A 70,540-nucleotide genomic window follows, 5' to 3' on the forward strand; every position below is an offset into this window, starting at 1 on the left:
GTCGGCATGTTCTTAATGTTTTCTCTGAATACTGTGGGTGCTTCAGTTTCCCCAGGCATTTCTTAAGTATCTAGGTGGGGGGATCAGGGTGTGTGATTGTTGCAGAGCCCAAGAGGGCCAGTGTGATGCTGTCTGAACAGAGAATGGCCGACACCCTGTCTCCTGGCAACTGATGGCCTGGGCCCCTCCTCTGCAAAGGTGCCAACTGAAGATGTTGGAGAACAAAGAGATCAGGTGGCCTCCTGGCTCAGGAAAGAGTCAAAGGCAGAGGAGGGGCTGGAGAGTTTCAGTTTGGAGCTGGCTGGAGAAATGGAGGGAGCCCCAGGGATAGGGTCTAAGATCCCTGCCCACCCCCAAGATGGACCTGACTGAGGGGGTCCTGTTGTCTGTACCTACAAGCTCTATTTTGTACTGTGTTCCTGTCATCTAATAAACCTTCTGTTTTACTGGCTGGCTGAGAGTCACGGTGAATCGCAGGAAGTGGGGGTAGGGTGACCAGACGTCCCGATTTTATCAGGACTGTCCCGATATTTGCTTGTTTGTCCCGCGTCCCGACCGATGTTCGGTCGGGACACTGGACAAACAAGCAATTTTGCCCTCGCTCTGGCTCACAGGCTGAGCCCGGAGGGGCTCTGGCCCCCACGCCCGACTCCGCCCCCTCCTCCCCAAATCCCTGCCCTAGCCCTGCCCCCAGCCCTGCCCCCTCACTGCCCCATTGGATCCCTCCCCAAATCCCTGCCCTGGCCCCGCCTCTTCCCCAACCACGCGGCATTCCTCCTCCCTCCCAGGTTTGCACACAAGCCATGGCTGGGGCCAGGAGCACAGCGCGGAGGCTGCTCCAGCCCTGCAGCCCCCAGGGCAGTGCGGTGGGTCCGGGGGCAGCACGGCGCAGGCGGGGGGTGGAGACACGCGTGGGAAGGACACGCTCCTGCTGGGAGGGGCCGGCCCGGCTGCCTGGTTCGCCCCCTGCCCGGGTGGGTCCCCAAGCTCCCCGCAGCCGGAGAGGGGCTGCCCGGAGCTGCGGGGGCGAGGGTCCCAGGTGGGGCGGAGCGGAGCAGCCTCTGCTGCGGGGCCGGAGCAATGGAGCCCGGGAGCAGCTGGGCCGGGAGCTGCAGGAGGGGCCCAGAGCGCGGCTCGGCTGCACAGCTCGGAGCCCAGCGTGGGCTCGGGAGCGAGGGGATGGGGCAGCTGGGGGTGTATTATTGGGGGTTGGAGCCGAGAGTTGGGTGGAGATGGGGCTGTGCCACTGCCGTGTGGCGGCGGCAGGGGGGGGCCCCCTCCAGCTTTTTTTTTTTTTTTTTGCTCCGCCCTCCCCCCGCTCTGCCCCTGCATCCCGATATTTAATCGTTGTCATCTGGTCACCCTAAATGGGGGGTGCAGGGCCCTGACTTCCCCACACTCCGTGACATTGATTTCACGTCCCCGCAGAGCAGACTCACTTCTGACACCATGTCCTGTGTGCCACCCTCCAAAGCCAGAGTCAAGAGAGTGCAACATTCAGGCTGTATTCCTCCCTCCACGTGTACTGTCCTCTCTCAACTAACACGTCATGAAAGTACAGTTCTCTGCACTCTTAGACACGCTCAGGCTGCAAACTTGTGCTTTGGGCTCTGGAGCCCCCAGGTCCCTCCCCGGTGGGGGTGTCACACACAGGCACGGGGTTCTGAGCAGGACCTGGGGGCAGAGCCTGGTGCAGGGGGCGTGTCCAGAGCAGCCTCACTGTGGGATTTGGATCTCAGGGGCTGGTGGGAGCTGGGAAGGGGGTTCCCCTGGGGATGCCCCTGGAATATCGGGGCCATTGGGAAGCATTTCCAGCCCAGCCAGCTCAAGTTCCCTCTCCCTCTGGGGGGAGACTTGGGATTTCACCGGCCACTCATTGGGAACCTCCATCTCCCAGGGAAACTGAGTCAAACAGGAAGTGGGGTTTAGACACTCTGTCCACAATCACGCCTCATCTCTATGGTCATAGCAGGGCAAAGTTCAGTATATGGCCAAGCTTGTCCACTTGAGAAATTTCATTGATAATCTACAGAATAATTCCACGAGATGTTGCCTCCAGAAGATGCTTTCAAATCTGTCCACCCCTCTCTTAAGGGTTTCATTTTAACAGCTACAAGCGAAGACAGGAGCTTTTTAGCAGTACTGTCACGTCCATGGGGACACCGTACAAATTATCCTTTTTAAAAATCATTTGCTCTGCAGGTCAGATCCTCAGCTAGTATAAATCCTGTTAGCGCTGTTGACTTCAGGGGAGCGGTGCTGATTTACACCTGCTGAGGATTTGGCCCGATGGAGTCAAAATGGTGTTAAACTGGAGTAAAGCAATGGTGAATCAAGCCAAATAACTCTGATTTTGGAGTAACTCCACTGAATGACCAATCTTGTTTGGGGCCTCTAGGAGCTACAGTAATACAGTTAGGAAATGATCATCATAATTAATCGTCCAAGCAAAGCGAGGTCTTACACTCAACACATTGGCATTTTAGTTTGTCCGTCTGTCTGCGACCTGAAAACTTGAAAACTGCATCTGATCAATTCCAAAATGTTAAGGACTTTGCTTGGTCTCAATGGGCCAAACCCTGTTGAATTTGGTGAAAATCAGAGAAGCAGGAAGGCCTGATTTCCACTAATCTAAGCATTATGATTATATAGGCTCTGGATACAGGGGTCAGGCAATGATCTCAGGCTTAGGTCTAGGTTAGGGTTAGGGGTTGGGGATTTGAGTTTGGATGGCAAGAGCTTCCTCTGCCCGCAGCACCCAATGGGCATGGTATGGGCCTGATTTTAATGGAAATGAGGCTGCTGGAAGCATCTCACGCCCTCTCTGGCCAGCCCCCAGACAGGACTCATGCTCTCACTCTGGCCTACCCTCCCAACCTCATCCCTGGGGGAGGGTACTGGCCATAGTGGGTGTGAGGGGTCTGGCTGCTGTACAGCTCGGTCTACATAAGCAACAAAGTATGCAACCCCCTATTGATATTAAAAATAATTAATGATAGGAAAGTCTTTTATTCTGTCAGTGTCCAATGAGTCACTACTATGACAAATGTGGAGCTACCTATAATAATTTATGAATACTAATGTTCTCTATATTTATCTGACTGTCGTAAGGGGAGGTTTACTGTATCTTGCCCGGGATGTCTAGTATATTCATATATAGAGGGAATTCAATAGCAGGATGGTCAGGCAATGCACCCCAGGAAGGGTGGAAGGTGGAACGAGACAGACGCTTCCCAGCAAACCCTCAAGAGACAATGCAAGAGCCATTCACTTTGGATGCTTGGGAGCTCACCAGACCGGCTTGGGGCAGCAGGTCCAAGGGTGTGAGCTGAGGAAGCAAAGAACTCGGGCTGGAGCTAAAGACCAGCCCTCGAGGACAGGGGCAGAGAGAGCTAAGGGGAACAGACTGAGATCCTGGGTTTAAGTTAGGCCTGTCTGGAACTCTAGATAGATGTAAGTGTAAACTTGGTGTTGTTTTAAAAAATCCTTTTCTCTTATGCTATGCTTACTTCCTGCTGTTAAGATTAAACAATTCTTTATTTTAAGAAGGCTGCCTGGCCACTGTATTCACTGCTGGCCAGAAGCTCGTGAAGGGAAGAACTGCAGTTATCCAAATCCTGCAGGGTAAGCCTGGTTGATAAACAGGGTCCTGTAGCCTAGGACCTGAGAGAGGGGAAATCGTGGGATTCCACCTGTAGAGGGGTGAAGGCCCAGGGAGCGACACCTGAGGAGGGCACGCTCTGGGTACATCTTCACTGCAGTTGGGGTGCTATTGCAGTTCATGTAGATGTACCTGCACTTGCTTTAATCTCGCGAGCTCGCTAAAAATAACAGTGAGGACGCAGCAGAGCAGGCTGCAGACCGCCTGATCCCCCTGGGCGGGCAATCGCTTGCACAGCCCTGACCGCTGCTGTCTGTTTTTAGGGTACAGCTGATGCGTGTACATCTACACGAGCTGCCATTCACACTGCCCCACTGCAGTGGAGGTGGATGGACCCGCAGAGAGACCAAGAAAGGGGACAATGGCGCAGCTGGCCCTATAACCATGACAGCGACATTTTAAATGTCCGGCAGTTAAATCGAGTGGCTGTATAACAACTGTTAGAAGCCAAATGATCATGCAACTTTGTAGTTGGAGAAGCAGAAAAAAAGAACGCACAGCAGCATTATGGGATCAATCCCGTGTTCTTTACTCAGCAGAAATCCCACTGGACGGGATTCTGATCTCGCTCGGCTTTTATATCAGTGCAGCCGCATTGAGTTCTTCCAGTGGGCTTATTTATCTCTCATTTACACTGGTTCAAATCACGAGTAACTGCAAAATAAAGGCAACATCAGGGAGATCAGAATCAGGCCCTTAGTCAGTTTTTAATTTGGTGCAAGGCAAGATGGTGTCTGGAAACTGACTCACAAATGAGCTTTGCATCTCTGCGTCAGGGTGAATTACTGCACCATCTGAGTCAATCGGGGTCTTGGTACACCTCTACCCCGATATAACGCGACATGATATAACATGAATTCGGATATAAGGCGGTAAGGCAGCGCTCCAGAGGGACGGGGCTGCGCACTCCGGCGGATCAAAGCAAGTTCGATATAACGCGGTTTCACCTATAATGTGGTAAGATTTTTTGGCTCCCGAGGACAGCGTTATATCGAGGTAGAGGTGTATCGATTTCAGTGGGGGTGGGGGTCACTCTCTTAACCCTTTATGGTCTGATTCTTCTCGCCCCTACGTTGGTGTAAATCAGAAGTATCCCCACTCAAGTCAATAGTTGCATTGGTGTAAAACTAGTGGAAATGAGAAGAGAATCCGGTGCTTGAATGTTTAAACAGTGGCCCAGGCACCACTTTACTTCTATCTGGAGAGCTTCCCTAGAACGAAAGTGGAGCCTGGGCCTTGAGCTGACTCTTTGCACGAGGGTGGATTTCACCCATAAGGTGCCCATGAATTATGTGGAGCAGACCTGTGTTTAAAATGTGTCTGAAAATGTGAACTCTCTGTCTGACTGAACTGTAGACAGAGAAACAAGAATGACCTAGAATTTTAATACAGGACTATAAATAAATAGAAATATACACCGCAGAGAAATGGCTTCCAGCTCACGGAATAGCTTGGGACGCTACAGACACCGAACTCCATGGCTATGGCCATATCTTCCGCTCTCCCTATAGAGAATTTAAGGCCAAGATGAGAGTGGGCAACAACTGAAGAGGGGTCTGGTCGGTATGACTAGCAGGAGGGGAAATCGCAGTGCTATATACAGAGGTCAGATGTAGCCAAACTCCTCCGCTATCGTCAGGTCTCTCTCTCTTTCCACAAAAAATTGTCTCTTCCCCAGGGCCGTGTACTGGGCAGCAAGCTCCCTCTCCTTCTGCGCTCTCCTCTTCAACGCATCCCGCTCCCCTCTTTGCTCCGGGGGGATGGGCAGAGACACTTCCAGCTCCTGGAGGGGCCGGCTCTTCAGAATGGCAGGAGGGGGCTGGGTTCCCCCTCCAGGACGCCAGGCAGGCGTGGAGCTGAGAGAAGGGAGCGGAGTGCGCTCGTGGGGCGGAGGCAGGTTCTTCCCAAAGGAGGGCTTGGTGGGAGGCGCTCGGCTGCTGCCCTGCTTCAGAGCGACACGTCTAGGTGATGCTAAAGCAACTGGCCTTGTGTTTCCTGGGGCACGACAGAGTTTGCCAGTGACTTCCCATGGTCCATCCCTCCTACCACCACAGGTTGACTTTGGGTCCTCAGGAGGCCCCGGGGCTCTCTTGAGACCCAGCAGTGGCTTTGGCCAGGCACTGGAAGAGCTTCCTTCAGCCTTGTTGGACTGCAGAGCTGGAGCGCCACGAGCAGGGCCCAGTGGAATCAGTTTCTTTCCCAACGGGTGGAAAACCTGGATAGACTCCAGCATGTGTAGCCCCAGATGGCTCCGGGGCACTTTAAAAGGCTCTCGTTCTGTCTGGAAGATTTTCCCACCCTCTTGACTTCCAGGTTGTTTATCCTCCGGTTTTAATTTTCCCCTGCCTTGATTTGTACTTTTCCCCTTATCATTCTCTGAGCTGCTTAGTCTTTTGTGCTGCCGCTCTTCAGGCTTAGAAACATCTGCCTGGTCTACCGGTTTCCATGGAGGCTGCCTATTGAGGTCAGTTGTCCTCTGTTTCGAGTCAGCGCATGGACTCTCTTGCCCGTCCCCTAAGGCGGTTACACTTCTGGTGTCAGTGGTGTTCTCAGCAGGGTGATGGTTCTCCAGATTCCCTTCCCACAGATCTTCAGGGAGATGATCCTCTGATGCTGTCTCCTTCTCATCTCTGAGCCTCTTAGCGCCCATTGTTTGGTCCTCTTCAGAGGGCTGGGCTGGATCAGTAGCTGTTGGCATCTCGGAACGATTTGCTCCTAATTTCTGGGGATCAGCGAGTCCGGGTCCACGCTCAGCAGAAGGCTTGTCAGACCCCACTGGGGGCGCAATGGCAGGAAGTGCCGAGGGTTCTGCCTGCTTTGAAGCTTTCCTGGGCGATTTGCCCTTCCCAGGTGCGGGACGTGAGGCTCCATCCTGGGATTCAGTGGCAAGTGGAGGTTTGATGATATTCTTTCCCCCAACACTCTCCTGAGAAATGTGTTTCCCTAGAGGCATCTGTTGGAGGGAATCGCCTCCTGTGACCTGCCTGGGACCAACGAGCCTGTCGCTGTGTGACAGAGAGCTAGTTGCCTGAACAGATTCAATGCAAGCCATTAGCTTGTTAATATCAGGGATTTCTAAGGGGAACAGTGGTGGCCCTTGTGATCCCTGAGGCATCTGAGACCCATCCAAGGCCTCAGGAAGCATCTCTGGGCTGATCGCTTTCACTCCGCCTCCTTGCGGAGCTGAGCCTGGTTGTAGGCAGAAGGTCCTGGGCTCATGCAGTGTTCCAGGCACGGGATCCGCCCCTGAAAGGAAAGAATCAGGAAAAGTCAGCGACACATGAAGCAGAAGCTGTTGTGTCTGGGCACGGCAGGGCGACCACAGCATCCAACACACTGTACTAAGGGTGAAATTCCCCCCTGTGCAGAGGGGCAGCATAAGGTTTGTGGGCCACTGAAGTCTCACTATGGGGCTTCAGTTAGACTCAAGCGCTGGATCAACCTATAGGTTCATTGTTGTGTCAGTGTATTTGGTTTCAGAGTCGTACTTTGTTATAATATCAATAGTCTGGGGGAGACCAGGGAGTCAAGCTCAGTGAGGAGTGCCTCTACAGAAGTGAACGCTGTGGCAGAATTAGCATATCCATAATAACAGGATCCAGCTATCTGTTGCCCAACACTGAATACGTATTAGCAAACTGGAATGTTGCTACACCTCCGTTACCACAGTTTAGTGCTTGATGATGAAAGCTGTCCGAATTCGCGATTTTTTTTTTTTCAGTTCATTGGCTGAATCAAAAACAATGGTAAAAACATTCTTTTCATTTCTGGTTTTTTTGTTTAACCCATTTTTTTCATCCAAAAATGAAGGCGATTTTGAGATGAAATGTCATTTGGAAGAGAAAAACTGAAATGTTTCCAAAACTTCAAAATGAAACATTTCATTCACTCTGAATTTTTTTTCCCAACTGAAAGAATTTGGCAAATTGGACATGAATTCATTAGTTATTTTGGTTGCCCTAAATTTGCATTTTTGGCCAAAAATTTTCAACCAAAAAATTTCACCTGGCTCGATTTATGACAGTATTACAATGAGCTGGCTAGTGCCCTCTGGTGGATATACTCGGAACGGCTGACATGTGTGTCATAGGCCCCCATACCGCTAACGGCTAGTAGAAATTTGCTCTAGCAGTGGAGCTCTGTAGGAGCAGGAGGATCTGAGTTCTGTCTCCACTGTTGCCAGCAACTATCTACTTGGTCAGGAAATAAAAGGGTTTCTCTTCCTGCCATTATAAACTCCCTTTATGCACTGTCAGCTCAGGGCATTTGAGGCTGATTCATTTCAAACATAGCGTGAGCGAAGCCAAACTATATGTAGAAACCATCTTCAAGTCCAATTGACTGAGACATCCTCAGCTTCGGAAGAGTCTGGCCCCATATCCATTGTCCAGCCAAGCTATCTTTCCAGCCTGAATTATCCTTAATCATTTTAAAACCAGGCTTTAAAATGATTCAGGGAACACAGTTCCCAGCCCCGTGTGAATGGATCCTTCGTCTTCACCTCTAATCGCTCAGGACCTGATCCAAAGCCCAAGGAAGTCAATGGAAAATCTCCCAGTAAATTCAAGTATCAGAGGGGTAGCTGTGTTAGTCTGAATCTGTAAAAAGCAACAGAGGGTCCTGTGGCACTTTTAAGACTAACAGAAGTATTGGGAGCATAAGCTTTCATGGGCATCTGAAGAAGTGAGGTTCTTACCCACGAAAGCTTATGCTCCCAATACTTCTGTTAGTCTTAAAGGTGCCACAGGACCCAGTAAATTCAGTAAGTTCAGGTCTCAAGACAATGGAGCAATTGAAGTATGAAAGATTCACCACCCAGCAACAGGGGCTTCCCAGAATGAGGAAGTATGTTATATTAGCAGACAGGGAACCCCGTTATAAGTACTCCTGAAGAACCTCTTAGCTTGACTATTAATACTCTCCCCATGGATTCATTAATGGCCTAATCCAAAGCCTTTTTGAGCCCACGAAAAGACTCCCCTTGACTTCAGTATACTTTAGATTAGACCCTCCCTTAATTACTTCATCATGCGTCCCACCAGCAAATGGTCCATTCTCCCTACACCTTAGATGAAGGTTTTAACCCCACTCACCTGCTGTGCTTAGATACTTTGATAAGTAATGTGCATTGTGCATATACCAAAGACAGGGACATAGACAGAATGGGCAACTGAATGTTCCTTTCCTCAGCTCACTGCTCACCTTTGAACCCTGGATCGATGGCGTGGGAATCCTTGGGCTGGGCTGAAACTGGATAGTACAAACTGGCCGAAGAGGAAGGGCGGGTGCCCATTGGCTGGATGGCTTTCAGGAGCAGAACCATTTCACTCTGGGCGTTGGCTGGCACTTTAATGACCCTGCCTCTTTTCACGATGGAGCCCATCTCTCCTGACTCCTGACCCCTCATGTCACGGTTGTAAAGGTAGGCTCCTCTCCAGTCCTGCAAAGGAACTTGCTGGCCACGGCCTTGGCTTTGATGAGCCTGCATTGATGTAATCGGGGGCTGAATCTGCATGAGGCGGGCGTTTGCGGAAGGCTGAATACGCCCATACAGGTGGCCCATGGGGCTGACTCTGCTGGCGTTGTTAAACGGAGATGGTGCAGAAGGAGCAGGGCTGGGCACTTCCTGGGCTACGAGCGTTACAGGGAAGTGTGCAGAGATCGCTGCAGCCCCATAGGAATGACCCTTCACTCCCCATTCATAGACGGTGGGGTACGGAGCAGCTGAACTGGAAATCTGTATCTGTGCCCCAGTGCCACGTACCTCTGGCCATAGGCCTGTTTCTGAAGGGTGATATGTAAAAGCATTGGTGTTTCCTGGGTTAGCTTGAATGGGCTGGTTTGAGCCAGAAGGTATGAGCCAAGCTGAGCCTGTAGCTGGTACAGGTGGCCTGGAGAAGTTCTGAAGTCCTCCTCCCATTGAAAGACTGTCAGTCGCTTCGGGGAAGCTCAGATGATCAGGGTCTGGGTCTTCTGAGGATAGGGAGTTGTAGTTCTCTGCACAGAAAAACAAACAGATGAACCTAACATCTCCCAGGCTCCCATAGCAACCACCAGCCTTAGATAAAGGACTGGAAAACGACCCCAAACTCTGCCTTGAGAACTGGAGACCCAGCAGTAGCTACCGCAAACCTAAACCCAACCTGCTATTAAATCCAGGGGATGGGCAGCTCATTCAGCCCATCCATTTGCTCACCAGACAAGCCTGGGGCTTCTCTCTCTCACCAAAGTCAGTGAAGTCACTGCAGATTTACACAGGTGTAACTGAGAGCTGAATTGGGCTTCCACTGCTGTCATAAAATAGTTTGTCAAGATTTTTATAACTCAGGAGAGAATTTTGTGTCCATGTTGCAATTTCCCTGCACAGTCAGTTAAGGGTCCCCTAGTGTTGTCTGTGTGGGTCTCTCTTTCTGCAATAGGGGAGATAAAAACAATTATAAACAGGAAATTGAGATTGCCTCTGCTTTCACAATGCCAGGGTGACTCAGAAGCAGGGACATAAGAACCTAAGAACCTAAGAACGGCCATACTGGTTCAGACCAAAGGTCCATCTAGCCCAGTATCCTGTCTTCTGACAGTGGCCGATGCCAGGTGCCCCAGAAGGAATGCACAGAACAGGTAATCATCAAGTGATCCATCCCGTCGCCCATTCCCAGCTTCTGGCAAACAGAGTTAAGGGACACCATCCCTGCCCATCCTGGCTAATAGCCATTGTTGGACCTATCCTCCAGGAATTTAGCTAGTTCTTTTTTGAACCCTGTTATAGTCTTGGCCTTCACAACATCCTCTGGCAGGGAGTTCCACAGGTTGACTGTGCATTGTGTGAAGAAATACTTCCTTTTGTTTGCTGGAACTACTGTTAGCACCTTCGTTTTTAAACAAAGACCTTTCAAGTTTTCTGTCTCTCTTACGCTTGAGACTGACAACCCATTCCTGGCATTGGCTGCCTTCCACCAACCCCACGCCCCACATCCATCCCTTTTGTAAGCTGATGACATGAAAACTCTAATTAACCACATCCCTGTATCTTTGGTACCCCTGGTGCTCCCTTCTCCTCAGCCCCACCATCTATTGCTTTCACTTGTCCAGAACCCTCGTGTGTCACAAGTTCCCCAACATGGTCTTCCTAGCTCCATGCCTAGCTTGCCCTGTCCAGCTTGGAGAAGGGAGAGTGGTACTGTGGAAGTAGCTTGGCCCTTACACATGGGCATGAGGGAACTGCGCTTACAAATACTCCCCTCTACCTATGAATCATGGGGACCCAATCTGGCCCTCTGGACAATACCTATCCCCTACCTGCCATGACTGAGGGGAAATGACTAGCTCTGTATCTATTTCAATGTTCCTTGGAGGGACCAACTCTCCCCCGCAGTCAACCAATTCCGGTAGAGAATGCTCTGTTACATTGTGAGGATACAAATTTGTTTAGTGGTAAGCCCCACGGTAACCCTGAAGATTCTAACATGTCATTGAAGATTGTGAGGGGATGGAGGGGAAGGGCAGAGAATCTTACCATGAAAGATGAGGTCATAACGTGGGGGGCAGTTTTATTGGGGAAAGGGGTGTTGGGGTTGCCACCAGGAAGGCAAAAGTGAATTAGTGAAGATGGAAAATGATCCAACCATGTGGTAAAGCCTCAGCAAGACCACAGGTGGGATAACTCAACCTCATTGCACTATACAAACATCAATGAATGACTCCTCACAGCTGTCCTTGGCATTGGGTGACACTATCCTCCATGTTCATTTGGGAAAACTGAGGTTGAGATGATAAGGCCCAAATTTTCAAAAGTCAGCCCTGATTTTAAAGGTACCTCTACACTGCAATCAGGAGGTGTGGTTGCAGCATGTGTAGCTAGATTTGATCAAGATCTGCCGACCCAGGACTCTGAGTCCATATTTGAGCGGCCACGCTCCATGCTGCCATGGCTTCACTGCTATTGTTATCCAAGCTAGCTTTGATCTAGCTCAATCAAAACTGGCTCGGGTATGTCTACACGGGCGGCAATCATACCTCCCAACTGCAGTGTAGACGTACCCATAGTATCAATTTCAAGCAGTATTGCCAATCTGAAGCATCCAAAACTCATGAATCAGCCAACCCTCCACACCCCCACACCCCAAAAAATCACTGGACTGGCTTAAAAATCAGGAAATTTAACAAATAATACAGTTGGAATTAAATCCTGGTCCCATTCCCATTGACTTCAATTGAGAGTCTTTTTCATTTGCCATCTGGCTTTTGAACCATTTGGTTTCATGGTTTTAAGCTTTTCCCTGTGACCACTAGAATCTTACTTTTCTTATCAAACAAAAGCTGAGATTCTGTTGTAGTCATACCAGATTCTATTGCTTTAAAAAATACAACACAATATTGCAAGACTCATGATCAAACTGAGAGGCCACCCTGACTGAACGCCCAGTGATTTCAATGATTGCTGTGAATTCTCAGCTAATCAGAACATTGGACAGGTTCTATTCAGGTGCCTAACTTGAGGCTTCTGAATTTGAACGTGTTGGCCAATACCTCGTCTCCCTTCTCCCATTCAACTTTTTCATCAATGATCTGGAAGTAAATGTAAAATCCCGGCTGAAAAAATGGGCGGATGATTGGCTGAGTGATGAACAGTGATGAGAACAAGGCAGGGCAGTCAGACAGACTGATTATACCGCTTGGTAATCTGACCCCATTCACCAAATGCATTTTAATGCATACAGCCAAATGCAAAGTTATCATCTAAGCACAAGGAAGGCAGGCTGTACCTACAGAATTGGAGGGGTGGGGGGACACTGTCCTGGAAAGCAGTGACTCTGACAAGGATTTAAGAGTCACAGTGGACCAGCAACTTAACATGAGCTTTCAGTGCGATGCTTTGGCAAAAAGGGCTAATGCAATCCTTGGATGTATAAACAGGGGACTAGGCAGAAGGAGGTGGTTTTACCTCTGTATATGGCATTGGGGAGACTGATACTGGAACCCTGCTACAGTTCTGGTGTCTACATGTTTTAAAAGGATGTGGAAAAGCTAGAGAGGGTGAGAGAGATGGACATGGAGAAGCTAGAGAGGGTGCAGAAATGATCTGAAGGCTGGAGAAAATGCCTGAGAGTGAGAGACTTAAAGAGTTTATCAAGATGACGAGTGAGAGGTGACTTGCTTACAGTGTATAAACACCTTCATGGGAAGAAAATAGCAGGTAATAAAGGGCTCTTTAATTTAGCAGAGAAAGGCAGAACAAGACCCAATGGCTGGAAGTTGAAGCCAGACAAATTCAAAGGTGAAATAAAGCACCATTTTTTAACAGTGAGGATGGCTAATCACTGGAATAAACTACATAGGGAAGTGGTGAATTCTCCATCTCCTGATGTCTTCCGATCCAGACTGGATTCCTTTCTGGAAGAGACATATTAGCCAAACAGAAGTTATTAGGCTCAATACAGGGGTAACTGGGTGCAATTGAATGGGCTGTGTGGTACAGAAGGTCAGGCTTAATGATCTACAGACCCTTCTGGTAACTCCATGAATCTATGAATATACCAGGGACATTTTCTGAGCCAAGCCTAACGTCTACATGGAGATACTGTCGTCCTGTGTAATTTGACTGACAAAGTGCTGCAATGTTATCTAGCTCATTTGACCTCTGGAAGGGTTTGGCTAGAAACCATAGGTGAATTTGCAATGTGGCTCTTAAGCTTTTCTCTGTTTCCCTTTAACACTGAGGCAGAGGACCTTATTCTGATACCCCAGGGCAAATCTAGAGCAGCAACATTTGCGTTAGTCGTGCCTACAGGACCCAACCGAGAGCAGAGTCCCATTGTGCTAGGTGCTGTACCTATATTACTCATGATGTACACCAGGGTGAGAGCAGAATCGGGCCTGTACAGCTCACCTCCATACCCCAATCTTTCCAAAATTCAGGGCTGCTCCAATCCGGGATTTTGGTTTGGCTCAGATGAGCCAGATGTGAAGGTTGGACCTAGAATTGAATTCCCCTGTAGATCAGAAGTGTTTGGACCAGCCCCCATCTCTTATGGGCACCCTTGTTTCTTACCGTGGCTGGGGTGAGCTGAGCTTCCCCATACCTCCTGCCATCCCTTGATGCCTTTCCTGGAAGGTAAATCCCTTCTCTCTGTCTGCCAAGAGGTGTGGTGCCTCCTTCTCTGCCTCCCCTGCACTCTGTCCTTCCTCTTGTCTTCTCCTCTCTCCTGGTGATCTCCAAACCCATATGGTCTCTTCCCTCCTCTCCTCATCCTAGCTGTCTCCCCTCTCTCCACCCCATTGTCCCATCAGTTCTCTCCCTTCCATTTCTCTGGTACCCAGTACATCCACTACTTTTACCTCCTTATCCCCTCCCTGTTAATGCTCTGTCTAATCCACCCATTTCCCCTGGACAGTCCCTTGCTACAGGGCAGGAATCAGTGGCCCAGATTAAATGCACTAGCAGCACCAAGTTGGGAGCTAGGTCATAGAGGCGTTCTTGAATTTTCATCCGCTGCCAAGCTCTTGCCCTCTCTGAATGTAGAAGAGCAAGAAGCAGCTCCTTCCTTTGTATTACACACCCCGGTATGGAATGTAGCTTTAAAGCTGCGATCCACTAGCTCTGTCTATACCTGACTGTCACAACATGCCCAGACACCAGGTTTATTAGGTTTCGTTTCCAAAACCAATCTTGCTTTCCCTCTGCACTAATCCCTCAGTTCCTATTCTGTCCAGTAAGCCATCACTGCTGGGTATATCCCTTCTCTCTAGCTGTCTCTATGGGGAAGCGGGTGAAATCCCCCTGTCTCTTTCACCCACTCGTCCCCATTTCCCTTAGGCCAGGGCACGGCACTCACCAGGGCACTTAGGGCCCCGCAATCACTGCTATGACATCAGCTCTCATTTCTTTCTCACACTTGGCAAACAATATGGGAACCTTTCTCCTGCCCCCCAGATTCTGCCTCAGGCTAGGGCTGTGGGCTAGGCTAGGGCTGATGCAATGGCACCTCCCACCACCCCACCCCCAATCCGCTGTTCATCCCTATCCCTTTGAATGCAACTGCTGTTTCTCAACTGCCATGGAACCGTCCACTGTCCCTTCAACAGGACATTATTTGGCTGCTGTTGTCACCCGGTCTGGCTCCAGCACAGGACATTGCTCCCTGCAGAGGGACACACTATTCCTCTTTGTTGCGCTGGAATGTGTGTGCACATTTGGGAGTAGGAGTGGTTTATGCTGCTTGATACTTGGGATGAGTGGGAACACTGTGCAGGAATCATCCTTCTGGATCAGGCGGACATAGCTCATTAGATGATCAATTTCCTGCGAGAGATAAAGTGGGGGAGATAATATATTTTATTGTACCAACTTCTGTTGGTGAGAGAGACAAGCTCAGAAGTGTGTCTCTCTCAACAATAGAAGTCAGTCCAATAAAAGATATTATTTCCCCCACCTTGTCTCCCTAATATCCTGGGAGCAACATGGCTACAACACACCTCAGAAAGACAGACAAAGCTGGCCATCAGAGACTCTCAAAGGACTTAACAGATACCCTACTGAATCATGATCCTGAGAGGTGCTGAGCGCCTCCACTCCGATTGACTTGACAAGACCCCTAGTGCCTTTTCTAAAGATGGGTACATTTGGTACCCTCCAGCCATCCAGTATAGCAGCTTTTTAAAAAATGCTACAGCCCAACCTCTGCGACCCTCCCACTTTGCAGGGTCCTACAGCCAGGGATCCAGCCCAAGCCCTAAAGTCTACACCGCAATTAAACAGCCTCTTAAACCCATCCCGAACAGCCTGAATCAGCCGCAGGTATCTAACTGCAGTGTAGAGGAGACATACCCTTAGAACATACTGCTAGAGTTAGGTAGGAATCTGGGACTTCAGCATAAGAGAGATTGGGGTGCTGGCATTGGGCTGGGACCCAGGGGATTGTGGGTAACAGAGAACAGGACATTGGGGCTCGGCCTGGAGGATTCTGGGTAACAGAAAAGAGGGTGCTGAGGCTGGGTCAGGGCGATTGTGGGTAACAGAGAGGGGGTGCCAGGGCTGGGCCCCAGGGGGATTGTGGGTAACAGAGAAAGGGACATTGGGGCTTGGCCTGGAGGATTCTGGGTAACAGAAGAGGGTGCTGAGGCTGGTCCCTGGAGGATTGTGGGTAACGGTGAAGGGGAGATTGGGGCTGGTCCCTGGGGGATTGTGAGTAAGGCGAAAGGGACAATGGGGCTGGGATCCAGGAGGATTGTGGGTAAAGGCTGGGCCGGCCCTTGCTGGGCGGGGTCGAGGCTCTGCGTGCCACAATCCGCGGCTTTCCGAAGGGGCGGGGCTAGCTGAATGGGCGGGGCAAAGGGGCCAAAAGGCGGGAGGGGAGCGGCGGGCCGGCTCTGATGTCAGAATGGGCGGGGCACGCTGGCGGGGGCGGCCTTGCGCGTGGCGGCGTCACGTCCCCTGCGTGAGGTCGTGGGAACCGGAAGCGCCGAGCGCCGGCTGGGTTCTGCGGGGCCGGGAGCTGGGAGCGTCTCTGGCGGCGCGCCCCGGCCTGGGTATCGGGTGGGCGGCGCTGGGCGGCGGGGCGGGCTCGGGGCCTCGCTGGGGGAGCCGGGGCGGAGCCGGAGCTATGCCGGGGAACGGCAACACCCGCCTGCCGGACAGGTGAGACCAGCTCTCCCAGCTGGGGCCCTTCCCCTCTGCCCCGGCGTGAGACTCCTGCGGGCCCCGGGCCTGGGGGTGTTACCTGGAGCCCCTCCCCCCGCCTCTTTCGAAGTGGTGCCGCGTTGAAAGTAACCCTCCCCACCCCCCACTAGGGAGTTCTTGGTGTCCCCTCCCTTGTCCCCTCCCCCTTCAGCTACTGGCCACTTGGCGCCTCGCTTTCCAGGGGAGATGAGGGACTTGAAATCCCCGGTTCCCCGAATCCACTGAGCTTCTGGGATCCTGCCCTAGCTGGGGGGGGGCGACTGAGACCCTTCAGGTGCATCCCCCATGCTAGTGCCTGGGGCTGCGTGTAGCGAGCTGGACCCAATAGTAACGGAACCTTTATCCATATGTTTCCTTTAAGAGGGTCTCTATGAATTGTATGAACTCATTGGCAGACTGCTATGAAATCAGGACACCAATAAGTTTTACTCTCACCTCTATCACCTGTAACACTGTGTTGAGTGCAAAACGCTGCCGGAGTTGTGGCTAGCATAGCCGCGGTGATTTGCATTTCTGATGACTATTTTACTACTTGTACATGTGCCCAATAGACTCTGGGGAAGGGGGGTTGAAATAAGTGTGACTTGGCCTGTTTTAGCTTTTTCCCTTGGCAATAAACTGATTTTGCAATATACAGCACTAATTTCAATAGCTGGGTCTAAATAATTTTAGAAAGGGCTCTATCAGTGACGCTAACTGATCTGGATTAGTTGACACACAGAAATTGGGATTTGGTAATACATCTGTATTCATCTATGCTAAGCTTTGCCAGCAGGAAGGAAATAAAGCCCAGTAAGAGGGAGGCATGGAATGAAGACAGAATGTAAAAGGCAAGGCCTTGTCTACACCACACAGCTTTTAGAAAAGTCAGCGTGTGTAAACGCTCTTTGTCAGTACTGCTGACAAAATACTTCCAGCCCTGCGAGCAGTGTTAGCTTTGTCGGCAGGAGAGTGCTCCTGCTGACAGAACCGCATTGATACTGCCACTTGTGTCAGCAAAACTTTTGTCTTTCGCGGGGGGGGCTTTTTTAAGTACCTGTGAAAGACAAAAGTTTTGTTGACAATTTCGCAGTGTAGACATTCCCCAATGGGAAGTTGTGGCATTACTATGGGAAGTTGTGGCATTACTCATCACATCTCTCTTCTAGATGGACAGACTATCTGCCACTTGGACAAAGAATGCCGGGTACTAGGTTCATCGCTTTCAAAGTTCCTTTAAAAAAGGTAAGTGAAAGATGATTGAGTTTGGCCTCTTATGGGGTCGTTTTGGATCTGCAGTTTTTAACTGTAACAGAAAACATGGACTTAGTGATCTCAGAGCAGGGATTTTTCAAATCCACTCTATATGCATCCGAAAAAGTGGGCTGTAGCCCACGAAATCTTATGCTCTAATAAATTTGTTAGTCTCTAAGGTGCCACAAGTTCTCCTGTTCTTTTTGCGGATACAGACTAACACGGCTGCTACTCTGAAATAAGTAGTAGCTGTTATTCCTTTATCAGAAATATCTAGATGATTCTGCTTTTATGCCCCCTGTTGCCTCCCTTGTGTTAATATCTCAGTTGCTATGCTGAGATTTTCATTTGTTTATTTCTTTAACATGCTTGCGTATTTAAAAATGCATAGGATGGTAAGCTTGTGAATACTGACAGATGGCCATACGATTGGCACCAGCAGCAACGTTCAAAGGTGAACCTCCACCTCTTTAGATGCATTTCTCTGCCATTTGTGTATCCTCTTAGGATTACTGCCAGATGTGTCTGCATGTAGAGAGCTCCAATCACTATAGTGTTTGGGATTCTTGGAACACAGCTGAGCAATCTGATGCACTAATGTCAGGGAGAAGATGCTCTCAATAGATCAGTATCAACACGCTTCAATATTTAATGTATCTGCTTATACCCAAGGCCTCTTCCTGTTTGGTACCTAGATTCTGACACCATTTACCTGTTTAGGGGGTACACCAATGGGCTGTGGGTTGGTGGGCGATTTAAGTCTTTACTATGGTGGTCCCTAGAGTTCATGGGAACTCTCCCTCTCCAAGTTGTTGTAAAGTGCCTTGAGATTCTTGTTTAGGGTGCTGCAATTGTGCACAATAAACTATTAAATATTAATATTTCTCGCCAGAGTTTTGAATGGAGACTTGCCCCAAAAGACAGATTTTCTCCTTTTGACCTCCTTAAGAAAGTTAGAGAACAGAAAGAAGAACTTGGCATGATCATTGATCTAACATACACAACGCGCTATTATGGACCGGAGGTAAGTTAGGATGCAACAACTATCGTAGGCCCCAATACTTCTGCTCTCTCACAGATTTTTCTGTGGGACGTTGAGCATGTCGGTTAGCCTCTCTGTGCCTCAGTTTCCCATCTCACAGAGGCATTGGGAGGGTTAATCCATTGAAAATAGTGAGACTCAGATACTGTAGTAATGGGGGTGAGGGGAAGATTGTGCCTGTGTGGATCTGAAAGCAGGATCAGGGCCTAAAAATCCCCTCAGTGTGCCCAAGTGAATGAAGTGGACTTCAAATTTCTCTGGATATGGTGGACTCTGTAAGTGACTACGTGTTACCATGTTCTGTCATTTCACTCTCACAGCACCGCTAAACAAAGGCTTCTGAATTCCGGTTCAAACTATTGATGGCATTAATTTAATTGAATTAATTTATTGATGGCATTAATTACCTGGAAACAGTTGTTTAAAATTCTCCTCTAGCCTTTCTGCTACATGCACTTTGTGTTTTTAAAAAACAGATGGGAAGGAAACCTGGGACAAATAAGAAACAATAGCAAAGGAATGTGTTGGTCAAAAATATTTTTGTTGGTATCTCACAGTTGTCTAAGTGTGCTATCAGATCTTGCATCTTGGTAGTCACTTGTGAATCACTGTTACTAAATATGGGCTGTAAAGTCTCCATAATAGTCTAGTGTAAAACTACTCTAGTTCAGAACTCTTTATGGTGTGTGCTTTATTAGAGCCCTCGCATCAGTTCTGGTTCACTGTAAGAATTGTTTCAGGCAAATTTCACTCCATGTATTTATACATAATTGTATTTCAGCACTTCTGGGAGATGCCTGGTATATCTGATAATATGGTGCTGTTGTAACTTACCTGAGTTATTGCGGAGGATTTCACTTACCAGACTAAAATCTCACAGGCACCCTTTCAGGTTTAGTTTTTAAACTGTAGAAGCATATGCTTTCTATAAAGCACGTGGACCCTTTTAATGATAGAAATGTTTGGTTTTATGGTCCATACAAAAATGTGTTGGATTCCCCTTTGTTTTTTGTAGGAGCTACCAAAGACACTGTGCTACTCCAAGATCTTGACAGTTGGGCATGAAGTACCAGATAATGAAACAATTTTTAAATTTAAATGTGCTGTGAAAGAGTTTTTATGGGAGAACAGAGATAACGGTGAGCATAGATTACCTCTAATTCTTATTTTATCTTAAAAACTCCATTGTAATTAAAATGTCTTGAGCTATAATGAACATAATCTCTTGTAGATTTCAGTGTGCTAGGGAAATTCTCTTATAATCTTGTGTACAATTAGTTCCCTGCCTTTGGTAACCCATATGGGTTTCGTCTCATCTTGGCATGTGAAGATCCAAGAGGATGTCAAGGCAACAATGCCAGTTGCCTTTGGCAGTAGCAGTAACATTGGATTCATGGTTAAGTGAACACTGAGTTCAAAAAAAGAACTAGATAAATTCATGGAGGATAGGTCCATCAATGGCTATTAGTCAGGATGGGCCGGATGGTGTCCCCAGCCTCTGTTTGCCAGAAGCTGGGAATGGGCGACAGGATGGATCACTTAGTGATTACCAGTTCTGTTCATTCCCTCTGGGGCACCTGGCATTGGCCACTTTCGGAAGACAGGATGCTGGGCTAGATGGACCTTTGGTCTAACCCAGTATGGCCATTCTTACGTTCTTATTAGTATAGTCAAGCACAGTGAGGTTTCATCTAGCACTAATAAAATTTTTGGACAAATTTATTTGACAAAAAGTGCAGTTTCGGTCCACTTATAACTTCATGAATAAGGCTAAGATTTAGTCACAGTTATTTTTGGTAAAAGTCATGGGCAGGTCATGGGCAATACATAAAAATTCATGGTCCGTGACCTGTCCATGACTTTAACCAAAAATATCCATGGCTAAATCTTTACTTCTGGGGCCCTACTGCTCCAAGGGGGCCTGCTCCAGGGCTGGGGGCTGACTGCCCCCGAGCCACTGCTCCCAGGGACCGCTCTCCGAACAGACTGAGTGCCCCTGGGGCTGCTGCTCCAGCACCCCCTTTCTTCCCCCCACCCCCCAGACTGCTGGTGCTCAGGTGGTCCCCAGGGTACTCCCAGGACCACTGCTCGGATGCTCCCTGGAGCCAGCTGCCCAGGGCTGTCCAAGCAGCGGCTGGTGCACCTGGCTCCAGGGCACTCCCCAGGGGCACTGCTTGGGCAGTTTGTGAGACCAGCCGCTGCTCAGGTGGTCCCCAGAGCCAGCTGCCTCTCAAGCACCGGCTGGTGCAGCTGGTCTTGTGGACCCTTGGGCCAGCTGCTCGAGCGACCCTGAAGTCTGCCACACCAGCCTCTGCAGAGGTTGTGGAAAGTCCTGGAATCTGTGATTTCTGTGACCTCCGTTAAACAATCGCAGACTTATTTGTGAATTTCACACCAGTAGTTGTGTCCATTTGTAAAATGGTTGGAGGAAGGAGGTGGTGGAGCTGCAGCTTCTACCCCTTAAACCTTTAACCACTGTGCTAGGGCACTCACCTGGGGTGTGAGACCCCGTTTTGAATCCTGGCTGTTAAACAGTGTGTTGCAGGTCTGAGGTTCACCAAAAAAATCTTTAAAATATCAAATTCAATTCAATGTAAACCAAAATTTGTTCATTTTTTTTTGTACTGCCACCAAACTGAAAAATCAGTTAGTTACCCAGCTCTAATTTAATTTCTAATGTGTCAATATCACTTCCTTACAGATACTGTGTTATATGCCTTATGTTAAGCATTAACCCAGGTTTACACTCATCAGAACTCTGCCATAAGGCTGCTCTTCATACTGTCTTTATGTTCCTTGTGCGACGTGCCCATGTTTTCTCCTAAACAAGATTTGTGACTAAATTGTGTGACCTGACTGGTTTTTATAAGCAAGAGTTGAATAATCAGTGATAATTAGCCATAAATGTGAGCTTGTCTTTAAGCACTGTTGGAGAGATGTTAATTTGTTTACGTTGGCGTAATCAGCGAATGACTAACAAATGTAATCAGATTTGCTTCCTTCTCCTTTCTGATGCCCACTGCCTGCCTGAAAATGAGCACTATATTAAAAAGCATAACTTGAATTTCCTATCTCATAGATAAACTCATTGGAGTTCACTGCACGCATGGCTTAAACAGAACTGGTTACCTTGTTTGTAGGTGAGATATCTTAAACTCTTGTAGTTGAGCTGTGCTAGATGGGTATTTCTGTAGTAGCACAAGGGATGGGAAAATTACTTATCCAATGTTTGCCTCACTATAGCTATTCCTGGACTCTAATGTTAAGTGCACTGGTCAAGGGCCCAGTGACGATATAAAATCTTGGATTTCATGAACAGACCAGGATTAGAAGTTCTCTGGGCAGATAAGTACAGATGCTCTCAGGGCATGTATGTTTTTTGTGAACGAGCCTTGGTATGGCAATCAGAAATTTACCTCTGCTGTAAAAGCTGTAAGTACTCTGATAGCCCATCATGGCCTGTAAATACATAATCTAAAAAAAGCATCCAGAGAGAGAGAGGTTTCTTTCATTCTTAAGCATTATTCCCATAATTAGAGCTCATGTATTATGTTTCTCTATTCAGGTACCTAATTGATGTTGAAGGCATGGAACCAAATGTCGCTATAGAGCGTAAGTATAAGGAGAGCACTGTTTTTCCTGTTTCTTTTATGGAGCGAAACACTGGCTAATAGCTTACATTCAAAAGGTTCTAGGCACTAGGAGAGCTAGGAAGTTCCCTCTAGGAGAAGAGCGCAGAGGGAGAACTTGCAAGATCAGTTTTGCACTATAGGAAAATGTAAGATTGGAAGAGTGGATGGATAATAGAAAATGGGAGGGCAAAGAGGAAGAGGTTTATTGTGATGATGGATTGATTTTTGCTACAGTGCCCTTGGAATCCATCTTAAGCCAGACTGATGTCAGTGAATCCCTGGATTTGAAACCCAGGTGACTTATGGGTGGGAGTGCAAAGTAAATTGAGCAATGTTCCACTCCATTGCCAGGCCATCTCATTGCATCTCTTACAGTAGAACCTCAGAGTTACGAATCCCTCGGGAATGGAGGTTGTTCATAACTCTCAACAAAACGTTACGGTGGTTCTTTCAAAAGTTTACAGCTGAACATTGACTTAATACAGCTTTGAAACTTTACTATGCAGAAGAAAAATGCTGCTTTTAACCATGTTAATTTAAATGAAACAAGCAATTTCCTTACCTTGTCAAATCTTTCTTAAACTTTCTCTTTATTTTAGTAGTTTATGGTTAACACTGTACTGTATTTGCTATTTTGGGGGGTGGGAGGGTGTTTGCTGCTGCCTGATTGTGTACTTCTGGTTCCAAATGAGGTGTGTGGTTGACTCTGGTGTTCATAACTCTGGTGTTCGTAGCTCTGTGGCTCTTCTTTATAAACAAGAGAAGACCTGCTCCGCCCAATGGGTCATTCATGCAGCCATGAGCTGTCGTCAAAGGGACATGTAGAAATGGAGTTGCACCTTGATGTTTTAAATGGCATCCCTTCGTTCCAGTCTGCATCTCTCTTCTGTACCTTAAAGGACATCTTCCTAATATCCAACCTTCCGATACCTATATGCTTAACCTGTGCTCATGTGAGCCTAACTGAATTACTGGTAATAAGTTGGGGTGTGCTCAGTGTCAAAACCAAAGGGTTAAAATCATTCTGAGTTCTTTATTATTGCTACTATGGAGTGTCTTCAGTGCTTTGCCAACATATGATCTACCCCCTGTCCTGAGTAGCCTAGTGTAAAATATCTATGTATAATGGTGTTTTGTAACTTAACTCTTCCCTCCTCATAGTGTTCAACAGGTCGCGAGGGCATTCTATAGAGAGGCAGAACTATATTGAGGACCTTCAGAAGGGTCCCATCAGAATGTAAGTCACTGTTTCGATATCTGTTTGTGTCTGGGTGCTAGAATGAAGAATAGTTAGCTCATGTCAGCTATTTAATGGACCGAGTTTAGCTTTTTCACTCCTGTTAGCTGATGAAGAAGCAGGGATCAGTGGATAGGGAAGCCAGGAGATCTGGGCTGTGTTTCACATTCTGCTGGTGACTTTGGGCAAGTCACTCTGCCTCCCAGTACCTCAGTTTTCCCATCTTTAAAATGGGAATCACACCCACCTCTTAAAGTGGTTTGCGGTGCAATTATCACTGAGACTGTAAAGAGAATAAAAACTTCCCTGCAACTTCATTGAGTGATTCTGTAGATTCGGGCTGAGCTAATGGAACATTTTTGTTTAAGGAACCATGCTGCAGATGGACTAGCATTTGATTTAATCAAAGGACAAAGCAGCACAGCACCAAATTTGGATTTCCAAGTAGTTGGACATCATCCGTATTCACAACAGCTCCCACTGGCAGATGGCAGGTTGGTATTTAGTTTTCATCTCTAACGTCGGGTCTGGTAAAGTGGATTGGATCAAGGGAAAAGGTATATTTTTGAAAGTGACAAAGGTAAACAGGCGCACAAGATTGCAAGCCAGGCACTCAAGTTCAAATCTTGGTCCCAAAACTCACTTTGTCTAGGAAGTGAGTTTAAACTCAGTTGCTAAGACTGTTTCAACCATAGTATGGACAAGACCTATCGAGCTGGTTGCTTCTGTGGCAATTATTTAAATTTTGCACTAGATTATGCACTCCTTGTGGGAGGTGCATAATAAATGAAATAGCTTTAGTACTCTAGGGTACTTTAGCACAAAGAAGGGCCCTACTCTGATTCTGACTTCAGTGACTTGTGCAGAATTGCCTTTGTCATAATAAGGCTGTAACTCTTCTTCTCCTGCTCTTAGGCTCTTCCCTTCTTGGCAAGGAAAGGGAAGAAAAAGAGAACAAAGGTAAATGGCTTCTTCTTTACTCCTGGGATGTAGGCATTTGCACTTCCTCCCATCAAGTGTCATAGGATGATACTACATCTGCAGCTCCCACCTCTTAAGTAACCCTCTCTAGTCCTTGCTTCATGGATCTGTGGGTGAACTTTCGCTTCCTAAATCTTAATAGATTATTGGGCTGAATTTAATTCTTCCATAGTTCACGATTTGGGAGTTACAAAAGCCAACCAGATATGTTTGTAAGTTGAAAGAGATAAAAGTACAAGAATGCTCTTTAAGAGTTAATCTGTTACATAATACAGAACTGAACCTTCCAGTGTGTGGTTGACAATCAAACGAAAGTGACCAGGGGAATGTTTCATAACCTTTAATTACTCCTTCTGGGCCAAAATATGGGGGGGAGGGGGGAGGTGGTATTCCTCCTGTTAGGACAAACTGGATGGGGTGGGAGGCAGGGGAATACTTCTGTGAAGACTTCTTGCGCGACATTTGACTAGCGTAAAAGAGGTAGGCAGTAGTAATACTTGACCACCACTTTAGGGTACTGTAAAGCTTCATGTTTGTAAAAGATCTTAGCATTTTTCCTCTGAGGATCTATGTAAATGCAAAGTATTAAGAGACTGAGAGTCTTAACATGATTAATAGAGCCTGTCAAAGTAGAATTGATGCCTCACTAGTGCAGTTTATCTCTGATGTGGCTTAGGAGCTTCAAGAGTTGAGATCTCATGAACAGCTCGGCCATCCAGGTAAATGACCTTGACCTTTCTCTTTCAGAGCCTTGTACCCTGTCAGGAATTTCCATGGGGTTTATGACAATGGGAGATCTGCTTGTTTCAAGGAATGTGTCCCTACAGCCAACTTGGCCCAGCAAACACCGCCTTACCACTTGGGACCTGTCAACTACCCTGTTCCCCTACCTTATAACAAACAGTATAATTACAATGGACCATACTTTCCAGTGCAAAATCCTCATTATATACAACGGGAAATGTATAAAATGAAAACATCCAGCAGACCCAAAAGGAATCACTATACAAATTAACGTGAGGGGCTCATCTGGTGGAAGAACTTGATAGTGCGCTATATGGAGTCCACTCTGTGGCTTTTTTTTAAATCTAGAAGCTTTATTCGAGAATGAATCTTTTATTCATTCTAATTCCTTTGCTGTGGTGCCCATCACTGGCCAATTGCCAGTCAGGAAACACAAAGGAAGGAATCATTAATTTTAATATTGAGACTGTTTTTAAGTTTTATTTTTCCTAACCACCTTCATAACAAACCCTCATCTTTTTACTGTATTGAAATATTGTGACATCCATGTTAAAATGACGTATCGAGTTATAAATGGACACCCAATATAAATATGGACTCAAACTGACTAGGTGGTTTCCATGAGAAACGTCGTGTGCATTGTTTAAACTCTAAGGGAATTGTGTTTTAAACAAATGCCTTCCCCTGCAGTTGTTTATAACCAAAGCATAGCATGGCAATACCTGGAAAGATAACCAAAGTGAAATTGAATAGTAGAGTGGGCCAGAGATCAGCCTTTCCATCCCATGAAAAACTCAAATTTTTGAGAACTTTCATCCCAAAGATCAAATTAAAAAAGCTTCATGGGAAGGATAGACTCAAAAAATCCCACTTGATTGATTTCCCACAGAATTCTTTGGCTTGCTGCCCAGCTCCCTATGAAGTCTGATTTCTGGTTGCCTGTTTTCCGTCACAAGAGCTGTCTAAATTGATAGGTTTCTACAGAATGTTTCAATGTTGATGAATTGGCATTTTGCTGAAGAAAAACCTTCAGCTGGAAAACTTAGGACCGGTTCTACTTAATAGCCTAATGTTTCCATTCTTCAAGAGGAACAAAATCTAGTATAATCATTTTCATTTTACATTGTTTTAAACATGTGTTTTTAACCTTAGTAGTCGCCTAAATGTAACAGGTGAGGGACTGGGTGGCTCTAGGAAGCCTGAAGGTTGGTTGTTCATATCCAGTTCAGATTGAAATTGAATGTCAGCAAGGTCATTGCTCCTTATCCGCTACCTATGAGACAGGTGACTGTTGCAAACCACCATGGTTATCACTCTATGTGGCAGTCTCACAGAGGCCGAGGATGGAAGCAGAGACTCTCTCCTCACCGCAGAGCTGATCAGTGTGGAGACAGACACGTTGTCATTTATGTCCATGAGACTTGTATTAACTGTTCCTGCTCTGTGGAGAAACGGAGGAGACTGATCTCCAGGGCTTTCAGCCTGGCACCTCATTTTACCAGCACTACATTGACAAGGATGTTCAAAGCAAGTTGCTAGTGTCCATTTAGTGAGGCTAACATGGTCCTAGTTCTGTGAGAATGTGGAAAGGATAGTGTCACTTAAGCTTTGTCTTCACTGCTTAAAAAGGGGATTTCTTTGCAGCAAGATAAATGCAGGGCAGTTCTTACTGCAACATCCTAAGTAGAGACCAAGGCACTTGTGTTTTCTGTGAGGTGGCCAGGCGAGGTCTGCACTGTACTTCTACCTGGGGTTAACAGCGCTGAGTTTACCTTGCAGTAAAACTAATGTGCCTTGTTTTTTTTGTTTTGCAGCAGAGTAGGTAATGCATGTTATCCTATGAGAAAAGCAACTTTGTGTCAGTGAAGACAAACCCTGAGGGTGGGTTTGCTCTGTGAATTAATAGCCAATGTGTCCTACCAGCAACAGGATTCTGAATCTGGCATGATTAATTCTTGATTAGGATAACTTTGCTGATGCACACTGAAAGCTGCTCTAAATTAGTGTGTTCATTCTAGGGCCATAGTCCTTGAATAAGAGAAAACAAGTCTTCTCCCTAACCTAAGAGCTTCAGGTGGACAGGATTGCATGTGCCTTGGCATCATGATTTCATTCCTTGTCCAGTTGCTGGCTGGCTTATGCAGTAAAGCCCCTCACACTTAAACTATCTGAGAGCAAGAATTGACCAGTGGTGTGGAAGGTAAGTCAACACAGTCTGCAGCTTCCTTAGGAATATCAATTCTTGTATTTGTTATTCACATCTCCGTGGAGGTATTATTTGCTGTAGTCAGCGAAAGTGTGTTTTAAATTGGAAGTAAAGTTTAAGCTTAATAAACTGTATTAATGAGCTCCTGAAGTGCTTCATAAACTTCTTGTGCATTTTATAAATGACTCTAGCTAGCTATCCCTTGCTTGCCTTTGAGGTGCAGCAGCTTGTAATAAAATGTGGTTTGATTAGGCGGTCGGTACCCTTCCTCGCTGGTGTGGTTTCTATTCCTGGCTCTTTCTGATTTGCTGTTTGACTTTATACTTAACTTGCATGTGTCTCATTTTCCTCATCTGTAAAATTGGGGTATTTCCCCCCACACATCTTCTTTAAAATAATGTTACAATCATTGGATGGAAGGAGTTAAGCAGCTAACTCAGGCCTCATGATTTTTGTGGAGGATGTTGGTGTTTGGAGTTTACTGTGCAGGACAGCTGGGATTGTTGTGAGAGCATGATACAACATACAACATTTTTTGCAAGGAACACACTTGGCTCATGAGCTTTAACCTCTTGTGACATATAGTGCCCATTCAAGCAAAGAATGGCATTTATGGTACAAATCAAGTATGCATTTGCAGGTCTCTGGGGTAGGATGTTTTGCTGACTTATGGGAAAAAGTCCTTTTATGTATTGAATATGGTGCTAAGAGTCCATTCTATATGCATCCAAAGAAGTGGGCTATAGTCCTCGAAAGCTTATGCTCTAATAAATTTGTTAGTCGGTAAGGTGCTACAAGTACTCCTGTTCTTTTTGGTGCTAAGAGGTACTCTTTAAACATGTGTCCTGTAGTACGGAGAGCCTGGCTTGGGCACATACTTTAGACCTTGCCCTTGTACAGGGCCCTGGGTGGCTGGAATTAAACGCCAGGTCTTTGGCAGCAAGGGCACCAGCCCCTGCTGATGCCTGAGCCATCAGGGGAACCCTAGGGCTCTGAAGTGGTTGCAGTCAGAGGGGCACAAGGAGGGTAGCCCCTGTGCAGGCAGGGGGCTAAGCCCCCATGCCCTCCCACCTTATTCCCCTGACAGGTCGCGGCCCCTTTAAGAGGCTACTCCCCTCTCTTACCCCACCCCCGGTCTCATAACAGGCATGATTTCACTTCCTGTCCCCATGCCTATACCAAGATGGCCGCCTCCCAGGACTTCCGGCCGCTGCCACGCCCCCATTGTTCCCGGACCGGCCAATAAAGTTTGTCGAGAGGCTAAAAGGCAGAGACGCCAAACCGGATATCGGCGGCTCAGGGAGAAGACCCGGATGCGGAGAAGCCGTCTGGTTGGCTATTGAGAGCGAGGCTGGCCCGCCCACGGTAGGCCAGAATAGAGCTTATTCATAAGGGGCGTGGCCCGTAGCTCAGACCGAGGCTGAGGGAAGCCCAGCCGCCCGGAAGTGGAGCTGGTGCCGAGCAGCTGGTGCCACACACACCCCCCCCACCCCCCTTTGGGCTGAGAGGACCCACGGGCCATCGAGCTACAGGTCAGGCCCTGTCCGCGGCGGGAGCCTCCGGGGTGAGGCTGTCCCTAGGGGAGGGGCGCTGAGCAGACCCCGGCCCCGCCCCATCTCTGAGGTTGTGGGAGGTGTGAGACCCCTCGCCTGTTCCCACCGCCCAGGAGATGGGACCGGCCACCTTGCGACGCGCGGGGCCTTTGCTGAGCCCTCAGGGGCTCTTGCCCCTGCCCCCTAATCATGCTGACAGCTGACTTGGGGGGGGGCGGCCCCCACCCTGGGGCGTGGGCGAATCTGAGAGCGGCTGGGCCCCCAAACAGGGCTGCCATCAAAAGACAACACTGGGGTAGCCTGAGTGATCCATACCCCCCACGTGGCCGGCGGGCAGTGTGTGCTGAGCACCTTTCAGGTTTCCAAGGGCGGCTGCCTCAAAAAAGGGGATGATCCTAGGAAAACCAGGACAGGTGGCGATTCTGCCCCCAAAACGTGAATGCTTGTCCCGAAGGCTGTCCCTGCGCTGCCTCTTATGCCTGTGGTGAGCAAGCTGTGTCTCGTTGGGCTACCTAAACACCACGCTCTCTGTTAGTGGTGGCTTGCTGAATGGCTCCAGAGTTGTAGTTCAGTGGAGGGGAAGGTAATGTAATATGTTATGTACTGGCAAGCATACAGGCACTTGCTGCTGTAAAGGCATATTCGTCTATACAGGGGAGTGGGCTTCTAGTGAGCTGAAACGCCCTTTATAGTAAAGCCTGAATAATCAGTGGATTGCGAGGTGCAGATTGGAATTTGACCCCCAGGGCAGATATGTAGGAGAAATTATTTCACTGTAAGCCTGGTTCTGCAGGCGCTGAGCAGGGGCGGGACGGAGTTCAATTCTGCTCCTGAACAGTGGTTTCCCTTGTTCTTGTGTGATGGAGCTCAGCACTGTGCAGCCTTAGGTCATGAAAGTGGATTCCACTGTCTTATGTTTATAAGATGAACAGAGTATATGATGTTTATTAAGGGCCAAATCCTACAGCGCTTGTTTAGGAAAAATTCCCATTGAGTTCACTAGGCATATTGGCAGAGTGAGGATGAAGAACTGCAGGATTTGAGACCTTCAAAAGGGGCTCTTGCATGAAAGTAAAGCTGGAAATGATACTACTTTTGCCTGTAGCCCTTCACATCCCCAGGTCCCTGTTGTATCTGATCAAGACCTTTCCCCTTGTTTAGTGGGAGGATGCAAGAAATCATAATGCAGTGATGATTGGAGGCAGTCACGTTGCTGAGGGATTTACAGGATGTTACAGATCCAGCACTCTGATTTCACTGAAGGTTTAATCCATAAACTGTCTAGTTCCCAGTGGGTGATACTTGGAAACTATCTGCTTTTAGGAGTTCAAGTGGCTAGCACCCGTCGGGGAGCAGAGAGGCCGGTCTCCATCAACAGGACACTGACACAGGTAAGGATTCTTCTGTGAAAGCGTTCCATTCTGCGGTGCTTCCTGAACCCTTTGCAGTGCTTTCTGCCTGCAGCCTGCCTCAGGCTCCTGAAATTATCATTGGGAACCAGAAAGGAGGTCGATGGTCACTCGGGAACGTGTTTGACGGGGCCCTGATGGGAGGAGAGGGTAGAATCTGGCATTGCTAGGGTGAAGAGGGTGTTTGCAGGAGCCAGGTGGGATCAGGAGCAGGGGGGGTTGGATGGGGTACTGTGCTTTCTGGTTGTTAGAGGGAGATTCTGCGGATTCTTGCTTTTATTTAGTTATCCTATATTCTGTGGCAGCCATTGCCATGGAATCAGAACACTGTATGAGATTGTATCACTTACCTGTAGCTAGGGGACCAGACAGCAAATATGAAAAATGGGGACAGGGGTGAGGGGTAATAGGAGCCTATATAAGAAAAAGACCCAAAAATCGTGATTGTCCCTATAAAATCGGGACATATGGTCACCCTACCTGTAGCAGACACGCCATAACCTAGTTTCTTACAGCGAGTGGGGGTAGGTGACTGATTCTTCCTCAAGTGTCTTGAGACACCATTGTTTACGGGGAAATGCTTGTTTAAAGAGGCGTCTTGCAAAACACCCAGTGGTGGACAGTGGTGAGATTCAAACTCAGTCTGATCTCCCCTGAAAACTTGAATCTGGGTAATTGGGGCTCAGGTAATCACGAATGAATTTCTGTCCCCAAATCAAAAATGCATGTATCTGAAAAGTGAAGCTCTGATGAGAGCTTGGCCCCTCCTAGGGTTCCTCCCACAGGCCTGCTCAGCCCAAACACTATATCCCCTTTCCTAGGAAAACCACTTCCACCTCCCTTATGTCCCGGTGAGGATATGTCCCTGATAAATTTGGATGTAGAGAATATACCGGGATAATGTCTATTTCCATGCATTGTGTTCATTCTCTCTCTAGCCCGTTGGCCCTCATGCCTGACCACACGGATATCAGCCTCCTTCCGGAGGAGCGAGTCAGGAGGCTGATCCAGATGGGGAGCTCTGTGGAGGTGAATGAGGATGTCCCGCCACGGCGATATTACCGCTCTGGGCTCGAAATCATCCGCATGGCGACAATTTATTCTGAGGAAGGCAACATTGAGCGCGCCTTCATACTGTACAACAAGTATATCACGTAAGGGCTCCTTTGCTTTGCATGAGGATAACTTACCGTAAGCTCTTTGGGGCTGTTGTCTTATTTTGGATGTCATGCACCATATATTACAATCCAGGAGTGACTAGGAGTCAGGAGCGCTGGGGTCTGTTCTGTTGGGCAAGTCGCATCCTTGCTCTGTGCTTCAGTTTCCCCATCTGTAAAATGGGGATGATGACCCTTACCCGCCTCTTCACAATGAATGAAAAGCTCTACATAGGTGCCAAGTATTGCTACCATTGAATGGCTAGACCAAGGGGTCAGCTTTAAAGTCCAACATCCCCCAAACCATCCACGCTAGAAACGTTCTCTCTAGTGTTGGGAAGCATGAGTTAACCCTTAAAGAACTGAACAGGGATATGGTCGCTTTATCTCTCTTCCTCTTTGCCACTCCCAGCTGCTTCCTCGTCCTCACGCAATGCCAGGCCCCTATCTCTGACAAGACCCCCTTACCCTAGAGCAGTTCTCTCCTGCTGCCCTGCCCATCTTAATGCTCTTTTCATTCTCATCCTCCTTGGGTGTGCATTCTCATCTGACCTGGTATTTACTGGCCAATGAGTAGAAGCCAGCAACAGATCTTGTGGTCTGGGCTTTGGGACAGGGTTGGATGTTGGGGCTTCCTTCGTTGGACTGCAGGGTGAATTGCACTTAAGATCTTAACTTACCTCTTTTCTCTGACTGCTGGCATAGCTCTCCCTGGTGCACCAGCACAACCTTAGCTGTGGTGGGGGCCAAGGTTTATTGCTGTCCCAGGCAAACTGGGAAATGCCCTCTCCTCATCACTCAATCACTAAATGTTCTGCTGTTGAGGCCCCTGACCAGCTGGTACTGTCAGCCTTTGCTCCTCCTGCTGCCAGGTGACTGCAGCATTTTGTAAGAGGCTGGGAGCAGGGGCCTTTCCCAATCTGTTCTAAAACAGTCCACACATGGCATACAGTCGGTTTACCACTTCCTGGGGTTTGCTTTTGTTGGCAAAGAAATTAACAATCAGAAAGTTTGGCTCAAACAACTTCCCTGGCTTGCCTGCTGCTCCAGTTCCTCCTTCAGGACTGCTCAGCCCACATGGAGAAGGGATCTTGCCTTATATTGAGGTGGGGATCATGAGTCCTCTGCCTCAGTGAACCCATTTCTCCCTTTCAACGCCTGCTAATAAGGCAGAGCATGTCTGGCAAAGGCTGTCAGCCTGTTACAGGGTTAAAATGTAAAATGCTCCCTTTAAAGTCACAGGTTAGACCTGATTATGCCTCTGACCTATAAAGACTGTCCTCTGCAACTTTTGTTGGCGCTGGTGGGTGCTCGCGCCCACCCCCAACTGCAGCCCTGCCCCGACTCCGCCCCCTCCCTGCTCCATTGGATCCCTCCCCAAATCCTCGTCCTGTCCCCACCTCTTCCCCAAGCGCGCCACATTCCTCCTTCTCCCCCCTCCATCCCAGGCTTGCGCGAATCAGCTGTTTCACGGCACAAACGCTGGGAGGAAGGGGGGAGAAGCAGGACGTGGCAGCCCGCTCAGGGGAGGAGGTGGAGTGGAGGTGAGCTGGGGCAGGGCGGGGAGCTGCCAGTGGGTGCTCTGCACCCACCAATTTTTCCCCGTGGGTGCTCCAGCCGCGGAGCACCCACGGAGTCAGCGCCTATGCTCTGCACTGCAGCCGTATGGTGTGAAGCACAACGGTGTCTCCTCAGGGTGGTCTTTGCAACCCTGTTTTGAATCTGGTACACTGTGATCCTTATTCTCTGCTCTGGATTGGCAGGGAGAGACTCTTCCTTGTCCCCACGTTGAGACATCACCAGCTCCTCTCTTGCTGCCCGGCTGTACATAGGGGCAATGGTCATACAGAGTGTCATGCCGTGGAGGTTTCCAAATGTAACTATGTTGGGTGATTGCTTTGTCCAGCACTGAAATGCACCCATCCCTGGGGTGAAACCTGACAGCTGCTTAGCCCCAGGCTGTGAATAATACCTTCTTGGAGTGCCTGGGATTTTTACCAAGGGTCAGAGGCTCATTTGAAAGGCTGTACTGAGGACACTGGTTCAGTATGGGCGTGTGTTAAGTGCTTGATCCTGAGAGGCCATTATCGACTCCCACCCATCTTCATGGGCACTCAGCACCGTCTGGGATCTAGCTGTGGATTGCCCTCACCTACTCCCGCAGACCTGTGGCTTTTTCTTAGCGATCTCCCATCTAATTGCTAACCCTGCCAGGCCCTGCTTGGCTTTTGCGTTCTGTCAGTCTGGGATCTCAAATTGTAGAAGGTTGAACTGTGTAGGCTGCTCTCTTTTTAATGCATTAACGTTGGGATTCTCACAGGTGCCTAAGGGAGTTAGATGCCCGAGTCCCAATGAACATCACACTCCCTTAGGCTCGTTTGCAAACTCCAGCTTCAATTTATTTTATGCACTTTCCCTGAATCTAATCAGGAACTTAAAAAAAGAGGGCCCACTCCCCAAAGTATGATGGTGGCCCACAATGCCATTCAGTGTCCTGCTGGCACTTGCTTTTCCAGGGCGTCTGTACAGTTTTTTCCTCACCCGACCTTGTTAAATTCAATGCATTTTTCTCTGATTAGCTTGGACTCCAGCCTCTCTTCCCCCCTGCCACTTCCTGGGCTTTTATGGACATTGCTCTGGGCTCTGTGGGAGGCTGGTAAGTGTAAAATCAAGTGGAATCTTTCCAGCTCCGTTCCTCGCACACTGCTAAGTAAAGCTCCTTTAGCTAAACAAATGTTCTAATCGTTTCTCCATGATAATGGCAACAGACGGTGGTGAGTTCCCTCTCCAGGAGCCGTGGCATGTACATTTCCCTGGAAGCTATGTGGTCTGGACAGGTCCCGGCACTTTGTTGTCCCTAATGCTGGTGAATTGAAATTAGCCTTTCGTTCTACCTAGATTTGATTTACTCGGCAGGATATTTTATTTAGTTCCTCTGGGCCAGAATTGGTGTCACCTACTTTGGCGCTAATCTGAAATGGCTCCATTGAGTTCAGTGGAGTTACTCTGGACTTGCGTCACTGTGAAGGAGGCCCGAATCTAGCCCTCTGCATTTGCTTCTCTGTCATCTAATCCAGCAGACAAAGGCAGAACGAGATCCAGGTTGGAGGCTGAAGGTAGATGCATTCAGACTAACAATAAGGTGCACGTTTGTAACCGTAAGAGTAATTAACCATTGGAACAATGTACCTAGTTGTGGTGGATTTGCCATCGCTCAAAGGTTTAGAACAAGACTGTGAAAAGATCTGTTCTAGCCCAAGCAGGCATTGTGGGCTTCATGGAACAGTCACGAGGTGACGTTCTCTGGCCTGTGTAATGCACAGAGTAAAGGATCATAATGGTCCCTTCTGGCCTTGTACCCTATGAATCTTCCCTGCTTGCCCCTTTCCAGCTATAGGGCCAGACTCCCCTGTTCTATCAGTGTAATGCCAAAGGCACGTCAGTGGTTGGTTGTTACCCTGAATTGGCTTGGTTGGGCGAGCAGAGTTTGTCCCATAACAAACAGGGTGTGGGTGGGTGTGGCTATGTGCTGTAGCCAGGTACCGCACAGCAGTGTGTTCTGCATTGGCCGGACTTGATTTCTCTAATTACACAAGTACATCTCTGGCCCTAAACTGCCCTCCGCCCTCATTAGGCAGCTGGACGAAGCTTGCTCCAGCGTATGTGATGCCTCCAGTGGGGCATACAGCCATGACGCTTCCTGCAGCTGGGGGCATGTTAGTGGGAAAGCAGTGTGGGCTGACATCCTGGGTCCCAGCAAGTCCCTGGCTGCCTTTGGCAACTGGCATAAGCTAGAGCAGAGTTTTTTTACCTCGTTAGGGGACTGCCCCAGCACCGAGCAGTCTCAGGATCAGGCACTTCCCCTCTCCACAGCCAAGGATTAGGGCTGTATGCCCTGACCATGAAATATCCGATATTTTCAGGGCTACTTTGTTCCCTTAGCGGGCACGGCCCAGTGCCATGGGGGTGGGGTGCGCAGACTTGCTGTCTTGCATGCTGTCCCCAAGACCTTGGGCTGTAAAGAACTCTCCTGCAGCATTGGGTTTGTTACGTCCTCCAACTGATCTGCAGCATCCAGCCTTCTCCCAGGTCTGGTTTTGCATAGTGGGGAGGAGTCCCTCATCACACTGAGCTTAAATAGAGTTGAGGGGGCGGGGCTTGTGATTGGCTTTGGGTTTCAGCTGTAGGAGCTTTAACTCTTGATTGTCCTAACTTTGATTTTTAACCATGTGTAACTCATGCTAACACAGTGGGGCTATTTATCCACCCCCAGTGGCTGGATGACAGGCTCCTGCTGCTGTCGCTATGCTAATAGGCCGGGTTCAGTAGCTCAGGCAGTGCTGGCTCGTACTTTTATTTCCAGAGTTCATCTAGCAGCGCCCCTAGAGGGAGACAGCCAATGCTAACAGGTGCAGCTCTGTGGGCTGGTCTACACTTAGTCCGGACTTCGGACTAAGGTACGCAAATTCAGCTACGTTAATAACGTAGCTGAATTCGAAGTACCTTACTCCGGACTTACCGCGGTCCAGACGCGGCCGGAAGTCTCCCCCCGTCGACGCCGCGTACTCCTCTCGGCGAGCTGGAGTACCGGCGTCGATTGTGAGCACTTCCGGGATCGATCTGGGATCGATTTATCGCGTCTTAACCAGACGCGATAAATCGATCCCAGAACATCGATGGCGTGCCTCCGGACCAGCCGGTAAGTGAAGACTAGGCCTTAGTCTCTGTCTGATACAGAGATGCAGTTAGAATCCACAAGTTCTACGGAACCTTAAGGTCCTGATCCTACAATGGGATCCATGCATTAGCTTCAGTGGAGCTTTGCCTGGGCATAGATCTGCTCAGTTGGATCCAGATAGGGGCGTGCTCCCACCTTGCCACTGCGTCTGGTGCTCCCAGCCCAGCTGACTGGAGGGGCATGGGGCTGACTGGGCCCCCTGATCTCAAGCAGAGTTGTCTCTTCCTTGGTACATTCAGTTCTTGGCCTCTCAGCTGAGCTTGCCAATGCAAGAAGCCAATCGGAGGGTGACTTATGTTCTAGGGGCACCTGCCAGCTGGCAGATGGACTGAGGTCACCAGCTCCACACAAGCCAGTGAAAAGCTATGAGATGATCAGGGATTTTGAGTCCCGGTTGGCCTGGCTCAGATTCTCGCTGGCGAGGGAGAGGGAGGGAAACCCTCTGTGTCCCATTGCCAGGCCTCTGGATCTATTGCTCCCGATTTGTGCGTCTGCAAAGGTCTCCCCGGAGCCAAGTGGTGGCTTCACCCTTTCGGGGCAAAGCGGTTGTTGAAAGCTGATCCCGCAGCACTTGCCCACCCATGCCCGTAGCCCCATCAGGTGCCTACACAGCAAAAAAACAAACCCCCGCAGCAGCGAGTCTTCGAGCCCGTCTCTCCAGACTCAGGCTTACGTTGTGGCACTGAAAGTAGCTGTGTAGATGTTCCTGCATGGCTGGACCTTGGGGTCTGGTTTTCAGAGTCTGTGCCGGAGCATCTACATGGCTCGTTTTAGCACCGAAGCACAAGCCTCAGCCTGCAGACCAAGCAAGACCTGTGAGACTTGCTGGCCACAGGTATTTCTGCGGGGTAGATGTGCCCTTTATGCCCACAAGTAAGGAGTTACTCCTGTGAGTAAGGGATGCGTAAACCGAGACTTTTGTAACACACGGATGGGTTTATTTTGTGTCGCTGTTCTCTGACCTGATTGATTTCATGGTACCTGGGTTTTCTGTCTTTTCTTAATGATCATGTTGGGTCTGCCCTGTGGCTTTTCCTCATCTGCGGAATCCCGCTTTGGAGCATGTGCTGAAACCCAGCCTTCTCCCCACACCCCAGATGTGCAGCTCCTGTTCCTGCCCCATCCGAATGACTCTCCCTCCTCTCCAGCTTTGAAAGTGGTTTGCAATGATCCAAGGGTCACGTCGCCTGCTTCGCAGCTGTGTGCAGGGAGCAGCAGGCCAGCCGGGAACACGAATTGGCGTGAGGAATGTTTTTCATGCTAGTTAATGCGCTCTCCAATATAAACTCCGTGGTCGTAGACTCTGAGGGCGAGAAGGAACCGTAAGGGTCAGGTAGTCTAACCCCCTGCCAAGATGCAGGATTTGTTGTGTCTAAACTATCCAGCCTCCTTTGGAATCCTCCAGTGAAGAAGTTACCGCAACCTCCCTAGGCATCTGTTCCATTGTCCTACTACTCTTACAGTTAGGAAGTTTTTTCCTGAGATTTAATCTAAATCTGCTCTGCTATAGTTTGAACCCGTCGCCTCTTGTCCTGCCTTGGGTGGCAAGAGAACAACTTTTCTCCGTCTTTCCTACGGCAGCCTTTCAAGTGTCTGAAGACTTCTCTCATATCCCCCCCCCTTAATCTCCTCTTTTCCAAACTAAACATAGTTCCCTCAGCCTTTGCTTGCACTCCATCCCTTTGCTCATCTTTGTGCCACTGTGCGAGCTCTAACTCTAACTGGGTCAGGTATGGTCTGTTTGTTTCCTTGTACCACTTCCTTGGGCTACTGCTTAGTCCTTTCTGTCCCTCTTCCCTCCACTGGGTATCTGCCAGTCACCATTGCTGCTCCTAGCTGGTTAGCTGGGAGGGTGGCTGAAAGTCCAGTTCAGACACTGGAGCAGATGCCACACTGGGAGATGGTTACACAGCCAAAAGTGCCTTGTAGCAGATCATCGTAGTTGGCATTTATAGCTGCTTAGCCTGAAGTCTAGGCATGTGAGTAAGTACCTTGCTGGAGCAGGACTGTCATGAATAGTCCTCTGGATCCTTTGACTATTTTTGGCTCCAGTTTTAACTTCTATATAGCGCTTCTCCTCTATGGGCCGTGTAAGCATTAATATGCCCTGGGAGTAGGTGCTCTTATCCCACTGGGATAAGAGAGAAGGTCCCTCTCGTGAGCCAGTAACTAGTTAAAAGATAGGCAACAAAGAGTAGGAATAAATGGTCAGGTTCCACAATGGAGAGAGGTAAATAGCAGGTCCCCCTAGGCATTAGGGGACTGGGACCAGTGTTGTTTGACATATTCATAAATGATCTGGAAAGGGGGTGAGGTGGCAAAGTTTGCAAATGACGCAAAATTACTCAAGATAGTTTCAGACCAAATCTGACTGCGAGGAGTTGCAAAGAGATCGCACAAAACTGGGTAACGAAATGGCAGATGAAATTCAATATTGATAAATGCAAAGCAATGCACATTGGAAAACATAATCGCAACTACACATACACAATGATGGGGTCTAAATTGGCCGTTACGACTCAAGAAAGAGATATTGGAGAACTATCCATGATGACTCCGAAAACATCTGCTCCGTGTGCAGTGCCAGTCAAAAATGCTAACAGTGTTAGGAACCATTAGGAAAAGGATAGATAATAAGGCAGAAAATATGTAATCCTGCTATATAAATCCATGGTACGCCCACCTCTGGAATTCTACATCCAGTTCTGGTTGCCCCATCTCCAAAAATGGGAAAGGTACAGAAAAGAGCAACAGAAATGATTAGGGGAATGGAAAAGCTTCCATATGAGGAGAAATTAAAAAGACTGGGATTGTTCAGCTTGGAAAAGAGATGACACGGGGAAGTGGGGGGAGATATGATTGAGGTCTACAAAATCATGACTGGTGTGGAGAAAGTAAATAGGGAGGTGTTATTTACTCCTTCACATAACACAAGAACCAGGTGTCACTGAATTAAATCAATAGGCAGCAGGTTTAAAACTAGTACTTCATACAACACACACAGTCAACCTGTGGAACTCATTGCCAGGGGATGTTGTGAAGGCCAAAAGTATAACTGGGTTCAAAAAAGAATTAGATAAGTTCATGGAGGATAGGTCCATCCATGGCTATTAGCCAAGATAGTCAGGGATACAATCCCATGCTATGGGTGTCCCAAGCTTCTAGCAATCAGTGGCTTAGGACTGGACAGCAGGGGATGGATCAGTCAATAATTATCCTGTTCTGTTCATTCCCTCTGTCTCTTCCTGGTTCTCAGCTCAGATGCTCACTTTTATTTAAGTCGTATGAATGGGGGAAATTAGCTGATTCCCCAGCTACTGCGCAAATGGTTTCATTTCCCTTCTGCAGGCCCTGAGTTAGCGAGATTCTGAGGTATGTGACAGGTTTCAGAGTAGCAGCCGTTAGTCTGAGTTAGTCTGTGTCCGCAAAAAGAAGAACAGGAGTACTTGTGGCACCTTAGAGACTAGTCTCTAAGGTGCCACAAGTACTCCTGTTCTTCTTTTTGAGGTATGTGAGTAACCTCACTGACATTAATGGAACAACTGTCATGCTTCAACTGTTGTGCTTAAGTATCGCTCTGAATTGGGGCCATCCAGAATAGTCTGCTGTATTCTGGGTCTATTCAATTTTACTCCAGTTCGAATTTGTTTTAATGGAAGTTGTTGTTATCCATTATCATCATTTAATGGAAATTGTTATTGTGGAATGACTAGGAGTGTTTGTACATCACCAGGAGCAGTGGGGTCCTAGTCCGTGACTGGAACTCCTGGACACTTTAATGTTACAAATGATTAAGTGTTCCAGGTGCTGTACAAAGACAGTCTCTATCCCAAAGAACCTGGGAGGAGGTTAATCTTTGGAAGTTGCTATTGATGAGGAAGGCACAAGCACAGCATAGTAGTGTATGTAAGCATTGAGCACTGCAAGTGGGAACGCAAAGCACATCTGTGCTGGGCTGCAAGAAACCCAGCTTAGAACGACTGTTGTCTTCCATCTCTTCCTGCGTCTTGCAGCCACCGTTTGGAAACGCAATCTTTCTGCTCTGCGTTTGCAGGCTGTTTATAGAGAAGCTGCCGAAGCATCGCGATTACAAAACCGCCGTCCTCCCTGAGAAGAAAGACACAGTGAAGGTAAGTTGTCGCAGCTCGCAATGGTGTTACAAAGAGTCTCTTTCTCACTCAATAATTTCTATTAGACAACATTAAAATAATAGATGTTGGCAGTAGAAAAGGACCTGGTGTGTCGTGTGGTCTGTCATCCTGCCATTGCTGGGTTGTTTTTTATTGGAGATGGTCAGGAAAATGGAGAGAGGGTTCCTGTGGAAAATTGTTGTTATTTTTTTGGTCAAAAACTTGAATATAGAAAAGCCAAAAACTGACATTCCAATTTGGAAATGCTGCCGCGATTCCTCATGGTAGTTCAGGTACCTCTTCCTCCCGTTCTCCTCTATCGGCCAGGCTTCCAGCCCTGTTCCCTATTGCTACACTGTCTGTGGTATTGTCCTATCTACTACTCGCTCTCTGAAGTAATGGGGCTTCCACCCCGTCCCGTGGGAGACCATTCCCAGTAGGGCAGGTCTTGTTAGAAAGTATCTTTCCCTAATATTCAGCCTAGGTCTTCCAGTGTTTTGGTCCTTGGATTGCTATCATCTCTTCTCCTTGGTATTCATTGGGCCATATTCTTACGGCAGTACGTGAAATGCACTGTTCTCACAGGCCAACTTGCATGTTCACCTCCCTATCCTGCATGTGGGCATTGGGGGTGTTGTGGACACAGGCTTCAGAACAGACAAGCTTGGCTCGCTGAGTCTTGAGCACAGATGCTCCAAAGGTTTGGCTCTGGGGTGGAGGGGAAGGGGCGGCTGAGTCGGTTATCATTGCCTGCAGCCCTTGTTGAATTCAGAGCATTTAGCACCTCTCAAAATAGGGCCCCAAATGACAAGTCTCCGTGAGGGCCAGGGATTAGGACACGGGACTTTGAGTGCCGGTCTTGTGCTCAGATTGTGGCGCATCTGGGTAGAGACCCTCTAATTGTGAGCCTGTTTTCCCCCAAAACCTCGTGCAGTTCTTCGGGGCTGCAGATGTGCACGTCTGGGTAAATGTCTGAGCGCGTCGCTGGCTCTCGCAGCGCCCATGGGTGCAAGGCAGCATGGAACACCATCTCCCCGCCCAGCAGCCAGGGAGGGGGTGGGAAATGCGGACCTTACGCCCTTGATACATCAGTATGTGATCAATGTGTCCCACTGGTGCTGCGTGCGGATGCACCAGCAGGATGCTGCAGCACCACTTCTTTGTTTCTCTCTGGGTTGAGTGCTCCTTTCTCTGACTCCTGCTTCTCTGCTGTAGCCGTCCGTATCCCAGCCCCCTGCCGGTTTGTGGCTTAACCTCTCCTAATACCTCTTACTGCAGTAAGTATGGGAGCTGAGTTTACTTTGTCTTCGTGCTGTGGGCTTGCCGACCCTACATTCCCATCTGGTCTTGCTGTCCTGACATCGTACTTATACCCTCTCCCTCCAGAAACTCAAAGAAGTTGCGTTCCCCAGAGCCGAGGAGCTGAAGAAGGAGCTGCTAAAGCGATACACCAAAGAGTATGTGGAATACAGTGAGCGAAAGGTGAGTAATGGTGTGAGGTGAAACGTCAGCATCACAAATAAAACCGGCAGCTGCAAACGGGTCTTTGAACCTGCAAACTGGGTAGCTGGATTCTGCAATGTAGCATTGCAGCCTCGTATTGCACAGTGCTGGGAGCTAACTTCCTGAGCATGTCGCTGCTGCCTTGTCCTAGACAGGTCTCCTGCTTCTTCCCAAATCACCTTTGTGCTTTCCTCCCTGCATAAGGGCCAGGCATGGAGGAAAGACTCCCAGTCTGAGTCCATAAAGCCAGTCACCTTCTCCTCCTCCTGCAGGTCGTTCCTCAGACCTCCCCTCTGCTGTGTTGCAGACAGAAAACTGCCAGCTGAGGACAGGTGGCACGACGTGACTGCTATTAAGAATTGCACGCATCCTATTATTGTTACCCTGTCTGTTCCACCCCGGCCTCCTTGTTTGTCTGATCCACAGGCTCAGACCTAAACCACTCAGTTCAGACACGCTCCAGACAATGGGGTCCGAACGAGCTTGGTGCTGTATGTGGGAGCCCGTTGGGGTCCATGGGCCAAAGCGGCAGTGGTCTTCCACTTGTTTAACATGTGATCTGGTTGGTTGCCCTTTGCAGCCCCTTCCTGTGTGAGGATGTGTTTCAGCAGGTCATGTTGAAGGGAAGCTAATCTGTAAAGGATTCGTCCTGGGGAAGGGATAGTCTAAGGGATTGACAATGCCTAGCCTTGTTCCTTGCTCAGTTTACCCGTTTGTACCACAAACCCCAGTGACCTCCTGTCTGTTGTCCCTACACATTTCCCATTGCAGAAGAAGGAGGAGGAGGAGTTTGCACGTAATCTGGCTCTGCAGCAGCAGCTGGAGGAGGAGAGGCAAAGGGTTGCCCAGATGAAGCAGCAACAGGCAGAACAGGAGCAATTTAATGCCTTCGAGGAGCTGATCCGGCGCAAGGAGCTGGAGAAAGAGCGTCTGAGAATCCTGCAGGAATTCGGGAAGCCAGAGCTAGGTCCTGAGTCTCAGGGGGGACCCCTGATACCAGGCGTGGAAAAGCCCCCCACTGACTTAACTCCAAAGCTTCCTGCATCTCCTGTTCCACCTGCAAGCCCAGTAGTAGGGACAGTGCTACCAAAACTGCCTGTCGTGGACAGATCTCTGAAACCTGGAGCTTTGGGGAGTCCGGAAAACAGTTAGTACCTTTTGGCATTAACCCCTGTTAGTGACACTGGTGCCTGAACCTAGGCTGGATGCTAATAGAGATGTCGTCATAAATAGTGTCAGTCTCAAGTGTCCTATGCGAAAACGCACACACATAACGTATTAGACACCCTTCCGCTTTATCTCTAGCCCTCCTCATCCCTGCAGGGAGAACAGCTTCCACCCTAACTGTATGGGTGGTGAGTGCTTGCGCTGACCGAGAGAGTATCTCTGGAGTATCTGTAAATAGCTCCTCCCCCTTTAAGAGGAGTAGGCATCTGAACCTGAAGATTGCTGAGCACTCTGGTCCCGATTCAACACGGCTCTTCAATTTGGACTGTTCTCCTGCTTAAAGCTAAGCCCGTGTTTACGTGCCTTGCAGGACGGGGATCAGTTTTCAGCTCTTTGCAGAATTCGGTCCCTTGTCAGATTCAGATCAAGGGCTGGATTCTCCTCTTACATACGCACCGGAGTGACTAATCGGAGATCAAAATTCGGAGCTAAGTCCATGCTGATTTGCCATTTGATTGTCTCCCTCTGGCCTTTCCCTCCACACATGCCCTAAAAATATCAATACCCATCTGAAAGCATTTCCCATCTCTAAAGGGATGCTGTCAAGATGGGGGAGAGGGGGAATATTAACAAGCCTGATTTTGACCACTCACGTGGGTGCAGGACCTTTGCTGAAATCGATAGTCCCACTAGTGTGAGATCATAGTTGGGCCCAATATGCTATTGTCTTGTGTTACTCGGCCTTTTGGTCGTGACAATGGTTTCTTTTAAATCAAACTTCCTTTCTCCACTTAATGCTCTTGGTATTTTACCAGGCTAGAGAGAGGGAAAACGGGCTGGTCCATTTCACTTTCTGATTCAGTTCAGTTTTGCATCCTCGCTTTTGCACTTGCACAATTACTTGATTTACACACACAATTTGGGAAGCATGGTCCAATGGATAGAGCACTGGCCTGGGAGTCCAAACTCCTGCAGATTCTACTCCTGGCTCCATCTAACCTTTGTGTCTTTAGGAAGGCCCCTTCCCCTCTCTGTGCCTCTGGTTCCCATCTCCATCTTTGTAAAGCCTTTTGAGATCTATGGATGAGAAGTGCTATATAAGAGCTAAGTAACACCAGTGATTTCATGTACTCGTTAGGAATATGATGAGCATATATTTGTGTACCTAGCTTATTGATTTTTAAACCTCAGCCCTGAGTTGTTTGGGCTGAAATGATTTCCCCTGCCCCTTTAGGTATTGACCTTTCCTGATTTCCTGGTGCACATTGCAGCAAATCTTGCCTAGTATTCACATCTACCTTTCCTGTCCCCACAGACGTTATGACAGAGGGCCTTCGCCATGTCGTCATCCCCAAGGTGCTCTGCCATAAGTTCCTCCAGGTAGCAGATGCTAACACTGCCCGGGGTGTGGAGACCTGTGGAATCCTGTGTGGGAAATTGGTAAGGTGACATTCTGGATAAAGCCATGTCAATATCTTTGCCTTAGGTTCCCCTTTGGCCCCTTGATCGCCTTAAAAAAAAAAAAAACCTTTGTTGCGATGTCCTGCATTGACTCCGACTCTAAAGTCGGATCCTACATTGCCTTTAAATCATCATTGCATGTGACCTTAAGTTGGCCCTGTTGACTCTTTAAAGACCCGAACAGTGCAGGCTTTGGCTTTATGCTCGTTCCACCTTCACGAGCCTTGTCTTGATGGGTATTTGTGCTCCGCTGCTCGCCTTCTGCAATTGCATCGTGGGCCCCGATCCTGCGATCAGATCCATGCAGAATGGGATTGCATGCGGACAGGTGTCCTTGAAATCAACGGAGATCCATCTGCTGGGATATGATTGCACGATTGGGCACCTTGTTTGGTTGGCAATCGGGTCCTTCTTTTCCCCCAAAAGGCTTCCTAATTATAGCAGCTTCTCCCCAATACTCCCAGCTCCCCTTCCTTCCCCCCCCTCCCCCCGCGGTGATAAATTCTTCCTCTCAAAGTGCTGTGTAACAGCGAAGTATTTTATCATTATTAATCATTGGCAGCTGGGGATGTTTTTTTTTAATTATTTATGCTATGAGAGCACCCAGGAGCCCCAGACATGGCCCAGGACCCCATTGTGCTAGGTGCTGTACAAACACCGACCACAACAATGGTCCCTGCCCCAAGGGGCTTACAATTGAAGTAGTGAAATGGGCAGTTTTCCACTGGGGTCTCAGACCCACCCAATATGTCACTGAGCTGCTGTCAGGGGGTAGTAACGTCCAGTCATGACTCATGTGGGTTAGAGTCAAATTGCTAACCTCATCGTTACAAGATTTCCTGGGGACCGAGTGGCAGGGTCTTCTTGGGTCATCAGGTCCAGCCCTTTGTTGACCCCATTTCATCATCCCATTCATAACTTCGGCCGGCGTAATGTAGAAGTGTTCTGTTGGTATATGACCCTAAGCTTTTTCTAAATGTACATCCCAAAGCTTTCTGGTTGTCTAGCATCCTGTGGTAAGACAGACACCTTGGCCTCAGTTCTGGGCTCAGGACTGGGGCCTTGTGTAGTCAATGCAGCGTATACAGCCGCACTAAAATTTGCTAATGCTCTGATGCGTTGCTCTGTCCACCATAGACTGCCTTGTGGGATCAGACCATGTCGGGCTGGAAGGGATCTTGAGAGGCTGTCTAGACCAGCCCCTTGTGCTGAGGCAGGACCAAGACAACCTAGACCATCCCTGACAGTGATTTGTCCAATCTGTTTTCCAAAAACTCCAATGATGGGGATTCCACAGCCTCCCTTGGAAGCCTATTCCAGAGCTCTTAGAGTTGGACAGTTTTTCCCGATATCTAACCTAAATCTCCCTTACTGCAGATTAAGCTCATTACTTCTTGTCCTGCCTTCTGTGGACATGGAGAACAATTGATCACTGTCCTCTTTGTAACCACCGTCTCCCTGCTATCTTCCAGCTGAGGAACGAATTCACGATAACGCACGTCATTGTCCCCAAACAACATGGAGGCCCCGATTATTGCAACACGGAGAACGAGGAGGAGCTCTTCCTGATTCAGGATCAGGACAGCCTCATCACTCTGGGCTGGATCCACGTAAGTGCTTCCCTGAGCCTGCAGGCCCGACCTTAAAACTCCTAGCAAATACCCTGGAAAGCCGGTTTAAGGGGATAGGTAAAGTGTCCTCTATGGGATTTCTTCTTCTGATGCAGCTGGTGCTGGCCACTGCTGGAGGTGAGATTCTGGGCTCGGTAGTCTGATCCAGTATGGCACTGGAATGGGTTATCTAGGGAGGTGATGGAATTTCCTTCCTTAGAGGTTTTTAAGGTCAGGCTTGACAAAGCCCTGGCTGGGATAATTTAGTTGGGGTTGGTCCTGCTTTGAGCAGGAGGTTGGACTAGATGACCTCCTGAGGTCCCTTCCAACCCTGATATTCTATGATTCTAACCCCTCTTTGTTAAGTCATTATATTGCAATGATCATTGCGTGCAGAGCTTCCCAAACTGGCTGTGCATAGAAACAAAATCTTGGGCAAGTTCTTTCCCTTCTCTATCTCCTCCCCACCCACCCCCCCCAATCGGGAACATCAATACTGCCCCCTTGAACATAAGGATCTTGAGTGGAAGCTTTTTCCCCTGCAAGCCTAAGCAGCAGGTTCTATAACTTCTGTTTGGTATTAAATGCCACCTCCATCAGAGCAGAGAGCAACGCTGGCGTTTGCTGCAGGGAGCTCCAGTCATCCTCAACCTAGGAAAGCTGGCCTGTTCAGTATGGGGCTTTGGGAGATGAGGAAGGGTCTTGTGACCCCATTCTCCCAGCCCCCTGCCCTGGGAGCGCTCAAGAGGAAAAGCTGCTTATGCAACTTGAGAGCTACGCAGACGTCTCGGGTATTTTGCCTCAACAACGGAGCCATTGTCCGGCTTCCCTTCTGAAGCTCCAGCTCTGAGCCAGATGCCTCTGCTTAACCCCGCAGAGGTTCCCCGGGATGGTGCTTTCCTCAGCTCCTCTTCCAGACCGCCCCACCACATGGCGAGCCAGCTCCAGATTCCTCTACTGCCTCCAGAGCTGGCCTGGTTCCCAGCCAGACTCAGCCTTCGGAGTGGTGCCAAACGCCAAGCAAAACATTTCATGCTGCGGAACGCGGTTTCCAATGTGGCAGCTGCCTTGCAAACACTGGCAACTGCAAGATACTGGCCAGGTTGTTTCCCTAGGCACTAGCTTCCCCTCTCAAAGAGCCAAGGGACCTGCAGAAAGAGACCTTTCTTCTTCAGTAGGGGAGGGTGAAGGGTTGTGGGAGATTTGTTCTCCTCTGAAGGGATCTAACCCCATTAAATCCATCCAATGCCAATTGATCTTCATTATTTTAGATGTTACAGCTAAGGAGGCTGGGATGTGACAGTGTTGACTGGATTCTAGAATCTTCTTACCTCCTGCCCTGTTTGGTGTGGCTATACTGTGTTAAACAGCTAATGTGTTCCACCCCAGAAGGGGCTGCATTTCGTTAGTTTGTGAAGGGACTCCTATGTAGGGGTGCATATAATATAGCTTATAACTGTACTTAAGTGTGCTTTGAGATGCAAGATTACACGGGGCTGCTTCAGCCTCCTACATCCTTTTCTGTGTCTTTCTCAGTTTAGTATCAAAGAGGGGAATCTTAGTTTGAAATGGCTGTTTTGGGAGTGGGAGGCGTGTTTGGACTGTCAAATACGGTAAAGGTTTAGCATGCTACTGCTCTGTTAATCTGTGTCATAGAATAAAAAATGCTCTACTCTTTGTGACCACTTTCAGTCGTTGCTGCTGTTTCAGATGCCTTCATCTCTGAGCCAGGCTTCTTAACTCTTCTTAACTCTTTCCTTTGTATGTATCCATGTTTAGACTCACCCTACGCAAACAGCTTTTCTTTCCAGCGTGGATCTGCACACGCACTGCTCCTATCAGATGATGCTGGCTGAGTCCATTGCCATTGTGTGTGCACCCAAATACAACGAGTAAGTAGGGGAGTGTGTTTGCTTCCCAGGCATGTCGTTCCTGGGCAGATGGGATTTTCAAAAGTGTTGTTTATTAGGTGTATTACGGTAGCGCCTAAACGCTGCAGGCATGGAGCAGGATCCCGTTGCGCTAGGTGCTGTACAAAGATGGTCCCCGCCTTCCAGAACTGACAGTCTTGTCAGCTTAGGCCTTGTCTAAACACCCAAGCTCTGCTGCTTTAGCTATCCTGGTGTAGTTAAAATAGCACAGCCCTCTGTGTGGATGCAGTTATAGGAACCTTCGTATTAGTCTGACTGTGTCTACACTAGGTACTGCTATAACTGTATCAGTCAAATCTCGTGGGCCCCCCCCACCCGACAGTTCTACCAGTGCAAACCCTGTGTGGCGTTTGTACAGCAGGCCTTAGGTGCACGTGTCCCCTGGACTTTGCTCTAAAGTCGCTTCGACACTTCTGAACAGCCCATCCCAAGCTCTCCCTAGAACTAGTTGGAAACTATTGTAGAATCATCATGTGGACTTGAGGGGTTGGCTTGGGGTTAGGCCGCATTATGAGATTCCAGAGATGTAGGTTCCGTTCCCAGCTCTGCTACGCATGCCCTGTCTGACCTGCCCCCATATGGCTGGCCCTTTGTTCCCCATCTGTAAAATGCAGAGAATTCCTCCTTTGTCTGTGTAGACCGTAAGCTCTTTGGGGCAGGGATGGTTCTGTCTCCAGGCAGCACCGCTGGGCCCCCTAGGAGTAGGTCTGCACTGCATTTGTAAACCTGGGTCTGTGGGACCCAAACTTGTGGACTCGGTGTTTCCAAGCCTACCCTTGAGCATCTACACTGCGTTGTAAACCTGGGCATACAGTCGCTGGACCTGTGTCCTACAGCCGTACTCAATGCGTCCATACTGCACTAGACCAACCTTCCGACTTGGGTCTGCGGCCTGAGCTGCGTCCACACTGCAAGAGGAGGGGTTGGACCTGAATCTCAGCAGCACTCGGGTCCCCAGTGCTTGCTGACCAGAGTCAGGGAGGTTGGTATGGGGATCGGAGGGGAGGTTGAGTTCCGAGCTGAGTCTGGGTTTACAATGCAATGTAGACGTACCCTTGGTGACTAGGAGGAGGTGTCAGTGAGGGTTGCATTGTTAAGATGACATTAGAAGGAAAATGAGAAACCAAAACAGGTCTGACCTAAAGGGATTTGCTCTGCTGATCTTTTTAAGAGGCCCGGGTTGTTCAAAGCATCTTATCTCTGTAGGACGGGATTCTTCAAGCTGACAGATCATGGCCTGGAGGAGATCTCTTCCTGTCGGCAGAAGGGCTTTCATCCACACAGCAAAGATCCACCTCTCTTCACCGTAAGTACCTGAAGAGAAGGGACACTGAGAACTGCAGCTCATTCGGCTTGTTCAATCAATCACTGAAGTCGTAGCTATACTGCAAGGCTGGGCTATAATCCAGGGAAAGAAGGGGGTGGTCATACACCCCCCTAGAACATATGAGAGAGTCTGGTCTGGGTTAATCATTGCAGTGCTGTTGGGCTGGACTCCTGGGTTCTGTTTGTCTCACACTGTCTAGCGCTGTGACCTCTGGCAAGTAGCTTCCCCACCCTGTGCCTCAGCATCCTCATCTGCAGAATGGGGCTAAATTCCTACTGAAGACATGGTGAGAGGGAACTTGGAATGTCTCCCTAACAGGGGGCGGAGTCGTCATGTTCGTTCATGGAGCAAATTTATCCATAGGGCTTGTTCCTGTTTCTAAAATTGTCTTGCCCCTCCTCTAATGGAGGTGTCATGATCCAATGGACAGAGAATAGGACTGGGGGCATCTGGGCTCTACTCCCAGCTCTGCCAACGACTTGCTGTTTGACCTTGGACAAGTCACTTTGCCCTCTCTGTATCTCAGTTCTCCAGCTAGAAAATGAAGGGGTTAATGCTGCCTCAGATTTTATAAATACTTCAGTGTCTACTGATGACTAATGCTTTAAGTGCGAAGTATAAGTTATTCCTGGCAGAAGGGATAGTTTAACGGGTAGGACGCTGGATTTGGACTAGAGAGTCCTGGGTTCAGGTCCTGGTTCAGCCACAGACTCCCTGTGGGACCTTGGGCAAGTCACTTAATGCTGCATCTGACGAAGTGGGTATTCACCCACGAAAGCTTATGCTCCAATACATCTGTTAGTCTATAAGGTGCCACAGGACTCTTTGTTGCTTAATGTACCCTGTGTCTTAATTCCCAATTTGTACAATAGGGGTGTAAGAATAAAATCCACTGATTGAGATGCTCGAGGCCACAGTGAGGGCCATGTAAGTAAGGTCAATAGAACGTAAGGGATGAAGATATTTAAATAACCTTCCCATTTTTCCTCTTTCTTTCAGAGCTGCACTCACGTGACAATAACTGAGGGAGACGTGGTGCTGATGGATCTTCGATAAGCCCATTGCCTTAACCTACTTCTTTACCATAAAAGATCTAACTTGTAGGCCTAGGGAAGCTTTTCCTCCCATAGCAAATGATTCCCACCGTACAGGGTGATTTTCAGTAATGACGGTGAGGTTGGTAATCTCCACTCGGAGCGCACGAGATCTCGGAGGCCTCTCTCTGGTCTCGGGAGACGTTGAGATTCTGGGGGGTGAAAGGAAATATTAATTTGGATTTTAAAAAAAGAAAAAAACTAACACTCTGAGGATTATTTAACTCCCTAATAATCAGTCACTCTGCAATCCTTCCAGAAGGACTCATGGCAATAACTAACTGATCCTAAGGCTTGTCATTTGGATTGGGCTGACTGGAGAGCCTTTGAAAGGAAGCTCTTTCCAAACTCGGATCCTCTGAAGTTAGCCCATCTTCTTTTTTTGCCCCTCATATCTGATCCTGTTGAACGGTCATAAGTCTTTCCGTTGACTTCAGTGGGCTGTCGATCAGGACTTTTGTAAAGCTCCAATGGATCTGAGACTCACTTACTTCCCCTGTAAAGGGGTCTTCGTGTAAGTGACATCTTCACCTGCATTTGGGCCTCCTGTGTGCTGAGAGCAATGTGAAATGAGCCCTCGGAGCCTGATTCTCATTTACACAACCTCCTTTCCCCCTAAAACCAGTGGTTCAATTACTTTACTTTAGAGCAGTGGGGGGGGGAAACCGGTGCGAACAGCTCTGCCACTAACGAGCAGCCCTACAATAAATGAGTAGCGTGAGCACAATGGAAGGAATAGATACTAGACAGGAAACTGGTTTCAATTCACAGTTGCCATAAATAGTTGGTTAAATCGGTTTAAAATGACAAAAATGTAATGGGGGCGGGAGGAGAAATAGGATCCTTTATTTTATTATTGTTCCTAAATGGGAAATAACTCTGGTCTTTTTTCTGCTTCTTTAATAGTGCAATATGGATGGAAGAGAGTCATTTCTTATGGATTACTCTAACAGTGTAGCAGTAGGAAAGTCCCACAGCTCAGCTGTGCCATCCATGTGATAGAACATGGAAGGTGTGTTAACAGCCGGCTGGCGAGAGAGGTGAAACAGTGTTGTCGTGGTTCTAACGCTGCGTTCCCTTGGTAGGTTAATTCCTGCGGGGGAATGGGAAGTGTTATTTAGTCTAGCTAGAGGCACTTCACGTGGGGCTTTTTAGCAAGGTCCAGCGGATTGGGCATTGGCCTGTGAGTCAGGAGACCAGGGTTCTGTTCCTGGGTTAGCTGCTTCCCTTTTCTAGATCTGTTTCCCAGTCTATAGAATGGGGATGATGAAACTGACCTTTTTTCTGTCATGTACATTGAGATCTACAGATGAAAAGCATCCTGGAAGAACTACACTTTAATAGCAGCAGGGCAGTTCTCAGGCATTTGGGGCAGGGTACCCCGGAGACCCTTTATCCACACTGGTCAGGGAAACTATTAGAACCATGCCAGAATTAACTGTATTCAGATAGTCCTGGATCTGAACTTCTCACCAGGCCTGAGGTCCAGAATGGGTCGTTCCTCATTCTCTGGGTCAACCATCCCTGACAATTGGCAAAGTTGGGATCCAAATGCCTCCCTGTTAGTATTCACGTCATGTCGCGAAGAATCCTCTATTAACCTCCTTACCCCTTGCTACTGCTTGATTTCTCCCCTAGGAAGCCAAAGTCATAGAAAGTTTAACTCTACTTGCCAAAGTTCACACTCCCATGAAGTCCTGAGATCTGTTTTCGAAAGCCTATTGTGTAGAATCACTGAATGTTGTAGACAAGTGTAATACATTGTTCACGTCAGATGCCAAACACTGATTCTTCTCTCCCCTCTCCCCTCCCCCCATTGCATCTGTCTGTCTCAGTGTCTGTTAGTCTTGGGAGAAGAAATGGAGATAACCACGTGTTAGAAACTGTCCCACTTTATAATACTCTTCATACATTCTAATTCTGTGATGTGTTAGATTATCGATGAGCGTTAAATGTTAACAAGCTGGACTTTTGGCTCACTGTAGAGTGAAAGATTTTAGGCTTTCATTCTGGAGCAGCTGATGGTAGTATATGAGATCCTACATTTGGCGCCTCCTTCTTTTATCAACACATGCACAGTTGGCTTTTCATCTGGAATATAATATGTGCCCTTACTGACCTGTTTTGCTGTATAAAATTCTTTGGTGTACAGTTTAATACAGATCGATGATATTATCTCGGATGGGTTTGTTTGATCATTATTTGTACAGCAGTAATAGTTTGCACTGATTTAACCCTTTTCATCTCAGGATACAAAAGGAGAGAGAGATCCCTGTTTTATGGAGGAGGAGTGAGTTGCCCAGCATCCCACCACAGGAGAGACCCTGGTTTACTGTCTCCCGAGTTCTTGATCTGACCTTGAGGTCATAATTGGAAATACATTATTCCTAGCAACAAGAAAGGAGCAGAGCAGATAATGCTATTAGGGACTTGCCCTTACAGATCTCATTTACTTGGGAACTGTTTAGACTTGCAGGGGTTCTCCAACCTTTTTCCTTCTGAGACACGCCCCTCCCCCCCACCACCACCATATGCTATAAAAACTCCATGGCCCACCTGTGCCACAGCAAATGTTTTCCTGCATATCCAGCAGATAAAAAGCCATATTAAACTGAGAGTTGTACAATTAAACGCACACACATCTGTACTATACAAAAGAAAAGCATAAGATAGGTACAAAAATAAAAACCCTGAATATTATTTTTGTTTTACTTTGTGTGAAACTTGCTGGTACAGACCCGCAGGCTAGGTGGCCCATTGAGGTGAGTCAGAATGGAGGTGGCGCTCCTTCCCCGAGCCCTGCCGCCTGGGACTGAAGCCGGGTTTATTTTGGTGAACCTCCTGAAACTTACTTATGGACACCCATGGGTCGCAGACCCCTGGCTGAGAACCACTGGTTTTGAGCCTGATTCTATTACTCTTACTTTGTTTAATAGCCCTAGATTCCATGAATGGTCCCACTCACCTCAGTAGACCAGCTGGCGGAGTAAGGAACTATCCAACGGGAATAAGGGATTCAGAATCTGATCCTTCGATCCTAGTGTTGACCCCATCCCGAAGATGGCTAGGATGACATTAAAGATGTATTATCTACAAGGTGGAGGCCATTGGTCCTAGAGAATGGAGGATTGCTCCTTCCCTTTTGGATTGGATTTTATACGAAGCATTGCAGAGAATTTCATCACCTTGCCTGTGTCCGTCGATGACAATGACGCCTTTGAAATTCAGCTTCAAAATCTTCAGTCCTGGCATTTGCCAACTGATTCATAGTGTGGCTCATGCTTCTGTGGAGATGTTACATACTAGGTACCTCCCCACCTCTTCGCTGCCCCCAACAGCAACTACCGCAGCTGCTGCCAGGGGAAAGTAACTTTGGGGAGGTATTGAAAAGATCACGAAAGAGAGGAAGGGAGATCAGCCGGGGATGGAAGGGCCCTATCTTTGCTTCTTTCTGAGCCCTGTGGGTTTCCTTTCAGGTTTACACACCCACAGCTGAGAGGAGTCTGCAGTGCTGCTGCCCTCACTGGCTGAAAACGACTTGAATGCCTGTCTGACCTGAGACAAACTTAATCTGGTTGTGGAGCGATGTAGACTAAGGGACCATTATGGTGCTCTGGTCTGACCTCTTATAGTGGCTGAGTTTTGGAGACTTAACTGCTGTAACCTGTCCTTTCCCCCTGTCCCTACGTGCTAGGTTAAAGCTCTCCTTCCACTCCTACACGGCCGCATTAGAGCGGGGCGGAACTGTAACAGGGCGCTGCCCTCAGTTTGGTCAGGGTGCGTCCACACTGCAAAAGAGCCTGTTCTTAACTCGGGGTACAACAGCAGTGAAGACACAGTGACTCCATTTGGCTTTTCACTCTAGTTAGCAGCCTGGGTTACAGCCTACAGGGCCACCTGGGGTTGAACTCGGGCTGCTAATCTGAGTTAAAAGCCAAGTTGTCCCATCTTTGCTGCTATTTTAATCCTAGATTGTTCACCCAAGTTAAACGCAGCTTTTGCAGTGTGGACGTAACTTCAAAAGGGCCTAGAATGTTGCTGGGAGTTTAGTCTCCAGCCAGGACGGAAGAGTGTGGTCAGCTGACCAAGTATGTGACTACCTTGGAGACTATATAGAGGAATGCTCCTGGTTCAGTCTTTGGAAGAGGAAGGTTGAGGAAAGACCCGGAGGGGTAGTCCCATGAGGGGAGATGGCAGCTACTTCCTTGGCCCTCTTTCATACCACTTTACTGAAAGCTGGAAAAGCCTTCGTGGCTGGCGTCAAATATTCGGAGTTGCTTTGCTCTTGTTTGGAATCCTTTTGTGAGGATAAGGCCAGTCCTGAAGAAAGAGTTTTGGCCTGACCTCTAGTTTGGGCTCACTTACCTTTCCCAGTGACTGTATTTATCCTGTGGCTTACAGAAATGCAGAGGTGTCCCTGGTCCATGTCACTTGTCCACACCCGATGTTTTGCTCTGAATTCTTGCTTTCCTCTGGCCTGTAAGGCAAACTGCATTGACGCAGTGCTGGGAATGCTTGTGATTTTTAACAGTCTTGCAATGTTTGGTGTGTTTCTTGGAGCCCCAGCTCCTGGACTCATGGGAATATATAAGAATCTCAGCTTTCTTTTATTTTTTAAGCAAGGGTTTTTTTATTTTAAAGTTCTTAAGGTTTGGGTGAAAAGCTTGAAAATGTGATCCAAGTCCACCCCAAAGGCTCATAAACCAGAAGGCAAATAGAGAACCCTAATGCATTGGCTTAAAAAGTATGATTTTTTTTGTAGTGATTTGAGAGGCTTAACACAGGATTTTTATTTTATTTTATTTTTTAACTCTTGGGGTTGTTAATACTTTTGACATGGTAGAGGGTCACCCAACTTCATGGTGAACGATGTCTTTGGCACATCTTAACTTGCTTTGAGTGCACTGCTCTGTTCTGGGACTGTGCCTGGCCTTCCCGTGGTGGGTGTGTGTGTGTGTAGCTCTGAGATGGTGTTGATTGTGGCTTCTGGGGACTGCACCTGTAATTTTCTAGTGGTCCGTTCAAGGCAGCTGCCGTCTTGAGAGGCAGAGTTGACGCAGCGTGTTTAGAAGAGAGTTGTGCACAGCTTGCTCTCTTAGGCAGACTTTAGTCTTATTCTTGAGGGCTACCTCACCCCACCCCAATTAATGAAGGTATCATGGTTGCTGTCTGTATTGTCAAACATAACACGTCCCGCTCTGGGCTGAGCATTTGGGGCAAAGATTGTATGTTTTGTACTGGTCCATACATGCGATGGGAGCTTAAATATTTAATAGAACCTGTTTAAGTACATACTTGGCTCCCACCATTTGCCAATACTTATGGATTAGCCTCACCGTGAGACAGAGGTCAGGCTCTGAGGCAGTGATTTATCCAAGTATCTGTATCTGTGGGGCAGCTGGGAATTATACCACCACCTAGCTCTAGAACTTAATGCACTTTACAAAGCAGGTCAGTATCATCCTCCCCATTTTACAGATGGGGAAACTGAGGCACAGAACGAGGATGTGACTTGCCCAATGTCACCCAGCTTGTGGCAGAGCCAGGAATAAAACCCAGGTCTTTTGAGTGCCACTCCAGTGCTCTAACCACCAAGCCTTGCTGCCTTCCAGGTCACCCAAATGCTGTCTGTTAACCACAAGATCATCCTTCCCGAGAATTTTCATTTGGCTTCATTTTGCAGAATGCACAGGTAGTTTAAATTCATTTCTCCCCCCTCATTACTAGTCCCCCCCCCCCCCCCCCCCCCCCGTCCCCCAATACATTACTGCCTTGGCCATGTGTTGAGGTGCTGCCTCATATCCTAGCATGGGGCAAGTAGTTTTTGAAATCAAAAAGCATTCTTCTTTCTCCGTGTTTCATCTGCTCATCTTCCCAGCTGATCACTGTCCAATTGCCTCTACTGTAACACAGTAGCAGTCACCATCAATGCTTCTGATTGCAGCTAAGCCCGATACTAGGCAGTGTCTTTATTGCTCTGTCATCCAAGATGAGAAGCTAGAAAATGACGGGTTATGGGCTTCAGGAGCCTCCCATGCAGTGAGATATTTGGGATTCCTCGTAGCATCCTCCTGGCGGAGGCCTGCTGTGTGTCAGTCGCCTGGATTCCATTCCAGCGGCTGCAGGATGCCAAGGGCGGGCGAGTCTGGGAGTTTGATTGGCTGCACTAGCGGACCGTTTCCTTATTAGGACAGCCCTGCTCCGGAGCCGTGTGCTTTAGTGTACAGAGCTGGATTTTTGAACAAGAGACGCTGTCTTGGAGGCGTTAAAGCTCCTGTTAAGGATTAAATGACATTTGGTAAAGTAGACGTCTTCGCTGTCCTGGGCCCACACAGTGACTAGTCTGTTTCCTGTTAGGGAGTTATAAGGTTGCTCTCAATAAGCAAGGATGCTCCTAAATTGTGATCCTCCTTGCTCGTATGCACCGAAATCCCCACTTCCTGCATAACACATTCCCTGCCTGCTAGCTCGAGGTTCTGGAATACAATTCCCCCAGTTCCTCTGAGAAATTCTCAGATGCTGAACTGCTCTGGGACGGACGCAGTCTGCCCTGTGCCTTCAGCTCTCCCAGCTTTGTCTCTGCTAAAACTCCAGTGGTTGACGACACAGTGGGCTGAAGTCTAAGCTACCTGACCTGAGTCAGTGGCAGGGCTATTTAAGGTTATGATTTATTGGGCTTAAAAAAAAAAAAACAACCTTCAACAGACGGGAAGCTCTTTCAGAAAGGAGATTTTTTTTTTTTTTTTTTAAGAAAAAAGCTTGTCTGGTTGGTAATGTGGTCTTGTGGCGAAGGCCGGAGACTGGGACTCAGGACACTTAAGTTCTATTCCTGGCTCTGCCACTGATGGATTGTGTCACCTTGGGCAGGTTGCTTCATTTTCTGTGCTTATTCCCCTCTGGCCTTTTCTTGTTCTTGTCTCTCTAGATCAGTTGTCCCCAAACTGTGGGCCATGCCCCTCAAGGGGGATGCAGAAGAATGTTTGGGGGGGGGGGACACATGCCAGGGGCCAGACCAGGCTCTGCGGGGGGTGGGATATGGAGGGAACGGCACCCAGCCCTGCTTTGCCCTCAGCCCAGCTCCGGCTCCAGTCACAGCTCAGCTCTTCCCCCTGCTCTGCCCCTAGGCCAGCTCTGTAGAACAGGGACTATCTCTGTACAGCACCTGGCACAATGGGGCCCTGATCTCGGGGCCTTGATCCTGGGCAAGTCACTTACTCTCTCCGGCTTAGTCCCCCATCTGAAAAGAACAATTCCTGTCTCTTTGTAGGTGGGAAGCTTCTCAGGGCAGGGATTTGTAGATTCCAAGGTCAGAAGGACCGTTGTGATCATCTGGTCTGATCTCCTGTGTAGCACCGGCCAGAGAACGTCCCCACAATAATTCCTAGTGCAGAGCTTTTAGAAAAACATCCCATCTTAACGTACAAATTGTGGGTGATACAGAATCCACCCCAAGCCTTGGTAAATTGTTCTGATGGTTAATTACTCTCACTATTTCAAATGTACATCTCATTGCCAGTCTGAATTTGTCTAGCTTCAGCTGCCAGCCATTGGCTCGTGTTATACTTTTCTTGGCTAGACTGAAGAGCCCATTGTGAAATATTTGCTTGCCATGTCGATACTTAGAGAGTGTAATTGTCACCCCTTAACCTTCTCTTTGTTACACTCAAATAGTTCAATCTATTTAGTTTATCACTATACAGTTTTCTAACCCTCTTAATCATTTTCATGAAACTCTCTCCAATTTATCCACATCCTTCTTGAATTGTGGGCACCAGAACTGGAGACACTATTCCAGTAGCAGTTGCACCAGTGCCAAATATAGATGTGAAATAACCTCTCTGCTCCTACTTGAGGTTCCTCTGTTTTTGCATCCCAGGATCTTATTAGCTCATTTGGCCACAGCGACACACTGGGAGCTCATGTTCAGCTGATTATCTACCACAACCCCCAAATCTTTTTCAGAGTCACTGTTTCCCAGGATAAAGTCACTTATCCTGTAAGTATGACCTACATTGTTTGCTTATGTCCAGTTTACAGAGTGATCCAGATAGCTCTGCGTCAGTGACCAGTCCTTTTAATTACCACTCCCCCAAATTTTGTGTCATCTCCGAACTTTATTGGGGGTAATTTTAATGTTTTCTTCCAGGTTATTGATTAAAATGTTAAATAGCGGTTGGCCAAGAAACAATCGCTGATGGACCCCACAGGGGAAACACCACTCGATGACAATTCCTTGTTTACAATAACATTTTGAGACCTATCAGTTAGCCAGTTTTTAATCCACTTAATGTGTGCCATGTTAATTTTATATAATTCTAGTTTTTTAATCAAAATGTCATGCTGTACTAAGTCAAATGCCTTACAGAAGTCTAAGTATGTTATCCACCAAACTTGTAATCTTATTTAAAAAAAAAAATTGAAGTAGTTTGACAGGATCTATTTTCCATAAACCCATGTTGATTGGCATTAATTACATTATCCTCCTTTAATTCTTTATTCATCAAATCCCATATCAGTGCTCCATTATCTTGCCTGGGATTGATATCAGGCTGACATATCTCTATGATTATCTGGGTCATCCCATTTACTCTTTTTAAAAATTGGCACAACATTAGCTTTCATTAGTCTTCTGGAACTTCCCCTGTGCTCCAATTTTTATTGAAAATCAACGTTAACAGTCTAGCAAGCTCCTTAGCCAGCTCTTTTAAAACTCTTTGATGCAAGTTATCTGGACCAGCTGATTTAAAAATGTCTAACTTTAACATCCTCCTGAGATACTAGAGGAATGGAAAGAGTGTCATATAATTGTCATTTGTTTTTTGTTTTTTTCCCCCCCTAAAATACAGAACAGAAATATTTATTGAACATGTCTGCCTTTTCTGCATTATTATTGATGATTGTAACATTTCCACCTAGTAGTGGACCAATACTGGTGCATTGTCAGGATTCTTTTTGTTCCTAATATATTTAAAAAACTCCTTCTCACAGTCTTTGCTTCCATTATCAACTTTCTACAATTCCTAACTTCTTATTTATATTCATTATTATCAACTTACTCTTTCTTCTGTTTGCTTGTATACTTTTTTTATTTTTGTATAGCTGCCTTCACTTCCCCTCTAAACCGGCTCGGTTTTTTATCCAGTACAGGCTTCTTCCTTAGCTGTGGGTTTGTGGCTTTTGGGGCATCTGGTAAGTTCTTTTTAAATGCTTCCCAATTACCGTTCATTTTTCTGATTAAATTCTTCCTCCCAGCTGATTTGGCTCATAATTGTTTTCAGCTTTGTGAAATTGGCCCTGTTAAAGCACCAGAAATACATATTACTGGTCTTAATTACTTATTACTATGCTTGCACATTATAAATGTGATCAAGTTACTATTACTTGTACCTAAGTACCGTTAATTGTTAGTTCTGTAATCATTTGCACTTTATCTGTTAAGACAAGATCTGTTAAAGGATTCCCCCATGTTGGCTTCAACACTTTTTTGAGTTAGGAAATTGTCATCCATAATGTCTCTTCAGAGACTGTTGTTAGTGCATGCTCTAAACCAGAGGTGGACAAACTACGGCCCATGGGCCACATCTGACCCGGCCCTTGAGCTCCCGGCTGGGGAGCCTAGCCCCCAGCCCCTTCCCTGCTGTCCCCCGTTTTTTGCCGCTGTGCGGGCAGTGCGCTCCTGCAGGGCAGCGTGTCCGGCTCCGGCCAACATGCTGCTCTGAGCAGCATGGTAAGGGGGCCGGGGGGTGGATAAAGGGTAGGGGGTCCCGGGGGGCAGTCGGGACAGGGAGAGGGGGGTTTGGATGGGGCAGAGGTTCTGGGGGGGCTGTCGGGACAGTGAGCGGGGGGGTTGGATAGGCAGAGTCCCGGGGGGCCTGTCAGTGGGTGGGGGTGTGGATAGGGGTCGGGGCAGTCAGGGACAGGGAGAAGGGGGGCTTGGATAGGGAGTGGGGAAGCGGTTAGGGTCAGGGGGTCCCAAGAGGGGGCAGTCAGGGGACAAGGAGTAGGGGGGGTTGGATGGGTCAGGGGTTGTGAGGGGAGCAGTCAGGGGGCGGGAAGTGGGAGGGGGCTGATAAGGGGCGGGGCCAGCTGTTTGGGGAGGGCACAGCCTTCCCCACCCGGCCCGCCATACCATTTTGCAACCCCAATGTGACCCTCGGGCCAAAAAGTTTGCCCACCGCTGCTCTAAACCCTCACAGAGAGTTTAGCGTGTGACTTTGGGACACTATCTCCTACAGCCTCTGAGTTCCAGCTCTTTTATTGTGTCTACACACATGATGATATCACCACCTAGCTCTGCTATAGCACTTTTCATTAGTAGATATCAAAGCATTTTACAGAGGAGGTCAAGTTGCCCCGGTCTAACTGGGGGTGCAACATTTCACTAATTTAGTAACCAGGTGCACGTTTGAATGTGGATGCTCTACAGCCATTTCCATCAGGCTTGCATCGCTTTAGCTTGCAAGCTTTCCATCAGCAGTGACTGCACACAAACTTGCACCAATTTAACTAAGTTAGCCCAACATCACTCAGACGGGGGTGGCTGTAGGCATAGATATGCGTTGCAAGTGTTCGCATTCTTTTATTCCATTCCTTTTGACTTTCCCACAAGCCTTTTTGAAGTGCTGTCAGATCTTTGCTACCATCCCGCTGCTGGGGCAAGGTGGCCGCTGTAGGAACGGCTAACACTAGAAAGCAAGAGGGTTTGGGCCATATTTGGTATCGAGTGGAAGCCGTGCCTAAGCCCCAGCTGAGGAGGTGGCTAATGGCTTTGATGTTTACTTGCATTGTTTTTTAGAATCTCAAAACCAGCTGAGGTCGTGTTGTCAGTCCTACCAGTGCCGCCTCACAACACTTACGGTTGGGGCTTTTCCTTGATATTTTTTTTTAAATGACCCATGTTTTGTGTGTCACAGCCTGAAACGTGCAGCTCTGCACCTATTCTACCTGGGAGCGTCATAGGACTTACCAGACTGCTTCCAAGCCCTGAGTCTTCCCTGCGGATGGTCTAGGGATTAGCGCACTCAGGAGATCTGGGTTGAATCCCTGCTCTGACAGCTTTCCTCCCTGACTTTGAACAAGTATCTGCATCTCAGTCCCCCCCTCTGTGAAGTAGGGGTAATATTTGTATTACTGATGCACTTAGGAGCCTGAGGCTTGGCCCAGCACTCTGTTGTGCTAGGGGCTGTACAAACGCAGAACACAAAGACAATCACTGTCCCAAGGAGTTGCATCTGAAGAAGTGAGGTTTTTTTACCCATGAAAGCTTATGCCCAAATAAATCTGTTAGTTTTTAAGGTGCGAACGGACTCCTTGTTGTTTTTGTGGATACAGATTAACACAGCTATCCCCTGATACTTGTCCTAAGGAGCCTAAATAAAGGGGTGTTGTGAGGGTGAATACGTTAGGTGGTGTGGTACATTGGTATCAGGGATTATAGACATACCTGGAGAGAGTCTAGCAGCTGTTTCATTTTAGAGGAGGGATGCAAGAAACCCTTCAGGGATTTCCTACCTCGAGGTGTGTGAATGAATCAAACTGAACTGTTTTTAAGGCCCAGCTTGACAAAGCCCTGGCTGGGATGATTTAGTGGGGGATTGGTCCTGCTTTGAGCAGGGGCTTGGACTAGATGACCTCCTGAGGTCCCTTCCAACCCTGATATTCTATGTCATGAAATCCTGCCTTCCCTCCCCCGATATCCTCGGTTGCAGAGGTAAAGGCCACACCCCTCTTCCACAGATTCTCCCTAAGCTCTTCTCTGCACAGGAGAGAATGAATCGGGAGGGGAGCGAGTGACCCTAGCAGAGATCCATGGGCTGCCTTTCAACTTCCCTCAGTGTTGCAGCCTCAGGATAGTATAGACACTGGTGTGGTCACTAGCGACCAAACTTCTTCAGAGGTACTGAGCATCTGCAACCCCGTTGAATCCGAGAGCGGCTCTGGTCGCTCAGCACCGCTGAGCATCAAGCCTTGCCTAACCCCGTGAGAAACTCGCAAGCTCCACAACTGGCTCTGGGGGTTTTGGATTCTCTCCTAGCAAGAGCCTCCGTGGGGCAGGTTTTCAAGGTCTCAGCAGCCCCAATCAAGCGAAAGGGCCCAGCTCCCGTTTAGTAAGGGCCACGTTTCTTTTTGACCAAAGCGAGCAGCCCCCGCGGGGAGGCTGATGGGCTGCCCTCCGAATGCCTTAGCGCTCCCGAGTGCACCCAGCGTGCCGAGCTCTTTGGGAAGAACCTAGGGTGACCAGATGTCCCAATTTTATAGGGACAGTCCTGATTTTTGGGTCTTTTTCTTATATAGGCTCCTATTACCCCCCACACACACTTTTTTCACACTTGCTATCTGGTCACCCTAGAAGAACCTGGCTGCTGATCTCTGAACCCAGCTCCCCTTCTGGGCCTCACCCTAGCCCTTTCTCTGCAATGCGTCTCTTTATGCCAGGCTTTCCCGAAAGAGTGTGCGCTGGCTGCCATATGGGGATCAAACCGGGGCCCTCCAAAGCTACACGCATAAGCTGCTAAAGCCCCCTCTGTGAATCAGCTTTGTGGGGAAGCCGTTCCACTAGCATAAACCCCCCACCTCTGGTGTAGAGCAGCCTCCTGTTAAAAGCTCTTCCCCCACCCCCAGTAATGTCATATATGGCAACCCTCTGCTTCTGTGATCTCATCTTGGGATGCTGTTCAACGTAAACCCGGCATCGGTGATTGGGCGGCAGTTTCTCAGAGCAGCCTTTAATCACAGGACAGGACTCTCTTGCAGTGTCTGTCTCTCGCAGGGCCGAGCTGGGGTAGGGGGAAGCCTTCGGTTTTCAGGGAGACCTCATGGGCTGCCGGGATTCACGGGGGCTCCGCAGGGAGACGGGCTCAGTCGCGCGTCTCTCTGTTTAGTCTAACTCCTGTGGAGCAGATCGACTGCACTGAATTCTTCCTCCTTCTGGGACTTGCTCTGGGCACGCAGGCACGGCGTGGTGTCCGAAGCAGTAAGGGAGCAGGGGAGACATTTGGTGCTAGCCAGGGCATATTTTGACATGTTAACCAGGCTAGAGAATTACAAGTGTAATGAACGCTTCTGTAGGGGCAGCGGAGAGCTGGGAGCCAGGACGCCTGGGTTCTATTTCTGGGGAAGGAGCTTAAGACTCAGGTCTCTGGGTTCCTGAGGCCGGGAGGGGCGTGTGGCTCTTGTGGTTAGCAGTGGGCAGACGGGAACCGAGGACTCCTGGGTTCTTGTTCTGCTGTTGACTCACTGAGTAAACAGCGGCCGGTTGCTGACCCCCTCCCTGCTTGGCGAACTGGATATAATTAGCACTGCTCTCCCAGGCAGTGGGTGAGGCTCTAATGAGCGTTGGCTGGAACGTTTGTGATCCTTCGGGATGTAGCATTCCAGTCATGGTCGGTACAGCCCCGGACCCTGCTCTGCTCTGTTCTGTTCCACCCTCACTCCAGCCAGCTGTGCTGCTCCTGCAATGCAGTGAAACTGGAGAAAAGGGCTCACATCCCATCCTGTGCCTGGGGCTTTGCCAACAGTAACAACAAAGCTGCTGTTTATTTGTATTGCAGCAGCATCCACAGGTGCCCGGCCGGGGGCCCCTTGCGCTTGGCGCTGTACGTAGTAATAGGTAGCCTCTACCCCAAAGAGCTTACGGTCTGAACAGCGAAGACACACAGGCAGAGAGGCTTGCTGAAAGCCTCTCAGTGAGTCAGTGGCTGCATTGGCAATAGAACGCAGGTTAGGGGTCGGTTACAGGAGTGGGTGAGATTCTGTGGCCTGCAATGTGCAGATCATCACGATGGTCCCTTCTGGCCTTGAAGTCTATGAGTTTCCTGACTTCCAATCCAGTGCCCATGTCTACTAGACCAGGGGTGGGCCAACTTTTTGGCCTGAGGGCCACATCGGGATTGCAAAATGGTATGGAGGGCTGGGTAGGGAAGGCTGTGCCTCACCAAACAGCCTGGCCCCTGCCCCCTCCCATTTCCTGCCCCCTGACTGACCCCCTCAGAACTCCTGACCCATCCAACCCCCCCTGCTCCTTGTCCCCTGACTGCCACCTCCCACGACCCCCCCAGGACCTCACCCCCTTACCATGCTGCTCAGAGCAGCACGTCCAGCAGCCGTGCTGCCCGGCCAGAGCCAGACATGCTGCTGCGCTGCCCGGCAGGAGCTCGCAGCCATGCTGCCCAGAGCAGAGGGACAGAAGGTGAGGGGCTGGGGGCTAGCCACCCCGGCCAGGAGCTCAAGGGCTGGGCAGGACGGTCCCATGGGCTAAATGTGACCCGCAGGCTGTAGTTTGCCCACCTCTGTACTAGACCAAAATGGCTAATGAGCAGGTTATCCCAGGAATCTCATTAGGTTCCTTGAAGTTTGATACTGATTTTTTTGTTTTCTTTTTTTTAGTCAAGCTTTACTTGTCAGTCCCCCTGCCCAGGTCAGGATGACTGGTGTGGCGGCCCCAAGGAGCAGGTGCAAACAATGAGTCCCATACTGGTGCTATAGGCTGGAAATGTGCGGGTCTGCTATCAGCTAGTGGATATTGAGTGAGGATTCTTCCAGAGTCGCTAGGGCGTAAGCTGGGGTTTTTGGTTTGGATAGGCCAGCATCACCAGCAGGGATTGAACCTGTGACCTTTAGTTCTAAAGGCAACTGTCTCTACTGCCTGAGCTAAAAGCCCCTCTCCATTACTCCAGGCAGAGCAAGCTCTAGCTCCAGACCAGCCACCACTAGCTAGATCACATCACAGTAGGCTGGGTAGGGGTTAAACATAGGGCAGAAGACAGCGAGCGCCACCAATAGCCGGAACTCTGCCCTGCTTCTCCTGCCTTCGAAGTTTATTTCCCCCTCCCGCCCCTGTGCCCTTGCGGAGGTCACTTAGAGCCAAACTTTCAGAAGAGGCCACTGATTTTTTTGGACCCCGCAATCGATGTGGGGTGCCCCGCACGAGGCGCAGGGGCCTGATGTTCAGTGGTGCTGAGCACCTGCCACTCCCCTCGACACTGATTGGAGTCTCTGGTGCTCAGCAATTGAGAATCAGGTCTCAGGCCGGGCTCCCCAAAATCCAGGCATCTGACATCAGTGGTTGCTTTTAGGGAGGGGGAAAAGTTGGGCCCTGCCCTTCTTGTGCCTCAGTTTCCCATTCTGTAAACCAGGGCTCACACCTGCCTTTCCCTGGCTGTCGGTATTCGAAAACTGTTTGGACTGTTGGTTAATCAAAGACAAATGTTGTTTTCCTGAGTGTCAGCAGCTGCCTCTCCTCGCTGGGAGCTCCTGCTTTCTCCAGGGATGTGCTGCACCCTGCCTTCCTGGAGATATTTCTTTCTCTCTCGCCCTGCTGCACTCACTAGGAGGGTCCCTCCTCTCTCCTGTGCAACAGGCACGTTTCCCTTAAAAAGGCAGCAGGGAATTTCTCCGCATCTGGTTGGATCTCGTGCTGGCTCCGTTAAGGCCGTGGGGCTTCATTATTAGCTTGCCAAGAGCTGCTCCAGCAGCTGGAGTATGCGGTGCCCTGCAAGGCAAAGGGGAGGAAGGAGATCAGGAGAGAGGTGTCACAACTGTGACCTCGGCTGGCCTGGCAGGCCACACGCCTGCATGGACGGGAAGGTGCCAAGTCCAATTTGAGCTGGCGGATCTACTGGCTTGCAGGTCCCCTTTGCTGACCAGCTGCAGCAGGGAGCTGGCTGCTTTCAAGGACTTCCTTTGTGCTGTACAGGGGGGGCACGGGGCTGGTGAGGTGTCTGCTGTGACATAGTCCCTTCCAGTTTTACAAGTCTAGGATTTGTTCCTGCTCAGGGGATTTTCTTAGTTCATGTGCTCCCAGGGTCTGATCCTGCCAGGCGCCAGTGAGGAGAAGCGGCTGTGTAGCTCACTGAGGAGCCTGTGTTACTGATTCCCTAGAGGATAGGTATTGCCTAGCGTGTGCTTCTGGCTCGGGAGATCCCTGATTCAATCCTCACTGTGGCAGCCCCTAGATTCCCAGGATCTTTAGGGGACACCTGACACCTTGTGGGTAGGAGCCTTTAGTGCTCAGGAAAGGTGTCACCTGGGCAGTGCCGGAGACCGAACTCCTTATGCATCCCCATATCACGGCTCTGCTCACATACCTCTGTCCACCTTGGAGGGATCCGTTCTGGGGAGGAGCGGGGAGTTCAGGCTGTGGGATTTCTCCTGAGACTGGCAGAAGAAGGGGGCATCTCCTAGGCTGTGAGCTCTTGGGGGCGGGGCTGATTCTGTGGTTGTACAGCACCTAGCACGCTGACGGCCTGGTCCGTGACTAGGGCACCTCGGTGCTACCAACGTACAAATAATAGCTCTGCTGGTGTTTGGTGATGGGTCACTTGTCTGCTGTGATCTGGATTGAGACTCTTCCCCTCTCCCTCTTGCAAAAAAAAGCCCCACCCTTTGTTTCACACAGGACACTGAATACCCAGCGGTTTGGATGGAGCTGAAGCACTAAGCTAGAGATGACACGCTCTGGGGCCAATCCCCTGAGCCAGCTGCTCCCTGAGACTGGCTTTTTTTATGTCCTATTAATAACCTAGCTCTTGTATAACCCCTAATTTACAGATGGGGAAACTGAGGCACAAAGAGGGGCTGTGACTTGCCTAGGTCACCGAGTAGGCCAGGAATAGAATCCAGGTCTCCTGACCCATAACATTATCCACTAGGTAACACTGCCTCCCCTTTCACTTTTGTGAATAGCGTAGAATCTAGCTGCCGGCTTATTAAGTACTTCACAAAGGCAGCATGTTCCCCTACGCTGCCTGACGGTCGGAGTGCTGTGTTATTTATTACACCAGCTGCCCTGTTTTCCAATTAGTTTCAGCTCCTCTGACCTAGCGTCACTGGCCATATGCTGCAGCTCCTGTGATTTAAAAGCAAGCTCTTTGGGCATGAAAATATTTTGACTGTGGCAATTAACTTGAATCCTGTTCTGGCAGAGAATTAGTGTCAGCCTTTACATGGCCACCATCACCACTTCCTGGACACGGAGCTATTTATAATAGAAAATAACATTTTCCTTCCACAGGTGCCTTTCTTCCAAGGATCTCAAAGCACTGTCCCCTCTACATTCAACCGAGTAAGCGGCTTCCCCTAGAACTCCATCTGACATGCCAGATCTCTGAGCAGCTCCGAAGAATCCAGAATGCTTTCTTCTTTCCCCCAAAATATGGCCATTCCCTCCCGCCTGGCACCGAAACCGTTCCACTGCTGGCCGTCCCAAGCCAGGGCCGTGTTTGATCCCGGGCCCATGAGGGCTTTAAATCTGATATATTTCACAACGACAGGGATTAAAAATGGGAGCGTTATACGATTGGAAAGGGGAGATTCCGGGCTCTCCAGTGGGTGATTCAGTGTTTGCATCTAGGCCTGGAAGCTGGTGCCATGTCAGACCTACAAGTGGGATCATCTGCATCCAGGACAAAACTATTCAAAGTCATTTTCAAGATGGCCTCACCCTCAGTTCTTCCCCTTGAGATGTCCCCCCTTCTTTCCCAGATAATGGGGGGGTTGATTAAACACGTTCACTGACTTGCCAGTCAGGACTCCTTACTGGGCGTCTCTACTAGCTGCTCTGTGAGCACTGTCCCTCCTGTTTGCTGTAAGCTGCAGTCTTCCCTAGTGGACAGAGCACTGGGCTGGGTCTCTGGAGACCTGGGTTCTGTTCCCGGCTTGGCTGCAGCTGACCGTGGACAAGTCACTTCACTGCCCTGTGCATTGGTTTCCCCTCTCTGTAAAATAGGGGGAATGATAATGAGCCCTTTTATAAAGCGCTTTGATGAAGAGGACAATGTGAGAGCCAGGTCTTGTTAAATCACAATGTTGGCTCTTTTGCGACCACAAACTAAAACTTAGCGCAGGTAAGATGGGAATCCCCCTGGGGGTTTCAGTCTTTGCAGTCCAGGAGGAGATGACAACACTGGTTGTTGTGGTCCTCATTCGCTTTTGGCTGGAGGCCTGATTTTTCCCTCCTTTGAGCTGGTTTTGCAGCAGCGGAACTCCTCTGGCATCAGTGGAGTAACCCGGTATAAGTGAGTTCGGAATCAGGCCTCTGGTGTTTACTCTGGCAAATTCCCATTGACTTCAATAGGATTTTGCCTGGGAAACACTCAGTTTAAAAGGCTCTCACAGCTTGGGCCTGTGCAAACAAGAAACACATCTTCAATGACACCAGCTACAAGGAAATGCCGAGGGCTTTATCAGTCCAGCTGCTCCAGCAGATACTAATGATCAGCAGCTGGGCTCATGGAGAAATGACTCCCATGGTATCGGCAAAGTGAACTCTATTTAAGGGAGGTTGATACTGTCATCTGAAGAATCCATCATTGGCCGTTGTCTGAAGGAGGACATCAGATACCATGGACTAGCAGTCTGTTCGGAAGTGAAGATGGCTGTAGAAGGGTGGGGTGGACAGACACTCAGTGGAAGCTCCTGATATTTACCTAACCACCACTGGAGCTTCATGCAGTGTAGCTGTGGCCATGTGAGTCCCAAGATATTAGCGAGACAAGGTGGGGGAGGTAATCTCTTTTCTTGGACCAGCTTCTGTGGGTGAGCGCTCCACCCTGCATTGTGCAGTGATGCTCGGAGCACCTTGTCCAGCCCTGAAGAAGAGCTCTGGGTGGCTCGAAAGTGTGTCTCTCACCCACAGAAGTTGATCCAATAAAAGATATTCCCTCCTCCACTGGAGCTGTATGTCTGTCTGGTGGGGAGCTACACGTCAGAATGCCCTTGAAGTATAGCTCCATGCTCACCCCAACAGTTTAAAGCATCCAGCAGTTGCAGGATTCAAGGAGGCTTGGCTCAGGGAGTTGAAAAATCAGAAGACTGCAAGGTGACCCTGCCTTTTGCCCAAGCCATGGCAGGAAGTCCTCTGAGGTCTTTAGAACTACTCTGTTCTTCTACTGAATGGGCCACACATGCTAGGCAATGGTCAGATCAGAGGTGGTGCCTCGGGCCGTAGTATTTTTTTATTCAGAGAAGCAGCCCGTGGGACAGCAGACATTCCAGTGCAGCAGAAGTTGCAGCAAGGGGGTTGAAATAGCAAATTTCCTTGCCTGGCCACTACAATAAATCCACTTTCCAAGAACTCTTGAGTTAGTGTTTAAGAACATGGGACCTTCATCGCTGTGACTCTGCTGCCTCTCGTGTCTACTTGGAGCTCTTGCTATGGACCTCAGATCTTCTCTCCTCTAAGAGCACTGGCTCCTACCACTGTGAGCTAAAGGAGACTCTCCACTTAGCTTTTAGCAGTATGGGGCCAGGGACACACAACTGAGCCATTCTGAATCAGTCCAGCAGCAGACAATGGTATGTATTAGCCAGTTCACTGCAATCCACTATTACACAGTGACAGAGGTGAGATCCCTTCATATTATAAATGACTCTCATTTGTTTTGGAGTCCCGTGTAAGTGTTGCCCAGCTGTGGCTCAGAGTAGGCAGTGTCGCCCACGGGCTATATGAGAGCACTTTATCATCCTAGAAAGGGACATACTCGTGTGTGCTTTATAAATAAATAGAAGCAGAGCACATTGGTCAGCATACCAGTTAATGGGCTGTTGTCATCTGAGTGATGGGGAAGCTGAATTTTCCAGCCAGGGAGACTCTGATATTGATGTACATTTGTGTGTCTGCCCTGGAGACCCATCACTGGAATCTGGTTTGAGTAAATTAAATCTGTTACTACTACTGATTAATAATCCCAATTCACCATCCGCACCCATGTTTGTCTATTTCATCCACTGGCCGTGTCCTGCCGTAACGCTAGGTTGCAAGACCTCTCCAAGCAGGGGCTGTCTTTTTACTACATTTGTACAGCATCGAGCACAATGGACCCTGATCCTCAGCTGGGTGCTATTGTGATACAGATAGGCATGGAGGGAAATCCCACTCTTTATTATCTAAGTGATTTAGGAGCACATGTCAATAGACCAACAAGCTTCCAAAGGGCTCAGCCAAGGTATTACAGGTGGGACTGGTATCACCTCCTGCCCTTAAGGTTGTGCAACATTTCCCATGATCAGACCCTGTTATTAGCTGGTTATAACGTTATCAGACTTTAATC

At 48.6% G+C, this 70,540-nt stretch overlaps 2 protein-coding genes across 3 annotated transcripts; both read left to right on the forward strand.

Annotated features, from left to right (window-relative positions):
• The first annotated feature begins 16,117 nt into the window (after positions 1-16,117).
• Positions 16,118-27,554, forward strand: DUSP11 (dual specificity phosphatase 11). Its single transcript, XM_034761720.1, has 10 exons — positions 16,118-16,295; positions 17,486-17,561; positions 18,463-18,594; positions 19,628-19,751; positions 21,692-21,752; positions 22,178-22,224; positions 23,406-23,481; positions 23,850-23,975; positions 24,397-24,441; positions 25,210-27,554. Exons 1-10 carry the CDS (start codon positions 16,261-16,263, stop codon positions 25,475-25,477), a joined length of 990 nt encoding a protein of 329 aa, XP_034617611.1. The 5' UTR covers positions 16,118-16,260; the 3' UTR covers positions 25,478-27,554.
• Positions 27,555-28,794: 1,240 nt separating this feature from the next.
• On the forward strand, positions 28,795-52,674 carry STAMBP (STAM binding protein). 2 transcript variants are annotated; one of them, XM_034761721.1, is made up of 11 exons: positions 28,795-28,944; positions 30,289-30,356; positions 31,313-31,528; positions 40,324-40,399; positions 41,786-41,881; positions 42,674-43,049; positions 44,385-44,509; positions 46,003-46,140; positions 47,920-48,032; positions 49,278-49,377; positions 50,398-52,674. In XM_034761721.1, the coding sequence occupies exons 3-11, from the start codon at positions 31,326-31,328 to the stop codon at positions 50,452-50,454; spliced, it is 1,284 nt and encodes a 427-aa protein (XP_034617612.1). In that variant the 5' UTR covers positions 28,795-28,944; positions 30,289-30,356; positions 31,313-31,325; the 3' UTR covers positions 50,455-52,674. The 2 variants fall into 2 exon arrangements, with proteins under 2 accessions (XP_034617612.1, XP_034617613.1); XM_034761722.1 differs by lacking the exon at positions 28,795-28,944 and adding an exon at positions 29,194-29,400.
• The last annotated feature ends 17,866 nt before the right edge of the window (positions 52,675-70,540 follow it).

Source organism: Trachemys scripta, chromosome 2 (assembly GCF_013100865.1).
Source record: "Trachemys scripta elegans isolate TJP31775 chromosome 2, CAS_Tse_1.0, whole genome shotgun sequence".
In the NCBI taxonomy this organism is placed as follows: Eukaryota; Metazoa; Chordata; order Testudines; family Emydidae; genus Trachemys; species Trachemys scripta.

Bases quoted from the DNA above. Each gene is read 5' to 3' on its own strand.
- DUSP11 (XM_034761720.1), top strand. From the start codon at position 16,261: ATGCCGGGGAACGGCAACACCCGCCTGCCGGACAG. The intron at 21,753-22,177 runs GTGAGATATCTT...TTCTCTATTCAG, and splicing joins ACTGGTTACCTTGTTTGTAG to GTACCTAATTGATGTTGAAG. The intron at 23,976-24,396 runs GTTGGTATTTAG...TCCTGCTCTTAG, and splicing joins CTCCCACTGGCAGATGGCAG to GCTCTTCCCTTCTTGGCAAG.
- STAMBP (XM_034761721.1), top strand. From the start codon at position 31,326: ATGCCTGACCACACGGATATCAGCCTCCTTCCGGAGGAGCGAGTCAGG. The intron at 43,050-44,384 runs GTTAGTACCTTT...CTGTCCCCACAG, and splicing joins TTTGGGGAGTCCGGAAAACA to ACGTTATGACAGAGGGCCTT. The intron at 46,141-47,919 runs GTAAGTGCTTCC...ATCCATGTTTAG, and splicing joins TCACTCTGGGCTGGATCCAC to ACTCACCCTACGCAAACAGC.